General features: G+C 46.8%; 3 protein-coding genes across 3 annotated transcripts; all 3 read left to right on the top strand.

Moving 5' to 3' along the window:
* Positions 1 to 5,011: 5,011 nt before the first annotated feature.
* On the top strand, positions 5,012 to 11,215 carry DUSP2 (dual specificity phosphatase 2). Its single transcript, XM_083454554.1, has 4 exons — positions 5,012 to 5,618; positions 6,861 to 7,003; positions 8,087 to 8,306; positions 9,005 to 11,215. The coding sequence occupies exons 1-4, from the start codon at positions 5,027 to 5,029 to the stop codon at positions 9,217 to 9,219; spliced, it is 1,170 nt and encodes a 389-aa protein (XP_083310680.1). The 5' UTR covers positions 5,012 to 5,026; the 3' UTR covers positions 9,220 to 11,215.
* Positions 11,216 to 29,192: 17,977 nt separating this feature from the next.
* ASTL (astacin like metalloendopeptidase) lies at positions 29,193 to 39,982 on the top strand. The gene is made up of 7 exons (XM_083453321.1): positions 29,193 to 29,368; positions 29,771 to 29,852; positions 30,562 to 30,707; positions 31,917 to 35,549; positions 36,624 to 36,746; positions 38,369 to 38,496; positions 39,833 to 39,982. Exons 1-7 carry the CDS (start codon positions 29,218 to 29,220, stop codon positions 39,965 to 39,967), a joined length of 4,398 nt encoding a protein of 1,465 aa, XP_083309447.1. The 5' UTR covers positions 29,193 to 29,217; the 3' UTR covers positions 39,968 to 39,982.
* A 10,767-nt stretch (positions 39,983 to 50,749) lies between these two features.
* On the top strand, positions 50,750 to 58,270 carry ADRA2B (adrenoceptor alpha 2B). The gene has a single exon (XM_083454110.1). It carries the CDS (start codon positions 51,458 to 51,460, stop codon positions 52,790 to 52,792), a length of 1,335 nt encoding a protein of 444 aa, XP_083310236.1. The 5' UTR covers positions 50,750 to 51,457; the 3' UTR covers positions 52,793 to 58,270.
* The last annotated feature ends 12,303 nt before the right edge of the window (positions 58,271 to 70,573 follow it).

The following is a 70,573-nucleotide window of genomic DNA, read 5'->3' as shown; positions in this document are numbered from 1 at the left end:
CACTGTGAGAACAGGGTGCTGGACTAGAGGAGCCAGTGGCCTGATCCAGGAGGCTCTTCTTAGACTCTTAGCATAACTAAGCAGGTCTGGGCCTGGGAGCCACATGTACACTTTCGTGATGGAAGAAAGGCAGGATATAAATGTAAATGAATAATGAATAAATGAATCTAGTTGGCCATTGTTAAGAGAGTGGTGGCTGGACTGGATGGAATTTGCTGGGTCAGCTCCAGGGGGGGGGGGAATTATTAGTCCTTCCAAAGTTTCTGAGAGCATTGGCTTGTGCCATGTGGATCACATGCTTTCTCATTGGCACCCAGAAAAATATTGGTGCTCCAAGCAATGCCTTAGGTTGGCTTGTGCAACTGGAAAAGGCCCAGGTAGCAGGAATATAATAATAATAATAATAATAATAATAATAATAATAATAATAATAATAATAGTAATAGTAATAATAATAATATAATAATATAATAAATAATAATAATAATAATAATAATAATAATAATAATAATAATAATAATAATAATAATTCATTTATACCCCGCCCATCTGGCTGGGCTTCCCCAGCCACTCTGGGCGGCTTCCAACAAACAGTTAAAATACCGTAATGCATCAAACATTAAAAGCTTCCCTAAACAGGGCTGCTTTCAGATGTCTTCTAAAAGTCTGGTAGTTGTTGTTCTCTTTGACATCTGGTGGGAGGGTGTTCCACAGGATGGGCGCCACTACCGAGAAGGCCCTATGCCTGGTTCCCTGTAACTTGGCTTCTCGCAGTGAGGGAACCGCCAGAAGGCCCTCAGAGCTGGACCTCAGTGTCCAGGCAGAATGATGGGGGTGGAGACGCTCCTTCAGGTATACTGGAACAACTGGAGAAGGCCTGGTGCAGGGGGCGAGGAGAGAACGAAATTCCATTCATGTTTCATTTAAGCCAAATCAATCAAATGTGCAGCACAGGCCTGAGCAATTTTTCACTTGTTCCATGCTTTCTAGGCATGGGTCTGAGCCGTTTTGTATTTGCCCTGCAGCTTTCCCCTAGAAAACACACTCTTTACAGCTGAATTGGAACAAACAGCAATCCTCGGAAAACCCAAATGACCTTTGCTCCAATTCAGTGTAAAGACTGGGAAAGTGTGCATAAAAATGAATGTATTGGTGAAAATAGCACCCCAAAATGCATTAAGTTAGGGAAAGTTGCTTGCAAAAAATGTGTACCTAAGTTAAAATTGTACATAAAATGTGTTTATTAGAAGAATTTGGTATTAGAAGAATGCGCATGAGTTTTCATGATTATTTTTTTTTAATAACAAAATGTGGAGAATGAATTTAGGACTGGAGCAATTAAAAACTGAGAGGACCAAAATTGACAGATTCTTCCATCCCTTGCCTGGACTGAAATGACTCAGGGTCAGATTAGAAGTGGCATTTTGACACACCATTTCCCCTTTTATGGTAGGTTTTGTTTTCTGATTTTTAAGAAATAGGCACCAAGAGACCTTTTCTCCACATAGTGAATAGCTGGTGCTGAGCAGAGGGACTTTGGTAGAGACAAAGGTTTAAGCTTGCCCTCCCCAGGCCACGGTCCTTATCCCGCTCAATTTCCTAACTCCACCATGTGACAGCTTTTGTTTTTTTCAAGGGCAAACTATAAGACATTTCACCCCCTGAAGCAAAGGGCAAGATGACAACTTCCCATGTACAAAAGTCAAGTGAACTGGTAACTGCATCTTCCTTCCGTCTCTGATGGAATAGCACCTCCCACCCCATCTATAGCAGCCACTGACAGCTGGCTTAGGGTGGCCAGGACAGGGGACAGCAGAGGGGGCCAACCAGGGAAGAAAAGCCATGGGGCTCTTGCCCTGGATAACGGTCGGGACAGTCCTAACTATACGGCAAATGTAACATATTGTTTGACTCTGAATGGCCACTGGGAAACAGATACAGTCACAACTCAGGTTAAAGACGCTTCGGGTTAAATCTTTTCAGGTTGTGTCCCGAGGCGACCCAGAAGTAACGGAACGGGTTACTTCCAGGTTTTGCCGCTTGCGCATGCGCAGATGCTCAAAATAACGTCACACGCATGTGCAGAAGCGGTGAATTGTGACCCACAGGCGCAGGTTGCGTTCTGCTCAGGTTGCGAACTGGGCTCCGGAACGGATCCTGTTCACAACCAGAGGTACCACTGTATGGCTTTATATTTGGCTCCAGGGTGGTCTGTTGAAAAGTGATTTGAATTTAGCGTCACAGGCTTGTTTTGAGTTGTGTGCATTTGCCCTTCCCTAGGCACCAGGTTCATGCTCTTTCTCAAAGGCCACTGTGTAGGCCTGCCTGAGTGTTCATTCAGCGCATCACCAGCTTCTCATGGAAATCAGCTGAGCATACATTCACGTGACCGTGTGTGATTCCTCGAAATGCATTTTATTGTCCTTGCTTACTCCGTATTGCGCAGACCAGGCAGACGTTTAAGAAGCAATATAAAAAGCAGCATCAGCACCTGATCTAAAAACACGGATCTGAAAATATTCCAGTTCATGATCCAGTTTTGCTCTATATCCTAATTGATTAAGAAAAATGAACAAGGAGTCTCCATTCTGCAGTTTCAAGTTGTGTTTCCAATATCCTAAATGCTACTGTGGAATTCCCTATAAAAGTCAGAGGCTGCTTATTAAATGGTACTCAATACGTACAATATTTATAACCCTCATCAAAACCAATAAAGCATGTTGTTTATTGCCATCAGTTTCCGGTATACAGGAGTTAAGAACTCCACACTGTAGCTACCAGTTTCACCTCCTTCTCTTCTCTGGGATGATGGAATTCACATTTGTTCATTAAGTCTTTAGCTTAAGCTTTTAGTTCTTATTCTCAGCTGAAACTCACCCTCAGGACCTGAATCTGCTTCTATTCCGTCCCTTGTTGACTGAGCCCCACCTCCCAGCAGATTCGGAATATGCTTCAATACAGCAATTTACAGTGGAATCTTGCACTTGTCTACTCAGAGCACCTTTGAGTTAACTGGGACTTACACCCAAGTTAATTGTGCCCAGAGCTGCAGTCCTAGGCTGTGTACACATTACTGTTTACTCTGGCTCCAGAGTGCTCCCCCACTGGTGTTTGAAGCAGAGTACAGTGGTGCCTCACAAGACGAAATTAATTCGTTCTGCGAGTGTTTTCGTCTTGTGAATTTTTCGTCTTGCGAAGCACGGTTTCCCATAGGAAATGCATTGACGGTTTCCCATAGGAATGCATTGATGGTTTTAAGAAAAAGGCACAAGACGTTTTCGTCTTGCGAAGCAAGCCCATAGGGAAATTTGTCTTGCGAAGCAACTCAAAAAACAAAAAACTCTTTCCTATTGCGAGTTTTTCGTCTTGCGAGGCATTCGTCTTGCGAGATACCACTGTACACATAACATTTGCCACAATTTGTGTCTGTCCTGTAGTTTCTTATGGAATACTGCTGCTGGATGCATTTCACCTCAGACCAGCTTTTATCTGAAATAATAAAACATAAGAATCCACATTCCCTTTGCAGTTAAGCTGAGGTGTGTACATTTGGGACACAGCTGTTGTGTATGTTCAGGTGGCACAGCTTCATTGAACAGGAGTTCAGGAGGGCTGCCGGTCGGGGAACACAAATCAGGGAATGCAAATCAGGAGAGAACATCCTAGATGTTTGCGACTCTGCTGTGTCTTAATCTCTTGAGAAGCACATCCTTGGATGATTGAATCACTTAATGACTGCAGCACTACCTGCTGGCAGGAGGAGAGGGTGATCCTTTTTGCTGAATTCTTTCTTCCCATGGAGCCTGTACAGTGGTACCTCAGGTTAAGAACTTAATTCGTTCTGGAGGTCCATTCTTAACCTGAAACCATTCTTAACCTGAGGTAATACTTTAGCTAATGGGGCCTCCCACTGCTGCTGCGCCGCCACCGCACGATTTCTATTCTCATCCTGAAGCAAAGTTCTTAACCCAAGGTACTATTTCTGGATTAGTGGAGTCTGTAACCTGAAGCGTCTGTAACTTGAAGCGCCTGTAACCCAAGGTACCACTGTATGTGCTAATTTGTTATGACAAAGCAGACAACTGGCGTAGGTGAGGAAGGGGAAATAATCCCCAAGCATAATTTTTAGATGATTGTGGGGGCATCTCTCTCTCGCTCTCTCTCACACACACACACTCCTTTTGTGTGATCAACTAGGCCCAGCACACCAAAAGAAAAAAAGAGACAAGACTTTATCAGATTTCTTGACAACAGTTGAGAATCAGGTAAATAAATAAAAACACTTAACTATCCAAATATCTGAAGGGTTGTCCCATGGAAGACCGAGCAAATTTGCTTTCTGCTGCTCTGAAGGGTAGGACCCAAACCAATTGATTCAAATTGCAAAAAAGGAAATTCCAACTAAATATGAAGAATGTTCTGAAGCTAGGAGCTGTTTGGCAGTGGAAGGAACTGCCTTGGGAAGCTGTGGACTGCCCTTCATTGGAGGTTTTTAAACAGCGGTGGGGGTGGTCATCTGCCAGGGGGTTTCTTAGCTGTGATTCCTGCGTCGCAAGGGGTTGGAACAGAGGACGCTCGGGTCTCTTCCAAGTCCACAGACAGTTAATTGATTCCATGATTATTGGCTGCTAAATGCAGTTCCCCGAAAAGAACCCTTTGAGCTGAAGGAAGGAAATATGCAAAATGTTTCTGTAGTGTATTACGCCTATAGTGGCCCATTCACACATACGTATAGTCCTTTAGAGTTTTAAGGGAAATATTAGGCGCATATTCCCGTTCTCAGGGGCCAGGCTGATCCTCTTAGCAGGCGAGTCTCGAACTTCCATCTGCGGCTGCTTTGAGGTCTGGTGACGGAAGAGATTGGCACGAAAAGGAAGCAGTTCCTCCCCAATATGGGCCAAGGCGGATAATCTCATGCCGTCTGGCTGCCTCCGGATCCCGGCCGCCGACCGAGCGCGGCTCCTCACCCTCCACGTGAGGGGGAAGGGCCGGCCGGGGAGTTCCTCGGTGACGCACACTTCCATATATGGCGGCCCGGGGAGGAGCGCCACCCGCGAGCGGCGCGGTACTTAAGCTCCCGCGCGGAACTGGGCTGCAGACTGGGACCCAAGGAGCTCCTCCGCGGCTTTGCGAGAGAGGCATCGCCGGGACTGTTGCGCAAAAGCTCGCCCGCTTCCAGCCACCTTCATTACTACTCTTGTTTGCAAGGATTTCCTGGGCCGGCGCAGGGATGGTGATCGAGGAGGTGGTGCCCCTGGCGAGCTCGGGCCTGGCGGCGCTGCTGCGGGACCCCCGGGAGAGCGCGCGCACGCTGGCGCTGGACTGCCGGCCCTTCCTGGCCTTCTGCCAGGCGCACCTGCTGGACTCGCGGCCCGTGCACTGGAACGGGCTGCTGCGGCGCCGCTCCCGCGGCCGGAGCGCCGTCAGCCTGGACTGGCTGCTCCCCGACCGGGCGCTGCTGGGCCGCCTGCGCAAGGGCGAGCTCAGCCACCTGGTGGTGCTGGACGAGGCCAGCTGCTCGCCGGCCGCGCTGCGCCCCGACAGCCTGGCCCGCCTGCTGCTCAACGCGCTGTTGCGGGAGGAGCGGGCCGGCACCTCGCACATCTACCTGCTGCAAGGTGAGCCCCGCCGCCAGGGGGGCTTCCGGGGGGAGGGGGCGAGACACGAGGGGAGAGTCTTTGGGATGGGGCTTGAAGGAGGGAGGGGCCCGTGGATGGTGGCCCCCGGAGGGGTTCAGATCCCCACCCAGGAGATCTGAAGCTCGCTAGGTGACGGTGGGCCAGTCACAGCCTCTCTATTTGCCCACTCTACAGGGACATACATGATAGGTTACATCAAATGCTAGGCCTACTCGGAGTAGACCCATTGGAATTAATGGACATTACTACCTTAGGCCTATTAATTCCAGGAGGCCTGCTCTAAGTAGATCTTAGTCAAGAGGCAATCCATTTATATTTATTAAACTTTTATCCTGTGCTATTTTGGGATGGTGGGTGGGATAACATTAATAATTATAATTATTTTGTGGCGGAAAGGAGTTGCTTCAAGTTCAAACATTTGACTTGATAGGAAAAAATAAAAAGCCTTTATGTATTATGGCAATCTTTCTAGACACTTTAACTTTTATCCTGTGCTATTTTGGGATGGTGGGTGGGATAACATTCATAATTATAATTATTTTGGGGTGGAAAGGAGTTGCTTCAAGTTCAAACATTTGACTTGATAGGAAAAAATAAAAAGCCTTGATGTATTATGGCAATCTTTCTAGACGCTTTAACTTGCCAAGACAAGTTTACACTTAGCTGAGTTCCTCATCTTTCCCCCAAAACCTTTGAGTCCAACTGCATCTTTAATTGGGAGAACTGAAGAAAATTCAGTTTTAGGGGGGATTTTTTTTTATTAGTTTAATTAGGAGGCATTAACATAAAGCCAGGATAGCCCTGGAATAGAATTGCTGTATCCCAAGCAGACTCATCCCAGCTGTTCCCAAGGTTACTTGCAGCTAAGTCTGACTGCTATAGTGGTAACTAAATTGGAAAACACAACGCCAGATACCAAATAAATACATTTGTTACTGACAGCAGTAAATCTGGGCCCATCCATGCATAAAATAATCATACAAGATAGCACAAACACAAGTTAAAGTTTGTGGCCACAATAGTGGTGTCACTGCAGGTACTTTTTAATGAAAGTTTATTTTAAAGGCAAAGTAGATTAGTCACTATTATGAATAGATCTGAATGAAATGTGTGGTCACTATAAACTATTCCAATCCGATATGTCCTTAGTGGTTGCATATGTATAACATTCATCCCCAACTGAGATACACACTAAAAACTTTCCCTTCATCTGATGTTTAGGTGGCTTTGAGAATTTCCAAGCCAGTTTTCCAGAACTGTGCTTGATGTCGCCAACACCTGCTACATCGCCTCCGTCTCCATCTCCCGCTCTCCAAAGCCCTGAAGACAACAGCACAGAAGCAATTACTCCCTTGTATGACCAGGTAAGTTCATGTGAATCTGGAGACCAAAGCAGCAAGAAGTCAAAATACCAATCCCCCCTCCCCCATATATTACTCTAAGCAGATATTTTTTAAAATTAATATTCTGGGCCATTTAATTGCACTGTCTAGACTTTGCTATGTGAGTAATCTTAGTAAAATTACTGCTCACATGACAAAATACAGTTGAGACTGCATAAAGGTATATTTATTCAGGTGTTCTTGTCCATCCTCTCCCTGAGGCTTGGAGCTGGTAACCACCAAGCTGTCGCCTACTTTAAGGATTTCACCTGATGCACTGTCTGTCTCAAGCGCATTGCCTTGCCCCCGCAACTGAGGGGGCCGGTACCACATGACGTACGCAAGTAACACCAGCATTCCGTGTGATGTGCTGATGTCAGTCGTGCGACATGTTAATGTGTTGTGCACATGCTGCACAGGCTCCATGATTAAGGCAAGCATATCACACAGCATGCGCACACGGCAACTGCAGATTTTTTTTGAGGCACAGCTCTTGAGCATGTTGGGGGGCCCTCAGCCCCCCAGCCCCACTAGTTGGTGCCTATGGTCTGCCTAGTAACAGATGAATTTAAAAAACTTAAATCAGTTATTCTTTTTTACGATTGCATATTACCCAAACCTCAATATGGATGGTTGTGAAGATATCCAAGGAAGTCCAAGGGTTTATAGTTTAATCAGCAAAAGTTTTGTTAGAAGGAAGGGTTATCTGTAATGTTTTTTTCTTTCCTCCCCTTTGTAGTAACATACAAGACTCAAATAACCTTTTTTAAAAAAGCAAAATTGTCTTCAGCTCAAAGCTCTTGCCCATTAACCAACTAAATGATGGAATCATAGAAATGTGGGGTTGGAAGGGACCCTGAGGGTCATCTAGTCCACCCCCCTGCAGCTGTGCCTACAGGATTGAACCTGCAACCTTGGCATTATCAGCTTCGTTTATTAATCTACTAATAAACCTTGATAGCATAGTAGTAACACTGCTTGATTCATCCCTACAATATTCACCATCAATCCTATTTTGGCACAAAGGCTGATGGGCGCACTCTCCTTGTTCTTTCTCTTCTGCAGGGGGGCCCAGTGGAGATTCTGCCATTCCTCTACCTGGGCAGCTGCTACCACTCCTCCAACCGGGAGGTTCTGGAGTCCCTCGGAATCACTGCTGTGCTCAACGTCTCCTCCAGCTGCCCCAACTACTTTGAAGGCCAGTTCCTGTACAAGAGCATCCCAGTGGAAGACAACCACATGGCTGAGATCAGCGTGTGGTTCCAGGAAGCCATTGACTTCATTGGTAAGTGCAGGTGGCCAGTCAGGCAAATCTTTTCTGCGCAAAGAACCCTTGTTCCCTGATGGTGAGCTTGGTTGTCTGCACCATCTTGCCACTTGGTAGGGAGGATTTTGCCACAAATGGGGGCAGATGTATGGTAGAGAAACTGTCATCCATACCTGCCTCATATTCCAGAGGATTAAGTTATCCCTTGTGATAGTGGAAGAGATTTTGAGAGATTTGCTATTCCCATGGCACACTGATATGCTTTGAACCTCTATTTTGCTTAATGTTGTGAGTGGCAAGACGGTTTTGGGGGTTGACCTCCAAAGCTGTACCGTGCAGAATGCCAAGCAAACACACAGAGGCACACCCCCACCCTTCTTTTGAGAAGTATCTTGGCAGAAGATTCCCCTTCTTATGAATTAGGAAAACAGCAAGCTGCCTCATATTGGCCCATCTAGATCTATATTGTGTACACTGGCTGGCAGTGGCTGCAGCCCTACCTGGAGATGCCAGGGATTGAACTTGGGACCTTCTGCATGCAGAGCAGATGCTCTACCACTAAGCTACATCCTCCTCCTACCATGCAGGCAACAAAAATGGCCCCCTTGCCCCATAAATGCACCTTGCTCCTTGGATATGTCTGCTTCTGGCTCTAGGGCTGCACTGCTCTTGTGGGCTGTCTCTTATGTGGCTGTTCTTGCTTGCTCCTCCTGCAGATTCGGTGAAGAACAGCAGTGGGCGTGTGCTGGTGCACTGCCAAGCTGGCATCTCCCGTTCGGCCACCATTTGCCTTGCCTACTTGATCCAGAGCCGCCGGGTGCGGCTGGAAGAGGCCTTCGACTTTGTCAAGCAGCGCCGTGGGGTGATCTCTCCCAACTTTGGCTTCATGGGGCAGCTCCTGCAGTTCGAGACGGAGGTGCTGTGTCATTAGCCCAGCCGCCCCACAGACCCAGCTGGGAGGGTGGGGCAACCTTCCTCTCTGCAGACAAAAAGACTGATACTGTGTGTTTCTGTTTACATCTCCAAGCGGGTGCTGCAGCAAAGGACAATGTTGTGGTTTTTGTTCATTTGTTTTCTATTGCACTAAATCCTGACTTCAATCTCATGACTACAAAAGCAAAACAAGAGTGTATCAGGAGTGAAGAAAAGATGGTGGCTCCAACTGTGTGTTGGGAAGCTGTCCTGTCCCTTTGTTGGGGAAGAGCTTTAAGGCCAGATCTCTTCAGGTGATGCATTCTCACCTTCTCTGCTACAGTCCAAAGCCAGTGCTTATTGATCATTACTGTCTACACCGCAAATAATTGCAGCTTAACGCTGTGGCATCATATCCTAGCAATGGTAATGCAGCTGTGCTGCAGACTCCTGATAGGATTATCAGAAGGTTTTCTTTTTGTGAGGTTGAAGCTACTTGGGGGAGTGGGAACTGATTATCGTAATGCAATGATATTGTGCTAATCCAGCCTTCAGCAGCCTGGTGTTCTCTAGATGTTTCGGACACTTTGGGAGTTGTAGATCTGGAGGACACCAAGTTAGCAAAGGCTGGGTTAAGCCATTGTACCCTATATGGTATGCTGATGTCAAAGTGAAGTATAAAATGTGAACAAGCCAGCGAGAGGCTTATAGTTGGATAGCCGTTGCCGGTGTGTATCTCACCCTTCCTTCGTGGAGCTTAAGGTGGCATGAACAAGGCTCTTCTCATTTGATCCTCGCAACAGCTTTTGAGAGAAAGGTTAACCAGAGAGGGTGACTGGCATCTAGACACCCTCTAAGTTCCATAGGCTGAGTTGGCCTTTCGGAACCTGAGTCTGTCTTGCTTGTGTCCCAACAGTCTGTTCACCATTGTGCCATCCCTTCAGCTGGTGCACTGGGAATCACTGCTGGGTTGTGGCTTGGCCAAAAGGACAAAACAAGTATGTCCCTCAGTGCTTGTTTGGACTTAAGGTGAGTCCCAGGTTTGAAAAAGCTGAAGAAGACTTAACCGCAACTGGCCTAATTCTCCCTTCAGCCTGAGAATTCAGGTTGAATGGAGGTGACTTTATAGTCCTGTGGCTAAGGCACTCCAGAATCCCTCCTTTTCTACATCTTGATCAGCTGGCCCTGAATTGATAGCACACTTCCCCATTTAAAGGCTTCTCTCTGCCTTCTGTCAGAAAAAGTGAAGCTGTTTCACTGAAGCTTTAAAGACTGAGTAATATGTAAGTGAGAGGTCCTTTTAAAAAGAAGCTTGGTTGGCTATCTTCACCTGACTATCCTCAAAGCAACTGTAGACCAGATTTTATTTTAAGCATAGGAAGTAAGATTATACCCTTGAACTACTGCATCTCCATTGTCCAAGTGGTATGAGCTGCTTGCCTCTGGTCTCCAGCCTTATGCAGGTCAGCCATAGATAACCAAGCTCCATCCGTAACGGGTTGCTCGTTATTCATATATGCTGTGAAACTGGGAGTCGATAAGCTTTATTAGGGTGAGAGTTGGGTTCCGCATCCCCAGATCAAGAGGGGAGAATTCACTGCCAATTGTACAGCTGTCCCCCCACCCAGCCCTGGAGAAGAACAGGCAAATATCCCTGCCTTCTGGTATGGAGGCGGGGGGGGGTAGGGGAAGGGGCTCTCTTCTTCTGAATGCACTGAGAATGGACAACACCCACTGCAGCCAAATAAACCCCTCCTTCCCTTCCCCAGGGTGTTGTCGTAAACTCACTGGGCTGTCCTGTGTACCTCCCACTCATTTCAATGAGGCTTGCACAGGCAAACTTTCTGGGGGATTGTGCCCAGTGACCTCTTTCTGCCCCCTCCCCCGCAATATACAATTTGTACATTTGTGGAAGAAAGAGAAGCAGCTCTTTCTTGACTGACATTGATCGTAAATGTCTTTTGCACTTTATATTTATTATTACCTGTTGCAATAAACAACCAGTTTTTATATTGCTTCTTGAGTCTCTTTGAGACTGGCTCAGTCTTTTCCTTATTTATCATGGTATTGGTTTAATAGCACCTTGCATCCCAAGGATTGTTGATGTTGTTGTTGTTTAGTCGTGTCTGACTTTTCGTGACCCCATGGACCAGGGCACGCCAGGCACTCCTGTCTTCCACTGCCTCCCGCAGCCTCCCACAGTTTGGTCAAAGGAACAAAAGTCCTGGGTATCAGGAGATCATTTCAGCCCTCTGAGCCACAGCCAGGATGGAGAGGCTCATGCCCTTGGGACGTGGCTCGTTCCCAGCTTAGGTTCCTGGCTGCCTGCTGCTCCCCATCACCCTTCCCAGTCTGCTTCCAAGTATGCAGAGAGGTCACTCCCAGAGCAGACCAGCACTTGCTCTGTCCCCTCTGTGTGTTCCCTTGCTGCCAAGGATGACTGGCTTTAACAATTTCGATGTCTGCGCTGGAAAGTCAGTGAGCCAAGGCCAAGTCATCTGTATAGGTGTAGCCCACTTTTATCTTCTGGAACACAAGAAAAACCAACAGAGGAAGAAGGTAAAACAAATACAACAAGTTTTTAGACAAGTTGAACAAATATATAGCTTGATGTTGTACACACACAGACATTTTGCCCAGCTGACACAACTTCTTGAACCCTGGAAGGCAAGGTCAATCTAACAGTCTGAAAGCAAAAACAAACAAGATGAATTTTAACAGGGAGAAATGTAAAGTATTGCACTTGGGCAAAAAAAATGAGAGGCACAAATACAAGATGGGTGACACCTGGCTTGAGAGCAGTACATGTGAAAAGGATCTAGGAGTCTTGGTTGACCACAAACTTGACATGAGCCAACAGTGTTGGACTCGATGGCCCTTGTGGTCTCTTCCAACTCTATGATTCTATGATTCTAAGCACGTAAAAGTGCAAGTAGATAAATAGGTACAGCTCCAGCGGGAAGGTAAACAGCATTTCCATGTGCTGCTCTGGTTCGCCAGAAGCAGCTTAGTCATGCTGGCCACATGACCCGGAAGTTATCTGTGGACAAATGCTGGCTCCCTCGGCCAATAAAGCGAGATGAGCGCCGCAACCCCAGAGTCGGTCACTACTGGACCTAATGGTCAGAGCTCCCTTTACCTTTAAAGTAGGGTGCATCCACACTACAAGTGGTCTCTTTTTAAAAAATAGGTAAAGGTAAAGGTACCCCTGCCCATACAGGCCAGTCGTGACCGACTCTAGGGTTGTGCGCTCATCTCACTTAAGAGGCCGGGAGCCAGCGCCGTCCGAAGACACTTCCGGGTCACGTGGCCAGCGTGACGAAGCTGCACTGGTGAGCCAGCACCAGCGCAGCACACGGAAACGCCGTTTACCTTCCTGCTATAAAGCGGTACCTATTTATCTACTTGCACTTAAGGGTGCTTTTGAACTGCTAGGTGGGCAGGAGCTGGGACCAAACGAAGGGAGCTCACCCCGCTGCGGGGATTCGAACCGCCGACCATGCGATCAGCAAGTCCTAGGCACTGAGGTTTAACCCACAGCGCCACCCGCGTCCCTTTTTAAAAATAAAACCCTTCAATTTGTCAAAAGTTCTCATCAGTCATGTCACCAGTCCTAAAGAGTTTATGGCTGCAGTGATGTAAGCTTTGAACCCAGGAGTCTAGCTCAGATGCTTCATTGCTGTTCAGCGCTAGCTGCTTAAAATAATACTGGTGTTCCTTTGGTACAGAACTTTGATTTGATTACAGAATAAGCTCGTGGAAGCTTAGCTGTGGCCATGTGGCTTGACCTTACCTCTGATGTTTTTGTCAAGGCAGCTGGCGGAGAAAGATTGATGCCCCCTTCCTCGCAGAGGCCAAGAGCTTTAGCTGACCTCTGCTTGCCCTCAATCAGTCCATCTCTGGATCATGGCAAGTTGCCCTGTCTAGACCAGAGCCATCCCTCTGCGGGGGGGGGGGGGGGGATCCAGGCTGTGTGTCAGCAAGAGGAATTAGCTGTGAGTGGCAGGTGGGATATTGAGATGGAGGGGAGGGGGGGGGGAAGAGTACATTTTCTAATCCTTCCCTCTTCCAGGGGGAAAAAACCCTGATAGAGGACCATGGGCATATCACAGACACCTGCCACTAGCTGATCAGCTGAGTCCAGCATCTGAGGTCTGGTGCCTTGAAAACCCACTGACATCCTACCTTGCATCCTACCTTGCGTAGAGGCAAAGCTACACCTGCAACCTCTCAGACATGGTTTAAGATCTCCTTCCCAAATCTGGGAAAGCACTAACTATGCTTTGGGAAGGAGGTGGTGTTATAGATAAAATAGGGGGGTTGGCTTTTGCTGCCCAAGGGACTGAGTCCCCTAAGTCCGTGATCAGTTAGAGACGAATGGATGGAGGCAAGTTCCATAGAAAGCAAGGCAGAGCTTTATTTTTCTGTCACAACAGAGTTCCCTGCCCTCCTTACAAGGAGGTAGGAGAGACCCAGAACAATGGTGCACAAGCCCCTATAAAGACTTTTGAAATTGCCCACATCTCTAACCCAAGGCCACCCCCAAAAACATCATGGGAAGGAGGCTAGTTCACCAACACAGGAGCCCGATATGTGGAGAAACGTGACTCAAAGAAGTAGGAGGCCCAGGGTTCGCTCTGATTGTTTAGAAATACACAATCGCTTTCAGATCCTCTCCCCTAGCATGGAAGATGAAGAGCAGACTCCATTTGAGGATCTCTCCCTCATTACAGTCGATCAGGTACCTCTCTATATGTTCCCTTTCATCACTACCACCACTCAATTTGCGGGAGGGCTGGTTTCCTCACCAAGCGCTTTTAATGCTTCAAATTGAACGACACATTCTCAAGATGGAGGGGGAGGGAACAGCTGCAGTCGCCTGCGGTTCCTGCGCAATGTTTGCCATCTTGCCAAAGGTTGCAGGCAGCTTTACGTGCAGCAATTGCATGTTGATTGCCCTCCTAAAAGACAAAGTCCATCAACTGGAGGAACGTGTAGCTACGCTCCAAAGAATTAGAGAGCTGGAGCTCTTCTTGGAAGCAACAGAGCACACCGTCTCCACCAAGGAGGAGACAGGGGACTCCCCTGAGAAGGAGGCTAGTTCACCAACACAGGAGCCAGATATATGGAGAAACGTGACTCAAAGAAGTAGGAGGCCCAGGGTTCGCTCTGATTGTTTAGAAATACACAATCGTTTTGAGGTCCTCTCCCCTAGCATGGAAGACGAAGAGCAGACTCCATTTGAGGATCTCTCCCTCATTACAGTCGATCAGGTATATGAAGACGAGCAGCAAAGTCAGTCCTCAGGGAATGTGCAGGCGACCTTGGAACAGACAGCTCATGGAAGAACCCCGACCAAACCTAAGAGGAGGCGTGTAGTGGTGATAGGGGATTCCCTACTGAGGGGAACAGAAGCAGTGATCTGTGGGCCTGACAAGATGTCTCGGGAAGTGTGCTGTCTCCCCGGGGCTAAGATCCAAGATGTAACTGAACGAGTGCAAGGAATCATAAAACCCACTGACAAATACCCCTTCCTCTTGGTTCATGTGGGAACCAATGACACTGCTTGCAATAGCCTCCAGAAGATCAAAAGAGACTACGAGGCTCTGGGCAGGAAATTGAAGCAATTAAATGCACAAGAGGTCATCTCATCTGTCCTCCCAGTTGAACGACGTGGCCCAGGGAGAGAGGGAAAAATAGTGGAAGTGAACAGCTGGCTTCGCAAATGGTGTAAACAGGAACGGTTTGGATTCTTCGATCACGGACTGCAGTTTCTGGAAGATGGACTTCTGGCAAGCGATGGGCTGCACCTCACAACGGTTGGGAGGAATGTTTTTGCCAAAAATCTCAGAAACCTCATCAGGAGGGCTTTAAACTGACTAATGTGGGGGAGGGAGACAGTGCTCCTGAAGGTAGGAGTCTATCAACTGATGAAGATGATCATCCAAATGTCATAGACCAAATGGAGCAAACAGCACGCAGACCTGGTGGTGGGAGGAAAAAATCCTTAAATAAGAGACACGGGGGAATGATTAATGGACTTCAATGTCTCTACACTAATGCACAAAGCATGGGAAATAAACAAGATGAGCTTGAGCTCTTGGTACAGCAAACTAAATATGACATAATAGGCATCACTGAAACCTGGTGGGATAAGTCCCACGATTGGAATGTAAAAATGGAGGGATACAATCTATTTCAGAGAAACAGACCAGACAAGAAAGGAGGAGGAGTGGCATTATATGTCAGGGATGTGTATACCTGTGAAGAGATCCAAGATTTAGAACCTCAAAGCCAAAGTGAGAGCATTTGGGTCAAAATTAAGGGAGAGAAGAATAACAGAGACCTCATTGTGGGAGTTTACTATAGATCCCCAAGCCAAACGGAGGACATAGATGATTCCTTCCTGGAACAGATGGCCAAACATGCAAAAGGAAGGGAGATAGTAGTAATGGGGGACTTCAATTACCCGGATATTTGTTGGATGTCAAACTCAGCCAAGAGCATAAGGTCAAACAGATTCCTCACTGGCCTTGCAGACAACTTCATTGTCCAGAAAGTGGGAGAAGCAACAAGAGGAACAGCCATTTTAGATCTGGTACTAACCAATGCTGATGACCTGGTTAGTGGGGTAGAAGTGGAAGGATCATTAGGCGCGAGTGATCATGCTCTTCTGAAGTTTACTATACAGCGGAAAGGAGCAGCCAAGCATACTAGGACTCAATTTCTTGACTTTAAGAAAGCCGACTTCATAAAACTTAGGGAAGTGCTGGGTCTCAGGCTTGCTAGAGAGGTTAAAAGCAACAAAAAAGGCTTTTATGGGTATGTTCGTAGCAAAAGGAAGAACAAAGAAACAGTGGGGTCACTCAGAGGAGAAGATGGTGAAATGCAAACAGGGGACACAGAAAGGGCTGAACTCCTCAATGCCTTCTTTGCCTCAGTCTTCTCCGATAAAGAAAACAATGCCCGACCTGAAGAATTCAGAGCAAATGATTCAGTAGAGAAAACACAGCCCAGAATAACTAAGGAGATAGTACAAGAATACTTGGCTAGTTTAGATGTATTCAAGTCTCCAGGGCCAGATGAACTGCATCCAAGAGTATTAAAAGAACTGGCAGATGTGATCTCAGAACCACAGGCAATCATCTTTGAGAATTCCTGGAGAACAGGCGAAGTCCCAGCAGACTGGAGGAGGGCAAATGTTGTCCCTATTTTCAAAAAGGGGAAAAGAGAGGACCCAAATAATTACCGCCCAGTCAGTCTGACATCAATACCAGGGAAGATTCTGGAGCAGATCATTAAGCAAACAATCTGTGAGCACCTAGAAAGGAATGCTGTGATCACCAATAGTCAGCATGGATTTCTGAAAAATAAGTCATGTCAGACGAACCTGATCTCATTTTATGACAGAATTACAAGCCTGGTAGATGAAGGGAACGCAGTGGATGTAGCCTACCTTGATTTCAGCAAGGCATTTGACAAGGTGCCCCATGATATTCTTGTAAAGAAGCTGGTAAAATGTGGTCTTGACTATGCTACCACTCAGTGGATTTGTAACTGGCTGACTGACCGGACCCAAAGGGTGCTCATCAATGGTTCCTCTTCATCCTGGAGAAGAGTGACTAGTGGGGTGCCACAGGGTTCTGTCTTGGGCCCGGTCTTATTCAACATCTTTATCAACGACTTGGATGATGGACTCAAGGGCATCCTGATCAAATTTGCAGATGACACCAAACTGGGAGGGGTGGCTAACACCCCAGAGGACAGGATCACACTTCAAAATGACCTTGACAGATTAGAGAACTGGGCCAAAACAAACAAGGTGAATTTTAACAGGGAGAAATGTAAAGTATTGCACTTGGGCAAAAAAAATGAGAGGCACAAATACAAGATGGGTGACACCTGGCTTGAGAGCAGTACATGTGAAAAGGATCTAGGAGTCTTGGTTGACCACAAACTTGACATGAGCCAACAGTGTGACGCGGCAGCTAAAAAAGCCAATGCAATTCTGGGCTGCATCAATAGGAGTATAGCATCTAGATCAAGGGAAGTTATAGTGCCACTGTATTCTGCTCTGGTCAGACCTCACCTGGAGTACTGTGTCCAGTTCTGGGCACCACAGTTCAAGAAGGACACTGACAAACTGGAACGTGTCCAGAGGAGGGCAACCAAAATGGTCAAAGGCCTGGAAACGATGCCTTATGAGGAACGGCTAAGGGAGCTGGGCATGTTTAGCCTGGAGAAGAGGAGGTTAAGGGGTGATATGATAGCCATGTTCAAATATATAAAAGGATGTCACATAGAGGAGGGAGAAAGGTTGTTTTCTGCTGCTCCAGAGAAGCGGACACGGAGCAATGGATCCAAACTACAAGAAAGAAGATTCCACCTAAACATTAGGAAGAACTTCCTGACAGTAAGAGCTGTTCGACAGTGGAATTTGCTGCCAAGGAGTGTGGTGGAGTCTCCTTCTTTGGAGGTCTTTAAGCAGAGGCTTGACAACCATATGTCAGGAGTGCTCTGATGGTGTTTCCTGCTTGGCAGGGGGTTGGACTCGATGGCCCTTGTGGTCTCTTCCAACTCTATGATTCTATGATTCTATGATTCTATGCATACATCACTGAAGGAGGTGGTCTCCAGCAGAAATTTGAGAGTGTTGCTTCTCTCCTTTCTGCCAGGATACCTGATAATACCTTACTTGGTTGCATTTTCTGGGTAGCCTGGCCATTCCTTTGAGATGGTAAATACTTTAGTTCCTGAATCTCTTACCCATTTTGATAGTTTGCTCATCTTAACAGATACTTGCCAGACTGTATTTGCAGGGAGGTGTAAGCAGCCCCTTACAGTCCAAAGACAACCGGAAAGCTTTTCCCATTTCCTTCTTCTTTGCAGAGAAATATTTGAGGTCAATTTGGGAGAGTCAAAATGGCTTCAGGATTGCTCTCCTGTACTATTTTCAGATATGTGATTTATATACTTACATGCCTGTTTGCTTTGTACTGTACATTTATGAACATTTATTCTATATTTGAGAACTTAGAATTATTATATCAGCAGGATAACTCTAGGACCCTTGCGCATAAAATGTTACCAAAGGCCATTGAAAAAGGCACCAAGGGCCATGCCTTTGTCTATCCTGGGTTAGAGTGTCAAACTAAGCCTGAGAGACCAACAGGGGCAGCACGTCCTGTTTCATCATCTGAGGTGGAATGGGAAGCGCCACATCTGCCACGGGTGGAAGAGCAGCACTACCATTGGCACCAATTTTGGGCAAGATTGTGCCAATTTGGGGTTTCCATTTCCTCCCCTGTGCCTTTCTAACAGCAGCATAAGAGAGAGAGATTAAGATTAAGTACCTGTGTGTGGTCTTTCACATATCTTGCCAGGAAGAGATTCACCCATTTAACTTCTGTATGTCAGATTATAAAGGCACAGGGTCTGGGGCAGTAAAAGAAAAAAGCCAGCAACCCTTCTCAGATTTGGGAGATCAGAAGTTACAGTCAGGGTGAAGAAAAGGAAAAAGCACCCTAGAACCTTCTCAAGAACTTTCATTTTTTGCTATTTCACCTCCATCAGAAATACCAATGGACTCTGCCTCTGTGTCATAGGAGCCAACCGTAGGGGCCATGGGGGCTTCAGCCCCTGCAATAAAATATCTGAGGGGGCTGGGCCCCGACAAAGTTGATGGACATTCCCATTCAAATGGTGTGTGTACACCGTGTAATGTGATTGATTTTTGTGCAGGACTTACCTGGGCCCCCACAATATTTCATTCAAGTTGGCACCCCTGCTCTATGTGTCAGTTACTCCCCCCCCCCCACAGCCAGAAACATTCTGTTTGCACTAAATTTACCCAGCAGCATTACTTCATCTCAGCCCACTCACCCGAAACAGCCACGTTCAGCTAGAAAATCCCAGTCACAGATGTTCACTCACCTGTGGGCACCAACACAGGCCCTAAAGATAGCCATGGCACATTCAGATATTATTTCATGCTGGCCTGCTTATGCATGAATGCGTACACACAGCCCATTGCCCTCTTGTGTGCCCCTGGCCCCTGTTTCCCTTGAAGGCAGTAATAATATACAGTGGTACCTCAGGATGCGAACGGGATCCTTTGCACATCTCTTCGGTTTAGCTGAGTCTGACTGCCCCCTTGTGGCTAAATACTGCTCATAAGAGCAGGAAAACAGCAACACAGTGCCTCTTTCTTTGGGCTGTTCAAAACCTTTGCACTGAAGCAGATGGACCTATGGCAGTGTTAGCTTGGAAATGAAGAATGGGGGCTGGGGGCTGGCCTTGGGCAAAATGGCCATAGTGGACACTGAGTGGGCTCACTTTCTTGCCACTGTCGCCACTGGCCATCTGCATGCGTCTCCATCATGACCTAATCCCCATACTTCTCAGAAGGAGAGAGCAATGCCAGTGAAAACAGCTTCTCCTTCTCCCGGCTGTTGATGATGTGCTTGGATGAGGCTGGCAAGCAAGCGGCAAGGAGGAGAAATAAAGCAGACCCCCCCCAAGTGTCCCTATTTTCCAGGGACATCACTGATTTAGAGAATCTGTTTCTGATTTGATTCTAGATTTGATTCCGCGTTTCCTTAGGACATCCCTATTTTCACTGGAGAAATGTTGGAGGGTATGGAGTTATCAGACCCCGGAGCCATGTGAAGGCAATCCTGTGCATAGGGAAAGTTTTTTATGTTTAATATTTTTTATGTTTTTGTATCTGTTGGACACTGCCCAGAGTGGTTGGGGCAACCCAGTAAGATGTGTGGGGTATAAATAATAAAATTATCAATATGGAATGGGACGTCCCTATTTTCTTTGGAGAAATGTTGGAGGGTATGAGAAATGGGGGGGGGGGGTGTGAGCACCAGCAGGTCCCTGACAATGCCAGCCCCAGGCCCTGATCCCTGGCCTCAAGTTGCACCTGCTGAAACACTCCCTTTTACGCCCCCTAATATTTATTTCTATAAATAACTATTTGTTTGTTTATTACATTGCTGTGTCAGCAATCCAAGCACATAATCTGGGATGTTTACATGAACAGTGAAATATAAATGCAATTCACAATAAACACACTAAAACCAGAAGCGAAAAAGCTGGGCTAGGGGGCCTGATCCAGCAAGGCAATTGCTGAATGGGCAAAACGTTTGCTATCAGGACATCTCTGTAATGTTTCTGGGCACCAGGAATGAGAAGCAGTTTTATAAAAGAGGCCTTATTCAGAGGAGCCTCTAAGACCCTCTGCTAGAACTGAAACGGAAGGCAGTCAGCTCAGTTGGCTAAAGCACGGTGTGGATAACCAGGTTCGATCCCCATATTGGCCACCTGTATATTCCCGCATTGCAGGGGGATGAAGGGTCCCTTCCAACTTTACGACTCTAGGACTAAGAAACGCAGGACAAGTCCTCAAATTGCCAAGTCCTTAGCTTTAAGGGAGCATCACCAAATCACAAGCTCTGTCATTACAATCCCCATGACAGGAAAAGGCTTCACCTGCTAATCTTCCAAGTGCCCGGCTGCTCTTAAAGGCCCAGGAGCAGACCCTGACGGGAAAAGGTGGCAATCTGATCTGTATTGGTTGAGTGAGCTCTTCAAGCTGTAGACTGTAAGAGGAAGCTGCAGAAGGGCTTTGTCACACAAGGGGTTAAACTGACCTCCTAATGAAGAGGCTTTTGCCAGGTGTTGCCTTTTCACTGCTGCTCTATATAAAAGATCCAGGGGTCCCCTTTGTGGTTTAAGTATTGTTTGCAGTTTGTTTAGGGGAGATTTATCATACTTATAAAAATACACACAGTAACAGTGGGCTTTTTCTTTCGCTATGGCTGTGTTCCTTCATGTTTGGACTGTGGTTATAAGTGTTTTTTTGCTGCTTTCAGGTAAGGGCTAATTCTTTTAACAACGAGGCATTAGTGCGTCTGCTTGTAGACCTTGTGGAAGAGGAAGGGCCTTAGCTCAGAGCTAGCTAGCTGCATGCAGAAGCTCCTAAGTTCAGTCCCTGGTATCACCAGGAAGCGCTGGGAAAGAACCCCCACCGCCCCTTGCTTGAAACCCAGGAGAGCTGCTGCCAGCCAGACCAATGCTCTGACTCAACAAAACACGGATGCCTTTGTTCCTAACAGTTTGCAACGCCCCACCACTTGGCAGATACTGGGACCCACGCTGCTCCTCCTCCTCGGTTGAACCACTTACTCACTGGGTGGGTGGGGTCTGCTGCTCTGGAAAATAGCGTGCTTTGGCCTCACTGGCCAGGGGCTCTCTCTCTGGTATCGCTCTTAAACCTTTTGGTGGCCATATGTTTTAAGCAAGCTGCTATTAAGGGGGGGGGGGGGTATCCTGGGGTCTGTCTCGGTTAGGTAGCATGTTCAGCTAGGCTGCTTTCACACTCCCTGCCTTCTATCTGCACAATGCTCTGCTTAAGGATGACTGCTGCAAAAATAGAGTAATGTAGGTACTTGAAGCAGCAAAAAGTATGATATAAAATGCTCAATTATCTGTGTCTTATTCAACCAGTGTGTTATTTGCAAGTTTGCCATCCTGTGGTGAAGCCTAGTATTTATCTTCTTGACAAATCAAACTGAACAGCAAAGGTTCTTTTTTGGTCACTGGTGGCCGAAGAGTGATTAGTAGGGATACTGAATTAAATTTACATTATGTTTATTGTGCTATTCAGCGCTGGCTGTGGTGCAGATCTAAAACTGGTTTTAAAATGGTCACAGCTTCCCCTTAAGAACTGACTCCCATTAGCCCACCATCCTCAGGACTTGTTAGAAGCCCTGCCTGTCTTCAGAAGCCCTGAGAGTAGCCATAAATCTGTAATGCCTTGGTCACTTTCACACTATATGCTTAGAGCACATTTATACCACTTCAAAAAGTAATGGTTTCCACATCCCACAGCCCCAAAGAATCCTGGGAACTGTAGTTTGCCAAGAGTGCTGAGAGCTATTAGAGCCCAGTTCCCAGCACACATAGCAAACTATAGTTCCCAGGATTCTTTGAGGTAGGAATCTATGTACTTTAAATGAATGGGGATGTGAGTAAAGCATCAACCTAGGCTGTTCTGCATCCTGAAACAGCAGTAGGAGGCATAGCTCAGTGGCAGAGCACCTGATTTGTATTCAGAACGCCCCAGGTTCAATTGAATGGTTCAGGTAACAGGTGATGGGTGAGACTCTGGAAAGTCAGTGTGTAGAAGTTGGTAAACTAAATGAATAAGAAGCCTGGCCTAGTGTAAAGCAATTTCCAATATTTCTTGAATTTATATCTCACTTTTTACTTCAAAGAGACCGTGGTTCTCCCTCTCAGTTAATCCTCACTACAACCCTGTGAGGTATGTTGAGCTGAGAGGCAGTGACCGGCCCAGGCTCATCTAGTGAGTTTCATGGCTGAGTGGGGATTTGAATCCAGGCCTTCCAGGTCCTGGCCTGGGTCCCTTCTGGCTTCCTATGTGGCTAGCCTCCTCTTGGGTCCTTCCAACAAGGTGTGGATGTTGATGCAATGGGTGTGCCTCTCTCTAGCGCTGCCCGTACATGGCCGGGGAGACACCTTCTACATTGAGCATGCCCAGGGGAGTGACTGGGATGAGGCCAGGGATCCCCCTGATGACATTCTTGACATTAACCAAGGTAAGTACTTCTGCTGACTCTGAAGAGCACGTGCCCCCACCCCCTGCCTATAACTGATGAAACGCTTTACTTACATGCACTTTAATATGCTGATTTATACATTTTTGCCCCCATTGCCCCAGTTCAGTCTGCTGTTTTTGTAAGTTGGTTTGGCTCACTTTCATTAGTAAATTGACCAAAAGATAATAATCGCTATCATGCTCCCCACTTTTCCGCCTTGTGTTTCTTTATTTTGCCTTGTGTTTCTTTTAATGAACTGCCCCTTAAGCAGAGGCTGCCTTCCCAAAGGGGGGGCGGGTTCATGGCCATGCTATATGCAGGGGTGTACTGAAACCACTCACTCTACCCTGGTCACTGGGAACCTTATTTGGCCACGCTTTGGGCTTGATACTGCCAGGCATGTATTCAAGGATAGCTGCCAGTCCTAAGGGCTGGCACAGCTGGTGACTGGGCAGAACTGCAGCACTAGGGTGTGCTGGATTTTTCAGCTTTCAAATTCCAAAAATTCTACTCGAGTGCAGATCCCTGCTGCATCCAGCACAGATGGTTATTGGGACACTGTGTGCAACTTTTGTTCTCTTGCAGTGGATCCCATTGCATAGCTGTGGTTACACCCACACCACACATTTGAAGCCCGTGCCCCCCCCCCCCCAAATCTGGGAACTGTAGTTTGTTAGTTCTGTGAGAAGCAAACTTTAGTTCCTGGGGTGCTTTTTGGGAAAGCCATGCTCTTCAAACATATGGTGTGGGTGTGATCTATCAAATTCAGTGTTCACCATCTAAGACCTCTGATGCTGCCAAAATCAACCCAGAGATGGAAAAATGTGTATGAGAAACCTGAATTTTGTTAGAAAACGTTGCATCCAAAATGTGAGTGACCAGAGTGGCCGGTCTGAAGTTAAAAACTGCAGCAATTTTCTTTCAGCTCTAGTCTGTCGTATTAGGCTACTTGATCAGGTAAAGGCTTCCGCCAGGTACTGAGCCCATTTCTCTCTTCCCAGAGCTGATTTTTCCAGGGGCGCCAGAAAGCAGTTTTCTGATCGAGGGGGATATCGTCAAAGCGGTAGGTAATGATGGCAGAACTGGTGCAAGAGACAGACTCTTTCCTAAGATGACTTAGTGGAAGATCTGAGTGTGGGCAGGCATAGCCAGGATTTATTTTAGGGGGCAGGCTTTATGTTGGGGGGTTCAGAACCGAGCTATCTGCAACACAGTTGGGCAGTTAAGTATTTTTATATATTTACTTGATTTACCCATGGGCCTCTACATCAGGAGTGGCCCTTCAGATTACAGTTCACATCAGTGCCAGCCAGCAATTGCAGTGATCAGGGGATGATAAGAGCTGCAGCTCATAAACATCTGAAGAACACTGCTCTTGCTATCCTTGCTCTCTACATCCTGTTGCATCCTGTTGAATCCAGGTAACACGAGCAGCTTGCTTGCTTACCAAACTACCCATATGGTATGATTGCCATATGTCCAGAATTTCCCAGACATAGCTGGGATTCGGTTGTCAGAAAATGTGTCCTGGCGGAAAAGGCTGAAATCTGTATGTAAGTGTAGATTTTGGCGAATTTCCTTAAAATTATATTCCTCGTGTCTGGATTTTCACCTATTGAAATATGGCAACCCTACCGTGTGGAAGAGGAGGATGACTGATAATTTGCATGAATTCATCCGCTGCAGTCCTGAGAAAAACTCTGAAGCTGCTGCTTATTTGCACTGCGGGGAAGCTCATTCTCACCAGCCCAGGGGATTCTGTTAGCTTTGTGCCCCTAGAAGACTGGTGCCTAAAGCAACCCTTTTGCATTTCTATCCTGCCTGTTTTCTGTGCAGCTCAGAGAGCCACAAGTGAGGCTTCCAGGTGCTCTGCCCAGCCTGCTTTGCTTCAGCAACTTGGCACTGTGTTGGCAGCCTTTGGCCCACAATTTGGTATTGCCTGCTGGGTTGCTTCTATAAACTAAAAGAGTAAAAGAACAAGCAGGGCATAAAAACTGCTGTCCAGAGACCGATGAGGTCACTGCAATCCTTGGTGTGACCTCAGGAGTGTCCCGAACAGGAGAACTTGGCATTCTGTTCATAGCAGAGCCAGTGTGTTGTAGTGGTTAAGAGCGGTAGTCTCGTAATCTGGTGGACCGGGTTCGCATCTCCGCTCCTCCACATGCAGCTGCTGGGTGACCTTGGGCCAGTCACACTTCTCTGAAGTCTCTCAGCCCCACTCACCTCACAGAGTGTTTGTTGTGGGGGAGGAAGGGAAAGGAGAATGTTAGCCGCTTTGAGACTCCTGAAGAGGAGTGAAAGGCGGGATATCAAATCCAAACTCTTCTTCTTCTTCTTCTTCTTTGTGGAGGGGCTCCTGCAGCTCAGTGGGCAGACAATCTGAAGGTCCCTGTTCAGTCCCTGGAAAAGCTCTTCCTTGGAACCCTGGAGAGCTGCTGCCAGCCAGTGCTGGCAATGGCCTGGCACATTACAATGCAGCTTCTGATGTGAAAGTGGTGCTGATTCTCTCCCATATAGAGTCCTTTCAGGCTGTTCCCATCTGCCAACCCAAGATGGCCAAAGAAGAGAGGGATTGTCCAAATTCCCTATGTAATCTCCTACAAATATGGTAAGTGACAAACTTTGGAACCTCTTCTAGTAGGAACAGGGCATAGATGTTATGAATAACTTAGGTTCGTTTATCTGTTTAGGTGTTTAGCATAAATGAGATTCAGTGCACTCCGGGAAGTAAGCAGTCAGACAACCAATATATTGGAATTTCTACATAACATTTCTTTATTGATTAACAAACATAACACATAACAAGACAAGGGAACATGCACTCAGTCACTCATGCAAACACACACGCAAACATACTCACCGTCTCTTCCCTGGAAGTGATCAAGTCCTGGGTGATCAGACAGCAAGGCCCCAGCTGCGTCTGACACACAGACTGAAAAGTCTGTCTTACGTAGGTTTTTTGATGTTCATCTGAATCTTAGCATTTCTCACTGCCTTTGGCATGTTCTAGGCAGTCCTTCGTCCTTAGCATGTTCTTGGCAGTCCTTTGTCTTTAGCATGTTCTTGGCATATCACAACTCTCATTGTTTGTACCTGGTCTTCTGTAACTTTTGGCACATTACGATACTCATTGTTTGTAACTAGCATTGCCTTGCAGGTACAGTACTTTAGCCAGAACATGAACAGTCCATTAGCTCTTTGATCAACATAGTTCATCAATTGTTCATTAACAGCATCCATTTTGTGTGGCGTTCTTCAGCCATCTTGAGGCCCATTCAAACATGGCATTCATTACATAGAGATAGGGGAGAAACCTGATTCAGGGCTTGCCCACACTTTACCTTTTGCCCTGCTCTTTCCAGGCACAGTTCCACACTTTAAAGCTCTCTGTTTGAGAACCCCCCCCCCCTTTTTTTTTTTTGCCCCAGAGCTTTCCCTGTGAAAACCTCTTTAAAGCTGAATTGGAGCAAACAGCAGTTGGGTTTTCTGCAGATCACCATTTGCTCCGAATGAGTGCTAAAGAGTGGGGGTTTTCATGGGGAAAGCTCCAGAGCAAAGGGGGGTGGGGGATTTGGACATGGAGCTATAAAGCATGGAGCAGGGAAAGGTAAGTGTGGATAAGCCCACAGTTTGCATTTATAGGCAAATTTTGCTCATTAGCACTTTCCAAAATACACAAGCGGGCCATCCTTCAAAATTGGCACTTCTCTGACTGTTCAGTGCAGTTTTGTAGGCTGGTAATACCTGCAAAAATGTGTACACAAGGTGGGTGTGCATAAAAACTTACGTGCTTGTGAAACTAACATATAGAAAGACATTAAGTTGGGCAAAAGTGCATACAAAGATGTGCCTTTTGGGAGAAATTAGCAGTGAAATGCTGATGAATTTTCATGAGCAGTTTTTAAGTCATAAACTGATGTGGAGAATTGAACTTGGGATTGGGACAGTGAGAGAATAAAGATAAATGGATGGATTCGCCCAGCCTTGCTGCTGAGGGAGAGGTGATGGAGGCTGGATGGAGTCCAGTTAAGGAGCAAGTGGATCCAACTTCCACCTTTCTGGCAAAACAGCCTTCTCTCCCCAAGCAAGTGCTCTCCAGATGTTTTGTACTACAGTTCTCACCAGCCTCAACCAGACATAGCCCACAACATCTGGAGAGCGCTGGGCATGGGCAATTCCAGGAGGACAGAGGGGCAACCACTCCTCCCTAATTGCTGGACTCCTGTCATTAAGATTTTACTGTTATTTTTATTTCAGCGCTCTTAACATTTTGTCCATCTGGAAATATACTTTGCCCCTTTTGTGCCCCCCCCCTCCATTTTTTTCCTGGGGCTGCTACTGGTGTTGGGTTGGGAGGGCTGTGGTAGACCAAGTTTTGAATGACCAAGGTGCTGAATAACTTAGCCCCTCCCCGATCTGCGCTCTGCATCCAAAGCCCTAGGAACTGTGGTATTTTAAGGGTGATGAGAGGTGTCAGGAGACCCCTATTTCCTTCACAGAGCTGCAGTTCCCAGAGTTCCCTGGGAAAAAGAGAATGATTGCTAGAACTATAGTTCTCATAGTAGATCATGATGGGGATTCTGCTTCCAACACAGCCATCGTGGCTACTAGCCATCGTTAGCCTTATACTCCATGAACTTGTCAAATTATCTTTTAAAATTACCTAAGTTGGTGGCCATCATGACATCCTGCGGGAACAGATTTCACAGCTTAACTCTGGCCCCAGGAAATCCTCGTTGGTTCTCATTGGAATGAAAGCAAGCTAGCAGGATAGTGTTGACTCCCCTGGAAGACTATGACTGGGGGGCAGGGACAAGGGAAAGAGCTGGGGGTGTGTTAATGTGTGCAACAGGAGGGGACAGGCCTACTTAAATGTCTTGCATTTGATTAATGGTGTAGAAAATAAGCTGAACTTGCTAAGTGCTCTTATTCTGAGTAAAAGGATTCTGCTCTGAGCATTCTGACACTCCTCTTGCCTGTATTCTTATTGTTCCTGCCAGACGAATCCAGCGTGAAGATACTCAAGGGAGCATTTGAAGACTTTTCAAAGTTCACGTGCATCAAGTTTGTCCCTTACTCCAACCAGAGAGATTTCATTGCCATTGCCCCGCTCTCTGGGTTAGTAGTGACTTACAAGATGTATCTTACTGGGGAGTAATGGGGTGGTCTCCTAGTGGATGACCCACCTCCTGCAAAAGCTAGATTCTCTTCCTTCCAGTGCCTCTGCTTCCTCCAGTTTTGTTCTGCAGCTCAACTTCCTGGCCTGATATGCAGATAACCATGCCGGCTGTGGACGATGGAAGCTGTAGCCCCAGATCATTTAGAGAGCACCAGATTGGGCAAGCCTGTGCTAGAAAGGCAAAATCAAAATTTTGGGATGGGCCATGTGCTGAAAAGGATCTTGGAAATGTTAACTTTTGAATATTTGAAGTTATGCTGGACACGCAATGACATTCTTCAATAATAGCCAACTCTGGGTAGTATATGGGAGCTGCTTTTAACAACATGTAATACACTTCTGTAGAAAGATTTTAACCAGTTGGTAGAATTTCCCCTTGAACAGATGAGGAACAATCAAATTTTGAAGTCCTGGTTTCAAATTCAAAACTTCATTTGGGGGTGCAAGTCGAAAGTTAGCAAATTTGAGTGTTGGCTTATAAAGTTTTCTGTACTTCATATGTTCAATTCAAAATCCTTTATTAGGCGTAGCACACTGCACATTAACATACAAACATCATATATAGACTGTATAAAATACGGGCTCAGTGAACACAATTTATCCCAGTCCTAATCTTAACTCCAAAAAATAAATCAATGTACATTGATAGTATAATACAACACAGCAACAACACCTACCATTAAAAACCACTAAGTCTCTTTATCATGGGATACCATGGGGTACTTCATATGTATGGACCTAATTTGTGGATCAGAAGTTGGTTATTTGCTGGAAGTTGTATTTATAAAATATTCTGATTCAGTTCATGGAATATTTTTTCAGTGGTGGCACCATGGTTGTAGAATTTCCTCTCCAGCGACATCCAAAAGGCCTACCGCACTGATGGGTTTGAAGATTACTTCTCAATGTTACTAGAACGTTGTGCTTTTTTTGGCTCTTGGAGTTTACTGGAGGGTTGTTATCATTTTAGTATATTGCTTTTGCTTTTTATTGCTAGACCTTCCTGTAGATTTCCAATGAGATTTTATGTACTGTTGTGTTCCCTTGCTTTTTCTACCACAAAACGGCTATCTATATTTAAATAGGCAGGCTGGTACCCTATGAGCATTGGCTCCTTAGGCATGGGATAGGTTGTTTGGTTGCAATACAACTTCTTAACGCGTCTCTTTCACTCTCCAGCTGCTTCTCCAGTGTTGGACGCATTGGTGGGATGCAGGTGGTTTCCTTAGTGCCCGCTTGCCTCCGCAAGGGGAAGGGGGTGGCGCTGCATGAGCTCATGCATGTCGTGGGCTTCTGGCATGAGCACTCCAGAGCAGACCGGGACAAGTACATCAGCATCTCCTGGGACGAAATCTTGACTGGTAATGGCTGCTTCGGCTTTTCTAGCTGGCTCTGTGTGGCCCCAGGTGTATTTTTTTGAGGGGGCACGACCGAGCACCCCCACAACAGGCTGCCCCATTGGACCCTGGCTCCAGCGCATGAGGGAGGGAATACCCCCTGCCTGAAACCTGGAGAGCTGCTGCCGAGCTGTGTCAATCCAGGGTGTGCTCAGTGACCAAATGCAACTCTCTAGTCTCTCTGCTGAGCTGCTGGGACTAGGGATGGGGGTGGGGAATTAAACCCAATTCGCTTTTAACGTCAAATCTATCAAATTCACTTGGGACTTCCCCCCTTGTAGTGGGACCAGGGATTCTGAATGCTTGTTATGCACTGCTGCTGAGACCCTCCTGCTTGTAGACCTAATCCCCTTCTTGGATTCACAGGCTTTGAAATAAACTTCATGAAGTCTTGGAATACCAACATGCTGGTGGATTATGACTACTCCTCTGTAATGCACTATGGCAGGTAAGCAAACCTACAAGAAGGCTCCTAGCTATTATAAAGAAAATGTTGGGGACATGTGAAGCACCCTGTGCTGCCTCTCGTTGGCAGTGGAGTGGGGCCAGGGCAGGTATGTCCACATTGCCAAAGGGGTGTTGCATGTTCTGGGTGACTGTCTGCAAAAGCAGGTGCATTTCTAGTAAGGGCAGAATTTTCCAACCTGTTTGGAGCCTGCCATTCGTGCTCCTTGTTCTTACATGCATATTCTTTGGTAAGCCATGGGACATGTCTGAGTCACTGTGTCTGAAGAACGTGACCTACACTGGCTATCTGATGGGATGGCTGGTGATAGGGACCCTTGTGGTGGGACCATGACTTGGGAGCAAGAGTGCATTGTTTGCATGAAGAATCCTGGCTATGGGCGATTTCCAGTTTGGAGGCAGTAATGCTTCTGAATGCCAGTCACTGGCTGCCACTCACGGGATGTGCTCTTGGACGCCAGCAGGCTCTTCTTAGGTTCTTACATTCCAGTTCAAAGGGTTGAGTAGCAGGTAAGACCCTTCTGTACCTGAGACTCTGGGCTGCTGCTGCTGCTGCCGTCAGAGTGGGTGGTACTAAGCTTGATGGAGCTAGATATAAAGCACCTTCCTATGTTAAGCAGAACCAGGATAGTCCACCTGTGTATGTACAAGAGTGGCTCACACTGCTTTATCTTGTCCTTTGCCTCCACTAGGAATGCCTTTAGCATGTCTGGCTCACCCACCATAACACCACTCTCCAGTTCCCTGACCTTTCTTGGACAAAGGTGGAACCTGAGCAATTCAGATGTTGCCAGAGTCAACAAGCTTTATAAATGTTCTCAGGTTGCAGCACAGCCAGGTAAGAAAATGAAGACTCAACAAAGCTTAGTTTCCCAAATCCTATATTTTGAAAGCATATGCATGCATGCAGTTGAGTTTTCCATGTCTTGGCCATTTACTTTGATTTAGTAGTAAAATGTGGGTTTTCCCAGGGAAGGCACTGGGACAAAAATAACAAAAAACCCCAGACACAGAGCTTTAAAAGAAGTCTGAATGAACCCTCAGTTTCTTGATTTCTCTACCCCACATCTAAGGTTTTTCCTCACCTTAAATATCAAGGGAGTCGCAGGTTGGCTCTTGAGTGTCCCCAGCTGAAGCCAGCTATGATGCTCCAAATATGTCTGGCATGATAAACATAATTGTGTTCATGTACACATCTCTTTTGATGCACACAACTTAACAATGGGTGAAGCAGTGCTGTGCTAAATTTCTTATGCCTTTTAAAAAGCCATTCTCCCTCAGTAAATGAGAGAAGGAACTGCATTTGCAGGTTATTAAAAGGGAGAATAGTTTGGTGAAATTCTCATGGGCGGGGTGCAGGGGTTGTGTTGCACTTGCCTGCCTTCTGAGTTTAGCCAAAGGGTATTGTGGGAGTGTCCTTTCTTTCATTCTACATATCTGCTCACCAGAGATCTGTACTCTGCAGCCTTCCTGGGTGCCTGTGAGATAATGCCTCCCATGCTTTTCCAGATCAGGAGGTTTGAGCAGCCAGGAAGACTGCAGAGTACTGAAGAAAGGTTTATGGGAAGAAAAACATTATCCAGGACAAAAGTTAAGCTCAAAAACCCCATTCCTGCCAAAATTCTATAGTGGCCTGAGAATGAGGGAGAATAATTGAGGGTTGTATCCAACTAAGTTTCACTGAAATTAATAGAACTGAGTTAGTCATGTCTATGCTGTGTACATGCTATACCTTGAAAGCATTTTCTTTCCCTCAAATTATTCTGGGCACTGTAGTTTAAGGGTTTCTGGGAATTGTAAACTCTACTGTGCCCAGAATTCTTTGAGGGAAAGAATGTGCTTTGAGTATAAGTTGCGTACACAACCAATGACTTCAGTGGGTCTGTTTTGACTAATGTTGGCTACAACACAGAAGCATCTTTCAAAGGGGAAGAAAACTTTCAAGAAATTGGGAAGATTTTGACACAGGACATGTGACATGACACAGGAACATGGGGCTGGGAACATGTATGATAAATGACAGAAGTTCTAATTGCTTTGTTTTCAGAGGCATCTACCAAGGGAGTCATCAAAGAGAATGTAATGGACTTCATGCCAAGTGAGCCAAAGCCCCATACAACACAAAACAAACCCAAATTATCTACTGCCTGGAATCTCAGTTCTATAGCGTCTTCCAAGGAAATGCCACATCCTGCCAGAGAGCCTCTGGGGACCACCACACCATCAAGCAAGGTTGCTGGTGAAAACATGAGTACCACGGAAGCCCAGACAAGGGAGCTTTGGTCACCTGGGCCAACGATGCAAATGCAAAGGACAATGTCTCAACATACCCCTGGTAAAGCAGAAGGGAGTAAAAAATCTCTAGTGGTTACAGAAGAGATGCTGCATCAAACCGTATCTGGAGAAATGGCAGTGAGTGGTGTTGCCCAGAAGACTTCTGAACCGCAAACTCTGCAGAATCCCACCAGTAGTGCAAGGGAGTTGAGAAGCCAGCCTCCAAGCTATGAGGAGGTCTACATACCAAGTGACCAAAGCCCCGTAGAAGTAACGACAAGCAGTGCTCCGGAGGTGGAGCTTTCGCTTTCCTTTCTGACCAAAAGTCCAGACGCCTTTCCAATGAAAACGGTCCAGGGATCTGCCACAAGACTTGGTAAGAAAGCTCTGGACCGGACACCTTTTGGAACAAGAGCTATGCACATAGAGCATAGAACAGAACTGCCTACTACTATGGTGAGAGGAGAACTGTCTACTGCTATCGAGATTGGAAGCTCCCCATTAATGAGAAGCAGTGAGGCCGGGGATAGACATGGTTCCCCAAGCCCAGCTGAGGACCGCCCTTTCTCTGCGATGGAAAACCAAACTGGGAAACAGCTGGCTCAGCTATTTCTTCAGACCATAAGCATCTTTAGAAATGAAACAGGTAGCACTGCTTCTACAACCCCCGTAGTCCAGGCTGAAGCAGGGTCTTCATACACAACAGCCTCTCCAAGAGCCTCTAGGAACTTGATCACAGCCTCCGGTGTGGTGGGACTGGAAGAAACCAAACACAGTGAAGTGGAAAGCCTGGGAAGCTTTGGCACAATTGAGAGCCAGAGTGAGATTATGAAAAAGGAAACGGAAAGCTTCCACACCAAGGAAGGGAGCAGGCCAACCGACGTGCTATCTTCTAGCGGCAAAGAACAGTATACAAGACATAGATTGGAACCTGGCATGTTTGCTACCCAGGGGCTTCCCTCTCTTGGAAGTTCAGAGGCTCAGGAAAGCCACCTTAGTCAGGCAACTGCTGGAGCCCCATCCCCTTGGGCTTCTGTCATAGGCCCTCTTGCCGTTTCCAAGCTAAATGTAGCAACTTACTCAAAGAGCAACCAGACCCAAGTGGAACAGTTTGATCGGTCAGCTGCTCAGCTGGCCAGGAAGGGCTACAGAAAAGAGGCACTTACAACACACATACCACCAGGGCCTCTCTTAGTGCAAGTTACTGAACCTGAGCTGGAGGCTGAGGAGCAGACCCTTGTCCATGCAGAACTGCCAAGCCAAACTCCCACTTTACAGGACTGGGCTTCACTGGCAATGGAAACCAACCAGGCTATACATCCTACAGAGGGAACATTTCCTCTTCCTCTGTCCCACACCCCTAGACCCGCTGAAACAAGACACAAAACTTCATGGTTGCAACAACCAAGCAACACCAAAGTCTATGGCCCTAGTGCCCACGTTCCAGGATGGGGCCCCTTTGCAGATCTACACGGGGAAGAATTTGAACACACTTTAGAAACAGCGTCCATTACAACAATGTGGCCATCTACAGCGCAAGAATTCAGGGTGAGCCATGAAAAAGAAGTTAGAACTGGACACTCAGAAGAAGCCAAGACTCATTGGAAAGCATCTTTGCTTTCCCCTGAGCTGTTTGAGGACCAGATGCCCACCCAACCTAAATACCGGGTGGCAGGTACTCCATGGCAGCGTTCTTCTACCCCCTCAGTAACAACTGGCCTCCCTGGTGTGGTGCAGATCAGGAATCCTACTGGACCAGGAGCAGCAGCACCCCAAAGACCATGCAATGGGGAATTGGCAGGCTCTTCACCTGGGACGGAATATGGACTAACATCCACACGCGTGTTGCCCAAATTGGAAACTACAAGCCAAGAACATTCAGGATCAGAAAAGAGAGATCATAGCCCTACCTCCAAAGGGGACTCTCTGCCAGTGAGAAGAACAAGTCCTCCTCTTAAAGACCACACTTCATCAGCAATGGTGAGTCAACTGATGCAGACGAGGACCCCAGAGAGGACTGTGGCAAGTGATGAAGGATCTGTTACTGCTGGCTCTTTCAATTTATCCACCATTTTGCTTTCTAGCAAACCAGCTTTAAAGGGACCCCAAAGCTCTTCTCCTTTGAGGAGAACAGAACCTGTGATGAAGACTGAGAGCCCACCTACACAATTCTTGGAAACAGCCGTGGAAACAAAACCTTCCTCTAAGCTTAAAGAAACCCTTTCAGAAGGTGAAATGACTGAACCAGCAAATGCCACAGAAGACATGTCCCTCCATGTGATGAACTTGGCAACAACTCCTACTTGGAAAGCCACAGCTGGCAGAAATGGGACACAATCTTCCTCATTAGATATGGAACCAACAGGATTGCCCCAAGTTGCTGCTGAAGGGACGGCTCTGCTCCTGACTATTGGCTCGCCAAAGTCTCCCAAACACATAAACTTAAGAGGACAGCCTACCAGTAGCCAGCCCAGGAAAGAAACCATGACATCTATGGCACAGATTCTTGCAGTGGACATGGTGTCAGCATCATCAGCATCCAGTACCAGTCCTCTAGACACATGGGGAAACCAGGCGACTTTATTGACAGGTGCAAAAGAGGCTACAAGGAGATCTTCCAAGAAAAGTGGAGAAACTGCTCCAGAGATCTATGCCAGCACACCAGCTCCTGAATCGCACAAGACAGCTACAATTGGAGTTTCCACCCTGGGATCCCGTGAGGAGCATGCTGTAGCAACTAAAGCCACACAATTCCAGCCTGAACATGGAACCCAAAGACCAGAGGTGGGGTATGAACACAGTAGGTTTCCTTTAAGCAACGGGACTCTTGTAGGAATGGGAAATGGAGAGCTACAGGCTCCCTCTACAAAATTTCCCAGGCACTCCTCCAAGACCCAAATTGTAGTGAATCTGGAGGAAATGTCTGGAAACCATACAGAGAAAATGAAGTCCAAGGAAAATGGGGTGCCCCCTATAGGCAACCCTAACGTCTCCCACCGTGTTGGCAAGAGGTCTTTAGCAAAGATAATGGCAACTCCAGCATCTCTGAGTGTTGCTCTACCAGAGGAAATTGATCATGAATTTATAGACCACATGGATGAGGCTTCCCCAGTTGAAAATGTGGAGGCAGGAGAACCATTGCCATTTGGAATGTCCAGGTTGTCCACTCTTCTCCAAGGGCTGCCTTCTGCTCTGAAAAAGGCAGGAAATAACCAAGTGGCCCCCCCAGGAACTGTGAAAGCTCCACACCCTCTGACCACTTTTTGTCCCTTTGAGAAGAACTTGTGTGGCTGGGAGCAAAGCAAGGAGGATGACCTGGACTGGGTGCTTGAAGAGGGGCAGCAGCAGCTCGTTAGGACTGGGGGAGGTGGAAGCCCCCCTGGAATGTCTTGCACAACCTCAGGTGGTAAGTGACTCCTGCGCTCTCATGCAGCGCCTGCTCCACTTTGGGGTGTGCTGCAGGGTCTTCTGAGTGGTGGGAGTTCAGGACAGACAAAAAGAAATGCTTAAGGGATTCACTGTAGCGAGATTGTGGTAGTGACCACCAATTTGGGCAGCTTTAAAAAAGGATTGGACAAATCCACGGAGGATAAGACCATTGCTGACTACCAGTCACAGAAGGGCTATACATTACCTGTGCTCTCAGGAAGTCTCTGGGTCCCAATTTCTAGGAGAACTCAAGTGGGAGAGTGCTTTTCACACAAGTGGGACTGAGTGCTGGACTATATGCACCTTTTGGTCAGATCCAGCAGGACTCTTGCATCAGGAGAACTGGCTGGTGGAGTTTCCATATCTTTCACTTGAGCTCTCTTGGTGATGGCCAAACTCTGGCCCTCTGCAAGGGCTATGACAAACACAGTGGGGGTTCCTCCCTGTGCCTGCCTCTGCTATCCTCTCTGGAGGGTCAGGAGAGCCCCAGAACAGCATGTGGAGGGAGGATAGGAGAGGTTAATAATAATAATAATTGTTGTTGTTGTTGTTTATACCCCGCCTTCCCTGGCCAAAACTGGGCTCAGAGCGGCTAACATCAAATATATAACACATTCACATAAAACCAGGCAATCAATTAAAATACATCCTAAAATCAGATCAGGATCAGAATAAAATCCAATCAGATGGCAACCCGCAGATTAGGGTTGGGGACCTTAAATGCTCACCAGGCCCAACTGTTTGTGCTGAACTTACATGGGCCTGTGAGAAAAATTCTATATGGCAAGTGGAAATCTGCTGATGAAGCAACTGGAAGTGTGTGGTGTTGAGTTTCTCCCTCTGCTGTGAGAAGCAGTTACTTCATTTTGCTTCGTGGCAGTGACCTCTGCTTTTGGGAACATTTGAATGATTGATGTCTCATTCTTCCTCCCATCCCATTTACAGGTTGTCTTGGGTGGGGGGTGGGGCTTCCCAACATCAGCTCCAGATTGTTAGTCTTATGTGAAGGGTCATGATGGTCCAAATTATACCTGTGTCATCTCTTCACCAGGTGGCTACCTTTCCCTGATGCCTTTGGCCCACAATTCTAGTCAAAAGGCTGTTCTGGTCAGCCCAGTTGTGCAGGGCATCAGGTGCCTCAAATTCTGGTACAGCCCAGGGGACCTTCTCATGAGTAAGTGATTTCTGTATAAAAGGGAGTGTGTGTGGATGAGACTGGCAGTAGGCGTCTGGCTTGTCTGTGTGCAACAGTTCTGGACTGCCAGCTGAGACCCTAATTCCCAATTTCCCAAAACTGGGTGACCCAAAGTTCTCTAAGGCCCTAGTGCTGATGAGGGATTTTATGTTTGGAATAAATGAAGCAGAAGCACCTTAGTCTGTAGGTAACCTGTTGTTGGCATCTATCTGTCTCAACAAACAACGGAGTGTGCCTCAGGGATAAAGTAAATCTGCTGCGTTATCAGCACCAAAGTGACCTCCCTGGGGCACAATCCTAGGCGGTGTGTATGGAGGTCCTGGGCTGGCCAGACAACAAGGCCGCCATCTCAGCCTCACTGATGTGGTCCAAAGGAAAGCAGAGAAGTAGATTTGGCACCAGCTTGGCTGCAGGAGGTGCCGGAAGGAAGCATACAGCCATTCAACCATCTTAGGGACTGCATTCTGGATTGGTGTCAGGTTTGCTCCTGAGCCTTTGCTTCTTCCAAAGATGTCCCACAAGGCAGCAGAAGTTTAGGATCAGAGTTGTCCTTCTCTTAGATGGGCTGCAGGTAGGCCACCTACAACAAAAGAAAAAGGTATATTTTGCATATTTGCCTTCAACCTCACCTTAGTTCCTGTGGTTGAGGGGATCCTTTCTGGAAGCCTGTTAGAGCCATAACACAATGGGTTGTTTCCTTCATAACAACCATCTTTTTAGAAAACAACATTGCTCCCTGTATCTTTAAGTGAGGTGCCTACATAGGAAGCTGCCTTACAGGCAGTGAGATCATTGGTTGCTCTTTCTTAGAACGGTATACAGTGGTACCTTGGTTCCCAAACGGCTTGGCTCCCAAACAAATCGGCTCCTGAACGCTGCAAACCGGAAGTGTTTAAGTTTGTGAATGTTTTTCAGAAGCCAAACGTCTGACGCAGCTTCCGCGGCTTCTGATTGAGTGTAGGAAGCTACTGCAGCCAATCGGAAGCTGCACCTTGTTTTTCAAACGGTTTCGGGAGTCAAAAGGACTCCCAGAATGGATTAAGTTCGAGAACTAAGGTACCTCTGTATAAAGACTGGCAGTGACTCTCCAGGGTTTCTGAAGGGGAACATTCCCAGACCTATCTGGAGGTGCCATCGGGGGCAAACCTGGGGTCTTTTACAGTGGTACCTCAGGTTACAGATGCTTCAGGTTAGACTCCGCTAACCCAGAAATAGTATCTCGGGTTAAGAACTTTGCTTCAGGATGAGAACAGAAATCGCACAGCAGCGGCATGGAGGCAGCGGCAGGCCCCATTACCTAGAGTGGTGCTTCAGGTTAAGAACAGTTTCAAGTTAAGTATGAACCTCCAGAACCAATTAAGTTCTTAACCCGAGGTACCACTGTACTCTCCTACCTTCCCCGCCCCCCGTGAGTGCAGTTTCCCATTTGACAATCCTGTTAGATTCCCCACTCCTAGCATGCATTTGATCCAAAACTGGAAAAGACATTTATAGCTTAGTGTTGAACATTTGTGCCAAATCTGTGTGTGTTGAACTTTTAAAAATACTATTTGGTGGCGGTTTATCATTCAGCCTGTTTCTGAGTGGCCTTCTCTTTGCAGGTGAAATCAACGTCTACATCATGCTCCGGAATTCCTCTGAATGGCACAAAATGTGGTCTGTGAGGGGGAATCAAGGCACTGGCTGGCATCTGGTGGCTGTAGCCATTTCCAAGACTTGTGAGCTACAGGTAAGCATTTATGGTCTGCCTTGAAGACACAACTGGTTGGAATAGACCCTTTATGGAAAGTGCATCTCTGGTAATGGCAGAGTGGATGTGAGCCGACAGGATGGTGGACGCTAAGAAGACAAAGAGGTCCCAGAGTCCATAAATTCTAGGCTTCAGCTGGTTAACAAAAGTGGTAAACATGTACTGGGATACAAACTAACTCTGAAAATGATCTGGCGGGACAGCCAGCTCTGTCCAGCTGTCCAGCTCTAAGGAAATCAGAGACTTAGTACTGTGCTAAATTGGTGAAAACTGGTGTGCCCCACAGTAACAATACTGATTTGGGTACAACTTGTGGAAAGTTAAAGGTAAAAGTAAAGAATGCTTTAGCTGAGATTCTCGCTTTGCAGGGGGTTGGACTAGATGACACTTGGGTCCCTTCCAACGCTAAGATTCTATCATTCTATGACCCCTGGACAGTTAAGTCCAGTCAAACCTTGACCATGGAGTGTAGTGCTCAACTCTACTTTCAGGCCGGTGTTTGTCTGCAGACAGCTTTCTGGGTCATGTGGCCAGCATGACTAAACTGCTTCTGGTGCAACAGGACACCGTGGCGAGTGCCAGAGCACATGGAAACACCGCTTACCTTCCCGCCACAGCAGTTCCTATTTACTTGCTCTGGTATGCTTTTGAACTACTAGGTTGGCAGGAGTTGGGACAGAGCAATGGGAGCTCACTCCACCGTGTGGACTCAAACTGCCAACCTTCTGATTGGCAAGCCCAAGAGGTTTTGTGGTTTAGACCACAGCGCCCTTGTGGAAAGTACTACAGAGTGTTTACACTCACCATCATTGACCCAGGTGATTCTGACATCATTAGAAGCATGCCAGCTAGAGCAAACCAGTGAGAAGTAGACATTGCTGAACTTTAAATTTTGTGTAATAATACAGGCTACAAATAAAAATAAATAAAACAAACAAAAAACCAATAGGTACCCCCCCGGCAGGAAGGTAAACGGTGTTTCCGTGGGCTGCTCTGGTTCGCCAGAAGCGGCTTAGTCCTGCTGGCCACATGACCTGGAAGCTGTACGCCGGCTCCCTCGGCCAATAAAGCGAGATGAGCACCGCAACCCCAGAGTCTGTACCAGAGGGTAATTTTCTGCTGTTGTGTCAGGACTGTAGTCAGGGCAGGGGTCTCAAAGCCTGGGGAGTGAGAGATGCTGCTGCAGAACTTTACGCTTAAGACGCACATGTTGCTGCATGCTGTTTGGCTCTTAATTCTAGGACTTTGAAAAGGTGCAAGCAGTTGAGCTTCTTCAGGCGGCTGAATGAAACTACAGACTCTGCTCTCTCCGCAGGTGGTGCTGGAAGGTGTCACCGGCCCCAAAGGAAGGCATAGTGCTGGGATTGATGATCTGCTTCTCTGCAGGAAGCCGTGTGGCCAATGTTACAGCAATATGACACGTTCCTTGTGCAACAAGAGAACAAAATAAACCTAAGTATTCTCCAATGTTGTGTTGAACACCGTTTATTAAAATCAATTCAAGATCAAGATACAATGAAAAAAAATACAGAGCACATAATAAAAACAAGTGAAATCTGACAATCATGCCATATTGCATCACAGCACCATGGGAGTGACAAAGCATTTACAGGCAACTTAATCAAATCTCTAAGAAATAAATATGCCTGTACCAGAGGCCTAAAACCCATAAGGGTTGGCATCAATCAAATCTGTGTATTCCACAGTCAGAGTGCCACTGTAGAGAGTGCCTCTTGCTGCATATCGCACCATCGGCCACTGTGGGCCTCTCCACTTGGTTGCAAATATGGGGTGCTGTATAGGAGAGGAGACAATCTAGAAAATACCTAGGTGCTACATATAGGACATCTCCACATTGGCAGAACACTGATACAAAGTGAATATGGGGTGGAGGAAAGAAATTTGATTCAGTTGGCATTTCAAGGCAACTCTATTGAATGAACATTTTTGAAGCAATATGCAAACCAAAACACAGCTGTCCTTCAAAATTCACACTTTTGGAGTCTGCTGGGGAGAATTCTCTGTTACCACCTGTAGCTCTTTACAGAGGTCCTCCAGGTAGTGCCTGGGTGGAGGTGTTGTGAGTCTGGCTCTTAGCCTGTGACATGAAGCCTGTGGCATCAATCCATGATCTGCAGAGAAAGGAGCAAGTTACTCCTGGTGATTATTTGCTGCTGCTGCCACTACATCCCCTTCCCACTTTACCAGAAACATTAGACTTGCTGTGTGTGCAGTTTGGGGCTCTCAGAGGAGTGCACTGGAGCTGTGTCAGAAGTGATGCTTTTATTGGGAGCTGGATGGACTTACTGGTCTGTTTGTTTGCCCTGGTTTTGCTGCCTTGCCCCTTCTTGGCAGCCATTCTCCTCAGCGTAGCAAAGCCTGGAGGAGCATGGAGGTTGGAACAGCACAGGGTGAGGTCCATGTGTCACAGAGGCCATTCTCTTGAGATCAACATTTCTGTGTAGCCTCAGCAAATGTGTGTGCAGCACCTTCCAAGCAGAGTTAGAGGGAGCTTTGTAAGGCAATAGAAGCTGGTCCATGTGGGTAGATAGCCCCCCTGTCTGCCCTCAGCCAGACCTGACCTGCTTGCCTTTTCACCTACAACTAGGCCAGGGGGCAGCACCAGTTGTGAGCTTCCTCCTCTTCCTCTGTCTCAGTGTAGCACCTTGTGGAACTCGGCAGGAAGGAAAGGGGTGGGTGACAAAAGTAGGAGGAGTTGGCTCTGGCGTCACCTGCTGCTGGGCTCCCTGCCTTCTGCCCTAACAGTCCCAATAGGCACCAGCCACCACTGCTTGCTGGCCATGTAGTATTAGTAAAGTTATCACTTGCCCTTTGCCAGCAGGTCCCAGGATGGGTTACAATTTAAAATTAAAAACCGCCCCACTCCCTAAACAGTGCAAGAGATCCAGAGCAGCTCCAACAGATGGCTGTCCAGTGTGAGTCCAGCTGAAGCCTGGGACTGTTCCTGCAGTTTGCTGAGGAGCCGCTCATGAACAGTGTTCTTTGAGTACAGTTTTGCAAACAACTGCGAGTCTGCCGAGCAGTATTGCTCCTCTGCCAAAGTGTGTGGGCCCACTCACGCATCCATTTGTCCTGTGGTTTCTAGTCAGGGGTCCAAGAGGCTGGGTTTTTTGTCCCACTGCTTTCCTCAGGAAAACCAGCAGTTTACTGCTGAATCAGAAGAAATGTCAAATGGCAGTGTGGCTGGGGAGAGGGTGTCTGTGAAGGATGATAACTAGCCATGAGCCTGGAGAGAGAGCTTTGGAGGAGGGGCCCAACGATAGTTAGCATGTAACAGCAGATAAGTTCACTGAGTCACTGTTCCCCACTGATGAGATTTAAATTATAGTAATTATTTCTAAATTTGCATCTAAGCATAGCAAATGCAACTTCTATGCAAATCTGTCCTTGTTCATCCTCTCTTTAGGTGATGCGTAAGTGGACACTCCAATGATGGCGGGCATATATGGATATTATTTTAATGTTTGCCACACTTAGCCACCTGAGGCAAAGGACGAGATGGTGCCAACCCCCCAGTTCTATGTGAAGGATCCAGTTGGACCAGCAGCTGAATTCCGCTACCAACACTGGTATCGGGATAACATCTTCCATCATACCTGAGAGCAAACAGGTTTAGGGGGCCCTGGGGAAATGATTGGGAGGCTTCTGGTGCTGCTCTTGCATTTGCTGCCTGAGGCAGCTGACTCCCTCTGCCTAATGGTAGGACCACATCTGGGTGTTATCCTTACAATAATGTTTGGATGTGAGAGAGTGATTGGCTCCAAAAGTTGTTCATTGATCATCGTAGCGGAATGGAGATTTGAACACCTGGGTCTTCTCCATTCAAGTCAAACGCTCTTTTTTGACTGGTTCACAGGGCAAGGACAGAAGAGGGTGGATTTAGTGGACAGAGGAACTGAATCTCTTTTCAATGAGGCTCACACAGGACAATCCATCTCCCTGGGGAGTCAGGACCATTGTCAGCATCCTTGCTGGGTGCTAGTGCTTGGGATCTGGGAGGCGTCCGCCATTTTAATTGCCCACAATGCCCTGGACATCAGGGACATATAGGGTAATTAAAATGGCTGGCAGCTGTCACCAACCTCCAACGCGGCTGCTGCCAGTACTTAAGTCCCTTAAGGGGATTGCCAATGTAGAAGGAGACACCCCTGAGGACACTTGCTGAGGGTTCCCTCAAACCTAGAGCCAGCTCTGTGTGGCATGAATTCAGGGTGGGCTCCATCATTAGGCAGAGTGAAGCAGTCACTTCAGGCAGCAGATGGGGGGGGGGAGAGAGAGAGAGAGATGGTGGAGAACAGCTGTGTGCGCCATGAAGCCTGTCTGGCACATCCGAGAGTCTCCTGCCCAGAGTTTCAGTGGAAGACATTCAGCTGCCAACTTATGTGGAGCAGGAGGGAGATGCCATCTTGTCATACACCTCAGGCACGAAAACAGTCGTTGGGAAGGGAGCCATTTTGAGTTCCCCCCTCATGCTCAAAACACACTTGACATGTTGGAATTTCTTCTTATTTTCAATTAATGTCTCCCCCCTCCCCCAAAGTTGGACTCTAGAGTGGAGGGAGGGGCAGGGGAACAGGAAGGGTTGCATATCCCCCCCCCCTTCGCTGCTACTGATATATCTGCCCCTGGGTAGGGTGGGAAAGAGGGGAATAGGTAAGTCCCATATTCCTCCCTATCAAAGACAGAAAAAGAGCCAAGAGGGGTAATTTGAAGCATTAAAAGCACTTGGTGAGGAAACCAGCCCTCCCGCAAATTGAGTGGTGGTAGTGATGAAAGGGAACATATGGAGAGGTACCGGCACATGCATGATGTACTTTGGCACTCATTTTGGCTAGTGAACTCCTCAGCCAGCAGAGGGCGCTCCTGGGCCATTCTTCCCAGCCCATCTCCACATAAACTTTTCTTTTAAAAACAAGTTATATCTGATCTTTTACCACAGTCATAGGCCACATAGATTTGTGATGAGGAATTCCTGGGTTGCTTTTTTCCTTTTTAAATATGTTGGGATCCAGACGGGAGGGGTGGAGGCATTGCCAGGGTTGGCTCACTGTCTTCTCCATCATTTCTTTTGAAGCTGCTCATTGAGGGCGAAATATAAACCTGAAAAACGCACACCAAAGAACAAGGGATTCCTATTACGCTACAGGGCAGGGCCCAATACAGTTCTAGTTTTTAACCTGACCTGAGAGCAAGTCCCATTGAACTCGGGGGGGGGGCTGGGGGCTGGCTTACCTCTGAGTAGACATGGCTAGGATTTCAGTGTTAGCTCCACGGGGCAAAGGAGAGGCTTACCTCTCCCTGTTCCATGAATAGAAACCAACTGGCCTGGCAGTGGCAGTGCCCCCACTACCCCCCCCCCCCCGCCCCGCTGTAGATTGCCCACAACAGAGCTCACTGCAGGGGCTGGACTCCTGTCTAGAGTATGGCATTGCCATTTTGTGTACTGGGAGAGTAGTGTTTTCGTCTCTCGCTGAATAGATTGGATAGGCCAGCCTTCCCCAACCTGATGCCCTGGACTACAGTTCCCATCATCTCCAGTTAGCATGGCCAATAGCCAAAGGTATTGGCAGCCGTAGGCCAAAGCACCTGGACAAATTAGGAATTGCTCTTCTCATCTGCTTCTCTCCATGTTACTTCCTCAGGATTGTGGGAGGTAGCAGTCAAACACAGGGGCGTCTTACCCATAGAGGCCAGTGGCGCGGGGCGCCAGGGTGCCAAGTTCTGGAGGGCGCCAGGGAAGAGGTGGAGGTGGACGCGGCACCTCCCGGCATCAGCTCTCGGCCCTCTCTCGCCTCCTCTAGCCCCGCTGGCAGCGCCGTCCTCCCTAAAAAACTCTGGGAAGTGGGGTGGAGGAAGCTTTGCACCAGGGCGCCAGGTATGCTTAAGACGGCCCTGGTCAAACATAGCTATGCTTGAGTGCTTGTTAGTGCATGAAGGGGGGGAAATCTAGACTCAACTAGGTCTCCCCTTGTCTTCTCTGTGAGGAAGTGAAGCTGCCACGTAACTGACCAAGGAAGACGTGTCTAAGCAAGCAGCAAGCTTAGAGCAAGTTGCTTGAAGCTATCTTTCTACCAATTAGTATTCTGCCTGTGTTCTCCTTGCTGCTGCTTGGATAAATGCATGAATCTGCCCTTTGGAATGTTTTGTAATTAATTCATTTTAAACTTACTTAACCGTGTGTAGTCTGTTCATTGCAAGAGGGGTAGATGAAGGGAGGCATAGAACTTTAATAAATAATCTGGAGCACTTTAGAGCTTGGAATTAATAGCTGCAAATTTCTTCCTGTGAATTTGTACCTTGGTGCTTTTAAATTGTGCTTCAATCCCTTTTGGGGCATTTGGGATTAGTCAGTAATATTAAGGACCTGAAAAGGACCATAGACTTGTTTGGCATCTTTTGTTTATTTTCTGATGCATCAAACTTGAAGCAGCACAACCTGTCAAATACTGAATGTCGTCGTATGTTATTTGTCAAGTGGAATCAAATCTTTTTTTGAATAAATTTTATTAGAGTTTATAAAGAGAACTACAAAACAATACCAAATATCTTTTTTATCCAAGATTAATCTGAATAAAATAAAAACGTAGAGGAAAAGAGGAAAAGGAGAGAAAAGAAAAGAGATAAAACAATGAGATAGAAAAGGACTTTAAAGAAGTTCCAGTTCTTCGCTACATATAAACAAAAGTCCATTCATCGCAAGGTAATACCCAACAAAACTACTTTCTATGAACCAATATCAATCCCAAAATCCATATGTCATTGTTTCATTTTCTTTTTCACACAAACAGTCTATTAGAGGTTTCCAGTCTTTAGTAAATGTTTAATCAGAGAAAGGTCATTGTTAGCATGTCAATTTTGTCATCTCAGCTAAGTCCGTTAATTTTAACAACAAATCTTCCATTGCTGGTAATAATGAGTCTTTCCATCTGTGTGTATACAACAGTCTCGCCACTGTAATCATATACAGTGGTACCTCAGGTTAAGAACTTAATTTGTTCTGGAGGTCTCTTCTTAACCTGAAACTGTTCTTAACCTGAGCTAACACTTTAGCTAATGGGGCCTCCTGCTGCCGCCATGCGATTTCTGTTCTCATCCTGAAGCAAAGTTCTTAGCCCGAGGTACTATTTCTGGGTTAGCGGAGTCTGTAACCTGAAGCGTATGTAACCTGAAGCGTATGTAACCCGAGGTACCACTGTATTGAAACAAAGTTTCATAGTCTTTTTCTAATTGTATATCCATGGTTGGATAGTGTCTTCGAAGCTACAAACATGAGTTTGACCAAACTGCGGGTGGCAGTGGAAGACAGGCGTGCCTGGCGTGCTCTGGTCCAGGGGGTCACGAAGAGGCGGACACGACTAAACGACTAAACAACAACAACAAAGTCCAAGCAGGAAGAATTCTGGTTTCAGTTGGAAGTTAATCTTCATAATTTTCTGCATCAATCTACTACACTTGATAGTAGCCAAAAGGCTGAGAAGCGATAATTCTCTACATCAATCTATGTATTTGTAGCCATTTTTTTTTTTTTACATGTCCACCAAGCATGAGGAAATGTACCTTCTTGTTCTTTACATTTCCAACATGTATTTGGAATATTTTTATACATTCTGAATAATTTATTAGGAGTTAAAATATTTTTAAAATAAAATGATATACCATTGGTATTTAAGTCATAACACAATGTATATTTTAACTCCTTTGTCCACATATGTTCCCATTGTTTCATTTGTATGTTAAATCCAACATTTCTTGCCCACTTTAAAATTATTAAATGTCACTACATGTTGGTAGTGCCCTTGCTGGGGCTAATCCATAACAGGGCCTTTTGGGTGGTGGCTCCCCATTTGTGGAGTTCTCTCCCTGTCAAGGTGTGCCTGTCTCCCTCACTATTAAAGTTCAGGAAGAATTTTAAAACATGCCTGTTCACCTAGGCATTGGGTGGCTGAAAAATGATGTTCCCTGCCACCTTGGTGAGGCTATGTGAGGGTTTAAAAATGCTTTTAGATGTTCCTAATGCTTTAAATGTCTTTACTTGTTTATTTGTAATTGTGTTGCAATCAAATATCCAGAGAATAATGGGAATAATATTTCACATTTCACATTTTACATTTGTGGAAGAGAATTATGAGAATTTTGGGGAGCAAAATTCCTTTAACTCTAAGCGAGCCCTTTTAGCTGTGAGGCAAACTGTGTGTTCCTGATGAGGAAGGCGGAGGCATAAGAGTTGGCAGGCAAGCATCCTAACAGCTTCTTAATGGAAGTATTTAAACCTTGTTGTTTCTGCAAAAGACAGGCACTGCGCTCCAATCTGTTTGAAAGCCAATAATGGATGGGAATTTACCTCTTCGAATTCTCTGTCTCCAAAATATGAGGCAATGTGGTGAGATGAAGAGGATTTGGGTCTGGGAGACGAGTGGTTACTTTATCAATGTTGCGACCGCCAGCCTCCCAGCCCCCCATTTCCCTTTCTTCGGCCTTCCCTGTCTTCTTGGCTCCATTTATAATTGTAAGCTGTCTGGGGCAGAGACTGTCTGCCTTTCAGCGTCTGCACTTTACAGCACTTAGCACAAACAGGCTTCAGTATCCCTGGGGACCTTTAATGATTATTATTACCATATTTCTGCTGTTCCCCAAACACTTCCTTTCTGCTTGATGGGGGAGAAAGTGGCTCTGACGAAAAGGTTGAGCCTGGCAGAATATTGCTGAGCTGTATCTGGAGGTTGTGGGCTCAGGTGATTTCCAATTCTCTTTATAATTCACTGTGAAGTAGGAAGAGGAGTCGCTTGCTTCTTCCCTGCTGCTGAAAAACTGTGATATCTGCTATGTAAATAAACATCCCCCTCTATTGTGCGTTTGATATGCACCAACTCAGAGAGAGTGCACAGGAATCTATTTGCCTTGTATATTTTCAACAGTTTAATTGCCCTTATCAGTCCAGCCTCCTCCTCACATGCAGAAATGTGCAGTGGAGAAGCAAACATGGAAAATTCAACATCCCCCCCCAATGGTTACATTTCACAGGATTTGTATGCTTGTAGGGGCACATTTGTAACTAGAGTAAGCAATTAAAGGGAACACGAAAACAAAATGTGAGGCCTCCTGCAGTGTCCATCAAGTTAGTTTGTGGTTTTCAGACTTCCTTGTTCCACAGGTTCTGGAGATCTACTCTCACTCTTTGCCTCAGACCCTTTTAGGCTGGCCAGGTGTCCTACATCATAGAGGACAGCCCTCTGTTTGAAGGAGTAGGTAGATTGGCATCTAGAGGCAGTGTGGGGTAGTGATTAGAGAGTTTGACAAGGACCTGGGAGAGGAGGGTTCAAATCGCCACTCAGCCGTGAAGCTCGCTAGACAACCTTGGGCCAGTCACTGCCTCTCAGCCTAACCTAATTCACAGGGACTGAGGCCTCATCCATACTTCTGCTTGTCCTGTGCCTACAAAGAGCAAGTGTGAGAGGTTTCCCCTTTCTCCACTCATTTCCCAGGGAAACTTTACCTCTAAATTGGAGCAAACATCAATCCATGGAAAACTTGAATTGCTGTTCGCTCCAATTGAGCGCTAAAGAGCTGTTTTCCTCAGGGGAAAGCAGCAAGACAAGAGGAAGTGTGGATAGGCCCTAAATGACGATGGGGAGAGCCATGTATGTTTACTTGGAGGATATAAATGCAATAAAATAAATAAATTATTATTAGTTCTCTAGCTGATTTCCAGTATTTGGGCAAAGCTTTATGTCTGCCAACAGTTTAACAATGGCAAGGGAAATTGCAAAGAAAGCCAACATCATGTGCCTTGAACCCACTAGGTCTCTGTCATCCTTGGTGTTCCCTCACCTGTAAAATACGAGTATTATTGGCTGCCTGTGACCAGGCATTGGCCAGTATTCCTGCAGCTTTGCAAGCTGGTCTTAGAGTTATCAGAGAAGTAAGTGAGTTACTGGTTTGCTCTTCTATATTCAGGTTTATATTCACTTTGCATTTGGCTCTAGCTGGTCCTATGCGTTCTAGCAAAAAGGCAAAATCAGGGTTCAAAAAGCAAAAAAACCAGTCACATTTGTAGGTGGGAGTGGGGAGGAAGAAAAATAGTAGTAATAGTAGGCACTGCCATTTTTGGTCTCCACGGCACTCTGCCGCCAGCCTGCCGCAAGTGTCACCACCAGGCCCACACGCCTCTTTGCTGGCTCGGGCTGGCAGCGGCCGTGGAGTGCAAAGTGGCGGGAAACATGGACCGCTCGACCCCCCTGATCGTGGGTAAGTCGCTGGATGACCAGCCCATGCCTTGTCTGGCCACTGTCCCCCTGCGGGCCTCCGGAGTTTTCCTCCGTTTAGCCGGTGCGCCCAAGGGAGCTTGGGTGGTGGATGGGGCCGTGCCCAGCAGCAAGGGGCCCGGCATGCCTTTCCCGGCAGAGAGAGAGACCCCACATGTTGACTGGAGCTTGCACCCACCCAGGAACAGGACGCAAGAGACCCGGCAACGGTGTGGCACTCCCACCTGCTGAGTCGATACTGGGTGGCTTTCGCCACCCACGCAAGCCTGGGAGCTTCCTGCGCGTCAATGGGCAGATGCTGTCGGAGGAGCCACTGGCACCCCAAGAGATGCGAGGCAGGCACCAGTGACAGGTCACACCGCTTGGAGGCAGTGGATGGCAGCACTCGCCCACCCTCTGCCTGCCCTGCCACTCTGGGCTCTGGCGCTTGCCTGCCCGACATCCTGCATTGGCGGCATGGGCTGGGAGCAGCTCTGCATGGCATAGCCGCCGACCCCCCCCCCCCGACCCTACCGTACCTGATTTTCCAATGGCTCTCCCCCTTCCGATGGATGCCATGGGCTCCGCATGCTCTCCTGTGGCCAAAGCGACTGCTCCACACGGCACATCCATTTCCAGGGCACAGGAAATGCCACTCCCCCCCCCAAAAAAACCCCAACTCCCCCCCCCCAAATATTTCCTTTAAAATGCAAAAATCTGCCCGGTTGGCCATGTTGGCCCCCCAAAAGAGGGCATGTCCAGGAAAACCTGGATGTATGGCAACCCTACAGCAAAATAGATCACACAAGTCTGGAGTTTGCTGCTCTGTGTTTTATGTGAATATCTGTCTGTTATCATGTCAACAATTCATAAGAAGGGAGACTTTGAAATTGCTCAGCAGCAGAAGCTGAGCAGGTGCACAGGTCAGCCAGTCACTGGTAACATTAATTTCTATTATTATTTCTAAATTAGCCTCTATACATATAAATTAGCATATGTAACTTTTATTGAAATCCATATCCCCACTTCCCCCAGTTTTTGTGGTGATGTGTACATTGTTACCCTAGACCCTTCTCTCTGGACTTTCTTCCTTCTTCTTCTCTTCTTTTCACGGGGCTATTGCCTGTTCTCGCCAGGGGGGGCAGCTTGAACAAAATGGGGGGGGGGCAGATAAGCCCTGCCCCACATAATCACATGACATGGCACACACACACCATGTGAATGACAATGCCCATCAACTTTGGGGGGAGCATCAAATATTTGGGGGGGGGCAAGACCCCATGGCCCCTTGTCGTTGGCTCCTATGTTTCCCACTCTCCTGCTCCCCTTGGCCCCCCCTCCCTCCCCCTCGCCGTCCCCGATGCCTCCATTCCTAGGGACCTCTTCTTCTCCAAGATCAGAGCAGGAACAGAGAATGTGCAGAGAGGAGGCGTGAGGTAAGCCAGCAGCTGGGGGTCTGAAGAGCTTGAAATTCCCCCCATTAATCTTAGAAGTCCTTATCATTGGCCGGACTGAGCTCTGTGGTGGTCCACAGGTCACAAGTTCCATTGAAATCTGTATTATAATTGCAAAAGTAGATGATCATTTACTTGAGAAGCATTGTACTAAATTCTCGCCCCGTTTTGTAAGGAGCATCCTTCCTGCTCTCTCTGTTTTTGTTTCTTTAAATAATAATAATTATTAAGCAACCCAGTGCTGCAGTTCCTCAAAGTCTGACCAGATCTCCCCATATCAAAGTTTCCAGAAGGGTAGATGAAACGCAGCAGGGCTCAGATGGAAAGCTGGCTGGTCTGAGTCATCATATACACAGCAGCTATCAGAGTAATTTAGTTACAGAGCAACCTGCATTGTAAAAAACACACTCGCAGGCCATGGTGGGCTCTCCTGGCAGGAGGCTGGACAAAGACAGAAGAGTCAGCTGAGTCGCTGGAGGGACTCAGTTGAAAGGAGGTGAGTGGCTCCTGGAGAACCCAGGACAGTCCTGGCGGCTGCTAGATTGTGATTGTATGTGTGTATGTTTGCATGTTCTGCACACCCCTCTCTTGATTCCTTTCTCTCCCCTCCTGGAGCCTGATAAAAAGCTGAAAGACTGCATGACATCACATGTCAGAGATTCCTCGTGGAGAGAAAAACCCAACTCCTCCTGCAGCTCGTTTCAAAAGGCACTGGGAGGCTTGGTCTGTCCACGTCAAGCAAAGAGAGAGCGAGAGAGAGAGGCAGAGCGCAGTTCAGTCGCCAGGCTGCACAGATCTCTCAACTTTTCCAGCAGCGAAGAGGAAGAGAAGGAATAAAACTTCTTGGGTTATTCCGAGCCGACAGTGCTACAGTGATCAGAAGTGCCTGGGCATTGGAGGAAAGAAGCAAATGACCCGGAGAGGGAGAGAAGGAGAGAGAGATCGCTATTGTGGACTGGAGGGAGTGGTGCTGTGAATTAGCAAAGAATTAGCATCCCGAGCAGTTCAGCATTACAGCAAGAGAAGCCGATGCTCCGGCTGGAAGAATCCCAGTATGGAAGAAGTACCGGCAACTCTGCCCTGGCAACTCTCTCCCTGAACTGCTGCTTCTCCTCTGACTCAGGTAACAATGGGGGGCTTCTGATCTGTAGACCCTCGGGCACATGTGAAACTGAGAAGGTGGGCCCCACACCCCACCTGGACCTGTAGGGCCACTCCTTCTAAATGATCATGGCTACCATGGGCGGTCATGACGGCTACAATATCCAAGCCACCGCCGCCATTGCAGCTGTCACCACCTTCCTCATCATCTTCACCATCTTTGGCAACATTCTGGTGATCATTGCTGTGCTGACCAGCAGGTCTCTGAAAGCCCCACAGAACCTTTTCCTGGTGTCCCTTGCGGCCGCAGACATCCTAGTGGCCACCCTCATCATCCCCTTCTCTCTTGCCAATGAGTTGATGGGCTACTGGTATTTCAGCAGGACATGGTGTAAAGCCTACCTGGCCTTGGATGTTCTCTTCTGCACAGCCTCCATCGTGCATCTCTGTGCCATCAGTCTGGACCGGTACTGGTCGGTGAGCAGAGCCATTGAGTACAACTCCAAGAGGACGCCTCGGAGAATCAAGTGCACCATCCTTGTGGTGTGGCTGATTGCGGCCGTCATCTCCTTGCCTCCGCTGGTCCTCAATGAAAACCCAAACAATGCCAAAGAGGATGCAAGGAGGTGTGAGCTGAATGAGGAGCCCTGGTACATCCTCTCCTCCAGCACCTGCTCTTTCTTTGCCCCCTGCGTCATTATGATCTTGGTGTATATTAGGATCTATTTCATAGCCAAGCGTCGAAACAAGCAGAGGACTCAGGCTAAGAAGCCCAAGACAAAGGCGGAAGAAGGGGTGCCCCAAATCATCGCCGTTCCATCTGTCGAAACCTCTCCCAAGCAGGACCAATCCAAGCCTCAGGGAGAAGGGGAGCCAAATGGACATCAGGTACCCACTCAGGAAAGTGACCAACCAGAGACCCATTGCCTCTCTACTGAGAAGTTTTCTCTTGTAAGCCAAGAGGAGAAAGACCCAGAGCCAGCAACTGCCACCAGCCCTTCTCAGTCCCTGCCTGAGAAGAAGCAATCATCTTCAGAGTGCTTTGTCCCTAGCAGCATCAAGCAGGGCAATGGACCCCCCCAGAGCTCCCCTCAGGGAATGGACACCTTGGCCACTGCGAGAGGGGAGGTCCTGCTGGTGAGGAGGGTGAAGACCCTCAGTGCCAACCCCTGGAAGAGGAAGACACACCTCAACCGGGAGAAGAGGTTCACCTTTGTCCTGGCTGTGGTGATCGGGGTCTTTGTCATCTGTTGGTTCCCTTTCTTCTTCCTCTACAGCCTCCGGGCCATCTGTCCCCCAGAGCACTGTCCAATCCCAGATAGCACCTTTAAGTTTTTCTTCTGGATTGGCTACTGCAACAGCTCCTTGAACCCTGTCATATATACCATCTTCAATCAGGACTTCCGTAAGGCTTTTAGGAAGATTCTCTGCAGGCAGTGGACTCAGACTGCCTGGTAAGACAGGCTGGGTGAGGGCAAGCAAGCAAGCAATTCAGAGCGCATGGGGACCCTTGTGGAAACGGAACTCATCATGCTATTTAAACTAAACAAAGAAAAATATATTTATTTGTTGGCTTTTGTGTTTGTAGAAAGGGGAGTGAGGTGAGTGCTGGATAGAAACTGGCTTTTCAGGCAGTCGATTTTAGTTCAGCTATCTCTGTCTGTGTGTGTATAATGCAGACCCACACCCATATGTTCCGCCAACATATTTTTTTTCACCAAAAGATTATGTGCCAATGCCAAATATCTTCTGATTAGTTGGGTCAAAGGAACCTTTTTTCCTAAATCCTGTGGCTGAATGAGAGTGTGCTCAAGGGTTGCCAGCTTTGCAAACGATCCCTGTTGCTGTGCCTTTAACAGCAGCTTGATCTGCAGGGATTAGCAGGTGATAATGTTTTTCTCTTCATGCTGCAAAAAGCTTCCTGTGCGATTCCTGCAGACTAAGATGCTGTCAAGGCAAAGGAGCAACCCTGGCAAATTTCCTCGCCTCCTGACCACTTGGCAGCCTCCTGTGCCATCCAGGTAAGCCACAAGAAAGTAATCAGTTAAACAGCCTAAAACTAATCCATTTAATATGTAAATGATGAACATGCTTCAGAAGAAATCTGCAAAGTGTCTATTTCTCTGCTCAGGAATCTAGGACTGAAAATTCTCTTTCAGGGGCATGTTGGCAGCTATGAAGGCATGATAGTCAGGTTGCCAACTGGCCAAAATAAAATGGATGGGACTGCTCCTGTGCCTTTGACAGAAAATTTGTATACAGGTGTCCGCATGGAAATAGTATTACTTGCTAACGCCTGCACATTGAAATGCTGTTCTTAAAGGCACAGCGCAGGCAGGGCTGGAAGCAAAAGTTGGTGGTTGAAATGGTCTGATTTATTTTTTTTAAGGGTGATTTGAGCCAAATGTTGATGTTTATTGTTTTTGATTGCAGCCAGCTATTGGGAAATTCCCTGGACGGTGCTTTTTGACATGGTAGGCTTGTTAGCTTTTAAAAATCAGCTCTGCTCCTGTATCTTTAAAGGCAGAACGATTTGGGGAAATTTAGAAAGGCAAGCTTTTGCAGCTCTTTAAGCTGCTGTTAAAAGCACAAAAGCAGCCCTGTTTAAAAATAGCAGCAGCAAAGTAGCAACCTGGGTTGTTTTTATTGTGTTTCCTTTTCCTTTGCTTCTGGAGTCCTCGCAGATAACATCAAATATTTCTGCATTGGAAGTGGTTGGACTAGATGATCCTTGGGGTCTCTTCCAACTCTGATTCCAAATTCTTCCCATGGAACATGTGCATGGAAGGGTAGGCACTGACTTCTAAATCAGGAAAGCAAAGTCCTCTAAGACACCAGATGCTTTTTGCTACTATTTAGGGTTGGCAACTGACTAAGAAGAAAACTCCAGTCTGGTCTGTGTTTTGACCTTCAAGAGCAGCTTGATCTGTAGAAATCAACAAAGTCCCCTTGAGCTATAGGCTGCCTATTGCACACAGTTTAAAGGGCTATTGAAGGCACAGCTGAAGTGGCCCTTTGAAAATTTGGCAGCTAGGTTACTATGTTCGGAGGAAGGGTTCAGGTGTGCAAAATTGGCCTGAGCTGTGTTAATGTGGAAGGAGGAAACACATTCACACGTGGAGGTGGGCAGAAGAGGAGGGTTCCTACTCCAGCACAAAGTCCAGTTTTGTTGGTATGGGTTTGTAGTAGTCCTATTGAAATTAATTGACATGTCTAACTTAGGTCCATTAATTTCAATGGGTCTACACTGAGTAGAAGTTAGTTGGATGCAGACCTACATCCCCAAGGACTGCAGCATTGAATGGAAGCCTTTGACGGACTACTGCCCCCCAGTTAAAGAAACCATAGTTGATTAACTTATGAGTTTTAGTTGATCGCTTAATGAAAGCTGCTATATGTATGAGAAAAGAACAAAGTGCTTTTTTTTTAATATTGTCTTTGAGTTTGGAGCAGGTTTTTGGAAAACTTGTGGTCTTTCAGAGTTTGTTGGCTCTCCATTATCCAGGCTCCTGGGAACTGGAGGCCAACAAACTCAGGATGGCCACAGGTTCATCAACTTTGGTTAGTGGATGCATGTGTGGATCACAGCAGACTCCATCATAAAGAAGGCCTTCTCCCTCTTCTCCCACACAGCCAAGAGCCTATCTAGTCCAGGATTCCATTTTCACAGTAGCTGGCCAGATGCCTATGGGAAGCCTGCAAGCAGAACAAGAGTGTGAGAGCCCTCTCCACACTTGTGAGCCTCAGCTTTAAGTTTTATTCAGAAGCATCTTACCTCTGATAATGGAGGCAGAATATAGCCTTACTCTCCATGAATTTATCTAATCCTCTTTTAAAGTTGCCCACTATGCCCTGGGTCTAGTCCTGGGTAGTTGATACCAGTTAAAGAGCATATATGTGAAACAATGTTTTTTTGTCCTACCAAGCATCACTTCGCGCTGGCCTGCTTTGAAGTGCATTTGCCATTTTGCTTTTTATGTTTTACCTGTGCTGAGCAATTAGTTATCAGCAAACTTTTCTACCTCACTGATCACCCTTAATTCTTGATGGTTTATGAACAACTTAAGAAGCACAAGTCCCGGTTCCAGCCCTTGGGGTCTCCTTTCTATATCACTCCATGGGGAGAACTCTCCCTTTATTCCTGCTCGGCTTCCTGTTTTGTTCTAATCCGGAAGAGGTCCTCTCCTCCTTTTCTGCTATTGCTAAGCTTGCTAAGGAATCTGTGGTGACAGACTTCACAAAAATCCTTGGCAAAACTACACAGTGTTGATGGCTCAAGCACCTCACCCTCTAAGCGTACTGATACTCTCAAAGAACTCTGAAAGGTTAGTGAGACTATTGCAGAAATCGTGCTGGTTTTGCTTCAGCAAGACTTAACTCTTCTATATGCTTGCCAATTCTGTCTCTAGTAATGCTCTCCACCAGTTTTCCTGAAACAGATGTTAATTACCCAGATTCCCCCTGGATCCCTTTTGGAAAATTAGTGTTACATTCTGAAATGGTGCTTGACACCTGCAGTATTTTTAAGTACTTACATTTAAATAATGTTTAAAATGTTAAATCTGCTGATCAGTTACATGGGGGACCCTTTTTAATCAATCAAAATGTTGTAATTAATCAGTCTGATTAATTTATCTGTCTTTAAAAAGTGCCGAGATCACTTGGGGAACAAAATGATGATTGCAGCGAGATGTGTGTGTCTGTGTATAATACACACATTTGAAAAAATGAGGATGAAATTTCATTCTCTTTCCCCTCTTCTACTCTGGAGGACAGAATGCCTCTCCTCAGGGTTGACCCAAGACATTTGCTGCCTGAGACAAAGGAGAAGATGGGGTCCCCCCCACACTTCCACATGCAGAAGCCAAACAGGACTGGTAGCTGAATCTTACTTGAATATTGGCAAGACTATAGCCGGTTGTGTGGCTCACACAGCTCTTGTCTCGAAAGGGGGCTCAGGAGGAACAGCCATGAGGCTGCCCCACTGCCCCCCAGTATCTGCCACCTGGGACAGTTTCCTAACTCTGCCTAATGGTCAGTCTCAATCTTGCCTGTACTCAAGTGCTTTTAGTTGATTAATCAAGGTCGTAGTCCTGTGCTTCCAGCCACGGCAGAGCTCAGTGGAGGAAGAGTCCTGGCTGGAGGCAGAGTCCATATGCAAGGTCCGGTCCAGTCCAAAGGTCTGGACTATCTCAGTTCACGCAGTTCCAGGGGTCAAGAAAGCTGAGGTTCTGAAGTCACGAGAAGCAAGAAGCAGCCCAGTCTGGCCAAGAACAACAAATGTTGTTTCCAGCAACTGGCCGAGGCTGGAAGTCCTGCTTAAGAAAGCTGGAGCCTGCTGGTTCTCATCAGGAGCAAGAAGGCTGATCAGCAGTAGGTGGAGTCACTTCACCTTCTGCTCCTTCAGGCTGCTGCTCAGCAGGTGAAGCCATTTCCTGGCCCAGGACAATCAAGCATGGTTGAAAGCATAAGCACACTTTCCAGGGAATATATTCCACTCCAGGCTGGCCCTACCATTAGGCGGAGTGAAGCAGCCACTTGAGGCAGCAGGATTTGGGGTGTCACGAAAAGGCAGCAAATTGTTAGCTAATTAATTTATTTATTATAATTGTAACTATATTTCAGGGAGAGGAAGAGGGCTTGTAGCATTTTCTACCTCATGCGCCAACATTCCAGTGGGGTGGGGTAAATTTTCTGCTGTTCCTCAGGCAGCAAAGTGCCTGAGCCCATTGAAACCAATGAAATTTACTTCTGAGTAATACTTGCAATTGTACTGGAATATTTATTTCATCAGCTGATAGCCCTAATTTCTAGTTTTCAGTTAACCCTGAACAGGTTGCTGCTGCTGTTTTTTCAAAATCAGTGTCCTATCTCATTCCTACTAGCTATCAACCATTTTGAATTAAAACTCTTTTCCCCTGGAGATTTTCCTCTTTCGCCAGCCAGTTCCATGAGGGGAAGAAGTTCCACAGGTGCCCCTTTCCCAAACTGTACTGACACAGAATAGCCCTGCAGAGTAGGGGGGGAAGCCCTCTTTCCCCTTAACAGCGCTGTCAACTTTCTAATGGTTTTGCTCCTGTGCCTCTAAGGGCAACTTGATGTGGAAAAGTGAAGCAGACAAAAGCTTTTCCTCAGCTGGAGAGAGTGGAGGAGAAAGCTTTGCCTGAGGTACAGGACAAAAGGTCAGTAAAAACATAAAAGGGTGGAGGTCCGGCCCTCCTGATGCAAATGTAGGTTTGCCAACCTTTTTGACAAGGTTCCTTTGTCTTTAACAGATATCTTACATCCTTCAGAGTTTGGGGGTGGTGGTGACTGAAGGAAGTCTCAATGCCAATATTTTGCAGTCTGAATTCTAGAGATTTGTACTTTTGACCATTTTCATTAGTCTAAACTAGCCTTCCGCAACCTAGTGCATTTCTAGGTGTGTTTTTTTGGACAGCACAGCTGATGGCAGTTGTAGTTCAAGACTTCTGGGGTGGGGCAGGGGGCACCAGGTTGGGGAAGACTGAGCATAAGAAAACTGGAAAGCTCTGCTGATGTAGCCTAGCTTCTCTCTCATAGTTTTGTTCTTTCTATGGGTCATTAAAGAAAAAATTGAGGAAACCAATTTCCTGAAATACTTCTCTCACATCTGAATATATAAATTTGCTAACCGTTTCTTTCCAAAATATGTGCCTCATTTGTATTTGCATGGTTATGTTCCACATGGGTCCTATTGATCTTTTTTCTGAGTCCTAAAAGCAAGATTTGTACTATGGATCTGTCCCAAATCTCCTCTCCTTCCACCCCCAAAATAAATGCAACATTATTAATTTTTTTCAAAATGCATTTTACATCTCTGATATACATCTCAGAATAATTCTCTGAATTCTGTGTGGGAGGCAAATATGAAACGGATAAAGTGATTTCTATATTCTAAATTGGGACTTTTGAGATTCTGCCCCATATGATAAACTGGCTTAATGAGGCTTCCTCAGTCAGAAGGTGGACAGCTAGTGATAAAAAAAATAGCTAGCAGCAATTTTTTTACAATCAAGGCCCAGCAGAGTTGGCTACTGTTATAAGCGGGTCCTGAGACCCACAAAATAAATTCTGAATGAAGTTGGTGAAGCAGCAAAAAGTTTATTGATTATGAAATGTTCTTGCAGGAGCAGGTGTCCAGTAGGCACACTCTAAAATTGGCAAAACACAAGCTTATATCCGGAAGCACAGGCTCCTCCCTTGTTCCCCCATTGGCTGGGTATGTGCAAGGTTTACACAACCTGCTAATTCAGGGGTCAGCAAACTTTTTCAGCAGGGGGCCAGTCCACTGTCCCTCAGACCTTGTGGGGGCCGAACTATATTTTGAAAAAATAATGAACGAATTCCTATGCCTCACAAATAACCCAGAGATGCATTTTAAATAAAAGCACACAATCTACTCATGTAAAAACATGCTGATTCCTGGACCACCTGTGGGCCAGATTTAGAAGGCGATTGGGCTGGATCCGGCCCCCGGGCCTTAGTTTGCCTACCCATGGCCTAATTAGACTACTAAAATCCCCACCCTTGTTGATATCTCCCATTAGTCTGAATTCGATAGTCATCACCCGTTTATCTTTCTCCTTATTTGGTCCATGTCTCTATGTTTTTACACATTGACTCAAACGATAAAGCCACTAACGGACCACTAACGAGCTCTATATCTGCCAAAGCATACAAATAAACCGTAATCCAGCTGCAAGCTGTCCTATCTATGAGCACACTAACCACAAACCGTTATAAAGATATAAAGATACAGTGGTACCTCGGTTTTCGAATGTAATCCATTCTGGAAGACGGTTTAAGTTCGAAAACCAAAAACTGAAAGCGGAAGCCTCAAAATGAAAAATTCAAAGCGGAAAATTCAAAACGGAAGCTGTGTTTCATGTTTGGCTTCCGAGGCGCGATCGAAAACAGAGGTACCACTGTATAAGCAGGTCTGTGCTATCTTTAGTCATCTAGCAGTTGCAACATCTGTGAAAAAGCAACATTATTATTCCTCAAAGCTACACACACCTCCACTGTTGGAGGCAGTACAGTAGGCTTCTCTGAATTTCAGTTGATGGGAATCACAAGTGAAGGGAGGGCTGTTATTGTGCCTGGCTTGCAGGCTTCTCACAGGCCTCTGGTTAGGGTTGGGTTGCCACCTTTGTTCTGGCAAAATATAGGGTGGGGCAGGGCAGTTGGTGGACAATCCCCCCCCCCCCAATCTGGCGCTGAAGTGACTTCTGGCAATCCATTACAATCTATTGCAGCCTAACCGGACGGCCTCTCTGGAATTTGTCACACACGCACACATATACATGAATGTGTGAATCTGTCTGTGCTTTGGCTACCCAGAGCTTAACTAGATGACCTTTCACACACCCTTTCAAAACACAGGCATTTGGAGAGGATTCCTAACTTGGAAGTCCTGAAATACAAGACAAAACTGTTTCAATACAGTTTAAAATCCAGAACTGGACACAATTGTGGTCTGACCAAGGCAGAATAGAGTGGTACTATCAGAAGGGCAGCAGTTCAAATCCGTGAAATGGAGTGAGCTCCCATTGCTCTGTCCCAGCTCCTGCCAACCTAGCAGTTCAACAGCATACCAGTGCAAGTAGATAAATAGGCACTGCTGTAAATGGTGTTTCCATGCGTTCTGGCACACACCACAGTGTCCCATCGCAGCAGAAGGAGTTTAGTCATGCTGGACACATGACCTGAAAAGCTGTCTGCAGGCAAATGCCAGCTCCCTCGGCCTGAAATCGGAGATGAGCGCCACACCTCATAGTCAATTTCAACTGGACTTAACTGTCCAGGGTCCTTTATCTTTTGTTGTTGTTGTTTAGTCATTTAGTGGTGTCCGACTCTTCGTGACCCCATGGACCAGAGCATGCCAGGCACTCCTGTCTTCCACTGCCTCCCGCAGTTTGGTTAAACTCATGCTGGTAGCTTCGAGAATACTGCCCAACCATCTTGTCCTCTGTCGTCCCCTTCTCCTTGTGCCTTCCATCTTTCCCAACATCAGGGTCTTTTCCAGGGAGTCTTCTCTTCTCATGAGGTGGCCAAAGTATTGGAGCCTCAGCTTCAGGATCTGTCCTTCCAGTGAGCACTCAGGGCTGATTTCCTTCAGAATGGATAGGTTTGATCTTCTTGCAGTCCATGGAACTCTCCAGAGTCTCCTCCAGCACCAGAATTCAAAAGCATCCATTCTTTGGCGATCAGCCTTCTTTATGGTCCAGCTCTAACTTCCATATATCACTACTGGGAAAACCATGGCTTTAACTATACGGACCTTTGTTGGCAAGGTGATGTCTCTGCTTTATCTTTACCTACCACTTTAAACAGTCATGACTCCTTCCAAGCAATTCTGAGACCTGTAGTTTGTTAAGGATGCAGAAAGTCATAAGGTAACTCCTATTCCTCTCCCAGAGCTATAGTTCCCTGAGTGCCTTAGCAACCAATTCTTCTTCTGGCCCAACAGCACCAGAGAGCCAAGTGGCTGTTTTGGGAGACAGCATTTTGGGCAAGACCAGTGAAAGAGAGGAAGCAAGAGACTTGAGTAGCTTATCCCTTGCAGAGGATTGGTGCTGCTCAGGATGAGTGTGCTTCACCAGTATCCATCTAGGCTGGCAACTTGTGAGCCAGCAAGCTGCATTTTGGCACAGGGGTTGGAGAACCTGCAGCTCTCCAACTGTCATGGGACTATTGTTCACATCGTCCCTGGCCATTGATTGTGCCGGCTGGGGTTGATGTGAGATGGAGTCCTACAGTGCTCCATCCTTGCCTTAGTAGGTCCAGTTTGGCCCAGTGGACAACAGTTGCCAAACTCTAACAAAGGAGGCTGTTTGAGCTTGCTCTTAAAGTGTGACACAGCCAGTTAATTGTGCTGAGGACGAGATCTGCTGTTAGGAGAGAGCACATTCATTGGGCTTACAGAGTAGCTTGGCATATCTGTTTATTTCTCGTTTCCTGCCCTCATCTACTAAGCAAGATGGTGATATAAGATTGTATTGCTATAAACAGCAGGGAATTCATTTCCGTTCTGCGTCCTCCATCATACTTGTAGCAAAATCAGAAGTGTTCCGTACAAATAATGGCTTTCAGAGCAGACTATAGTGACTGCAGTGCTGTCCCTTTCCAAATCTGTAGAGTTCAATGCACTTTACAGAGCAACATTCCTTGTATAATAATGAGTGATTGTGGCAGAAGTGTTTTTCCCCATGTCAAGTGTCAAGCTGTATAATCATGGCAGTTTATGCTATGTGCCAAGACATATTCCAAACCGAAGAAGCCTCAAAATTCTCTGCTCAGAGTAAACAAGGCAGGTTTGCTTATTTTCTGCAAACTTTGCTTGGAATTAAGTGGAAAGATTTGCTCTGGAAGTGCCTCGCTCTTGCTCCTTGCTAATGGGATGAGGTTGCCAACTTCTCAAGTGACATCTGTAGCTGTGCCATAAACAGTGGCTTGAGATGCAAGAATTGGCAGGTGTTGTTTTTTAGGGCCTAGAGCCTGCTAATTTCTGCCTTTCAAGCAGTTGTAGGTGGCAGTCAGGGGAGAGGGGTCCCTTAGGGCAAGTGGGGTACTGCTGCCCCACGAAACACTGTCTGCCCTCAGTCACCACCTGCCTGCCTTCTTACTTGCACCCATTCCAAAGGAATGGCACTGCTTGTCAGCTCTGTCCTCCTTAGTCTATGAGTCGGCTCTGTCTATCGTTGGCTCTGGCTCCTCCTACTGTTGGTTCCCCTGTCTTCCGCCCTACAAGCCCAAATGGGCAGCACCCAGTTGAGCAAATCTCTTTATGTTGAAGACTTTGGACATAGAAGAGTGAGAGGAAATGAGAGAGGAAAGAGGGAATGTCATCTCTGGCAACAGGACTTCAGCAGCCAGCATCCTTTAGGAAAACGATTTACTAATGAGCGGCCAAGGCTGATTTTTAGGGGATTTGTGGGTATTTGCCTTGATTCTATTAATTTTGCATGCTTTATACATAGAATTCAAGAGGTTTTAGCATTTATTTTTTAATGGCCAGTGTTGTGCGGGTCATGTGACACCTGCAATGGAAATGGAGGTTGCCTGGAGATTGCATCTACCTTTTAACAAGGTGTATGCAGGTGGGGCTGAGAGACAGAAAAAGATAGTGAGTGTAATGAGCTACTCTGCCTCCTGCTTTATTTGTGCATTAAAAAGTAAATGCACACTGTGTAGGTTGTCACTAGGTTGCTAACCTTACCTACTATGGTAGCAGGGGCAAAAAAGCCTTCTCTCTTGCTTTAGCAGACATGGGAAGCTGTCTTTCTGTGGAGGCAGCCCGTGGGTCCATCTGGCTTACTACTGTCCATATCAGCCTTTGCCAACCTGGTGCCCTGCAGGTGTAGCTGGACTGCAACTGCCATTGGGGGGCCATGGGACTGGCAAAGGCTGACCTGTGTTGAGTGGCAGTAGATCCCAAGGAGTTTCAGAAAGGAGGGGGAGTGATGGGACTTTGGTGAGAATGAGGAAGCAGTGAAGTGGCAGCCATCTCTCTGCTGGATATACTTGGTTAAAGATCACAGTGTAATCCTTTGGTTATCGCCTGGCCAACCCCCAATCCTTTTGCAATCTGGTACCTTTTCAGAGGTTAAGGACTACAACTCCCTTCAGGCCCAGCCAGTGAAGCTGCATGATGCTGGAGTTGATGGGAGCATAGCCATGCTGGCTGGGGATTATGGGAGTTGTGGTCCAAAACACCTGGATGGCGCCAGGTTGGCAAGGGCTGTTCTCATGGCTAATGGCCAGCCTGTACTTAGTGTATCTGCACCACAAGCTTAAAATGCAGCGACTTCGTTCCTCTGCCACTGCATTCAAGGCTGCATTTGCAGAGTGTGGCTCACATCGGAGAGGGGGCGGGGTGTCTTCCCCTGATGTGCGTGACCTCTCTGGTACCCTCCAGGCCCTCAGAAAATCCTAACCATGAAGCTGTTGTCTGCACACATGCACTCATCTGAGCATGCACAACGGCTGTCTCAAATGTACACACCATCCTTAAGGAGGAAGTGAAGGGGGCTTAATTTTTCTAGTTGGATTGAAGCTGGTTTGAGGGGGGGACGCATCAAGCAGCGTTACTTGTTGAGAAACTATGGGATTGATATAGATTGTGGCTGATATTGCAACATGTGGCTTCAAAAAGTGGGAGGGCACAGGATGCAGAGTAAGCTGCGGTGTGAACATACCCACAGTCATACCCCTTTGTTGATCAGAGGGGGCATTTGGTCTCTGAACTAAACACACCTGGACAAATTATGCTGCCATTCAGATCATCCAGCCAGATCACCAACGAAAAGTCAGATCACTGAAAATAAGAGGAGACTCAAATCGCTGCACCAGCTTTTGCCTCCGTCTTCACCTGTGTGCTGGAGAATGCGTAATGGTGGGGTTCTCTTAGCCCTCGTATGTACTCCGTGAATGTGATTTTTCTCCCACCCCCTTGTATGTACAAAAAGAAAACGGGGAGGGGGGAGTCCTACAAGCTATTTTAACAATAAAAGATATTTTGTAATAAGTAAGTGTTGAGTCTCATTATGGGAAGGTGATGATATTTGTCTCTGTGTGGCTGTGAGTGGCTCAGCTGTTTGGTTTAATATGCGGTATAATGCTTTGTGCCCTCTAAAGAGGCGTTAATATGAAGGAAATATTTTTTAAAGTTATCTTTCAAATTTTCTTTCACAAATTAGAGTTTATTTTCTCTGAATGGGAATTGCAGTTGACAACAAGGATGGACAGTGCAGGATTTAAGGATTCTGGGGAGCAAGTCTGAGAAGGGAGGTACAGAATTTGCTAGGCTACTTCTAAATAATAATACTTTGCATTTACGCACCACAATTTTTGCCAACCTCATGTTCTCCAGGTGGTTTGGACCACAACTCCTGCCAGCCCCAGGCAGCCTGGCTGTATGTTTCTGAGTGTCTGAAGCGGGTCAGGTTGTGGGTGGCTGCCGTTCTGACTAAGCAGGGCTATGAAGAAAGTGGGAACTAGAACTCCATGAGTGTTCTTAGAAAATGGTTCAAAGGGGCAGAGAGAGGACAAAGCTGCAGGCACCTGAGGGTGCAAATTCAGGTTGCGCAAGTATAGGTGATTGGGAGTTCTTGCACAACAAACCTGCTTCCCCCCAAAAAATCAAATTTTTTGCAAGGCAGAAAATGATGGGGAAATGCACTGGAAAGTGTGGGATAATATTCCTTGCTTTGACACCACTCTCTGTAAGCAAACTGGAATGAATGCTCAATAAACAGGTCACCAGGGAGCACCCTCGGTCTCTGGGTTGGGTTGGGTTTGTTAAGAGGTTGCAAAGGATTGCTAACTGGAGTTTCTGAATCCACACCAAATTATAACCCCCAGTTCCTTGGGGGGAATCATGACAGCTAGTGGATTGAAAACCAAGATACGGTGGTAGAACAGCTATGCCTGTTAAATGGGATTGCACCATCATTATTTGTTTTGCTGTCTCTCCTGGGGAGACATCTGTCCCTTTAGGACAGGCCAACAGAACTTGTGGCTGCTGGCCCGTTGCTGATTTCAGTCTGGTGACTGGCAGAAATCCAACAGATGCAACTCTCCCTAACAGTGATGGGGAAAGTGTCATTTCTTTTATTTCTGCCTGTCATTAAGCTGCTGAAAGAGCTCCTGTGGATGATGTTGACCACAGTGTGATGTGTGATGACCGGTACATGACCTTGCTTGAAGTCAGCAATTGGCCATAACCTGATTCCTTCATTGACACCCCTCAGATACTTTCTGGAGACCTTTCTGTTTATTTAAAGATAAGCACACACATTTCAGTTTGCTGATAACACAGCTCTGCAATGTAACATGGGAAGAGAGCCGAGAAGAATGCTTGCAAAAATAATAATAATTGTATATACACATTTTTTTAAAGAACAGAATGTTTCCATGGTCAAGATGAGTTATTTATAGAATTAACTACGAGCATCACATTCAAGGAGCCTCCAAGCCTTGGACAATCTCAGAATCCAAATTGTTCTCAAGGAGCCTTGCATGTCAGCAGCTTGAGACCCAAGTGCTAATTATCTCTATAATCAGCGCTGCTCATTATCAGGGGTGGAGAAGCTTGTGTGGAGTGTCTGATACAGCTTTTCAGCACTTGCCTTCCTTCCTTTCCTTTTAACAGGCAGTGCACCAAGTTTCTAGACCTCAGGATTCCCTTATCTATTTGGGCTGCATTCCTACTGATAAATAAGGGGGTTGACTTTTGCTGCCAAACTCCCCAAGTGACTGAGTCCCCTGAGTCCATGATCAGTCAGAGATGGATGGAGTCAAGGATCCAGAGAAAGCAAGGCAGATCTTTATTTTCTGTTGCAACAGAGTTCCCTCCCCTCCTTGCAAGGGGCCATGAGAGACCAAGAGCAAAGTATGCAGGAACCTTTAAAGACTTTTGAAATTGCCCACCCTTTAGCCCAAGACCACCCAAAAAGCATACATACATCACAGAAGGAGGTGGTCTCCTACAAAAATTTGAGAGTGTTGCTTCTCTCCTGTCTGCCAGGATACCTGATAATGGTATCTGAATGCATATCCTGGGTAGCTGGGCCATTCTTTTGAGATGGTAAATACTTCAGTTCCTGAATCTCTTATTTACAAATTCATACCTATTGATAGTCTGCTCAGCTTAACAGAAATTTGCCATGCTGGATTTGCAGGTAAGCCCCCTAGATTCCAGGCAGTATTGTTAATGGGATTTGCAAGTGAAAAGACAATTGGAAAGCTTTCCCCGTTTACTCCTACTGCAGAGGAACATTTTAGGTCACTTTGGGAGAGTCAAAATGGCTTCAGGATTGCTCTCCTGTAATATTTCAGACGTGTGGTTTATATACTTACGTATGAGTGTTTACCTTGTGCATTTATGAACATTTATTTTATATTTGATACCTTAGAATGCTTGTAACACTATATTATCACGGAGCTGCAGGGTGGAAAACAAAATGGTCAGCAGAAATAGCAACACATAGTTCAGGAAAACACGGTCACTTTAAATAGCTTCCAATCGGAGCCATTCAATGCCTGTCCCAGATAGAAGCGTATCTGGTGAACAGCCAGGGGAAGCAACTTCCCTAAACACGAAGCAGCAACAGGAAATGCCCGGGGTGGGGGGAGAGGGGGGGCTCATGCAGCTTGAAGTGTTAATAAAAAATATTTCTTTTCCTTTCAATCTGAAAGATCCTAGTGCGAGGGAGAAGAAGCCATGTAGTGGTTTAAGGCTGTCTTCGGCAACCTGGTGCTCTCCAGATGTTTCTGGACTCCTCCTCCCGTCAGCCCCATCCAGGAAACCTGTTTAACTGTGACTACTGCCGAACTGAAGAACTCTGGGATTCGTAGTCCTGTCCTGTGAAAGGGCCTACCAAAAATCCCTGCACTACAATTCCCAGGATTCTCTGGAGAGCATTGTGATCATTAAACTGGTTTGAAACCGTTTTAGATTTGCAGTGCAGTTTTTCCCATGCATTCTCCCTCCATGCAGAAAGCTGTGGGGTGAGATTGAAGGACCCGCTGCAACTGTTATTTTCAAGTTCTCATAGCAGAGCATGCATCCCTCTCAGGGGTTAAATCCTGAAGCTTGGGGGCTGGTGCTTTCCAGCATGCAACAACAGGCGCTATGGGAATATCTGCTCTGAGCAAGCAACCACTTCCCACACAGCTTCCCCGTTTTGCACCTCTGAGGGTTCCCACAGATCCTGGAGGAATCCCTTCCCCACCCCAGAGCGAAAGAGCAGCTGGCAACACCCACCAGCTCCTCCAAGCCACCTCCCTGCCCCAAAGGTGGGTGCCACCACTTGGAACAGGCTAGGGGCTGTTTTCTTGGAAAGACCTGAAAACCTTGACTGTTGCCACTGGCTTTTCCTTGAAATTGGGTGACCTTGTATATATTACAGGGTGGGGGGAGGACAGAATAAGATACAGATTAGCATTTGCAGATTTATATGTAAATATGCAAATTTAGAAATAATTACTATACCTCTTCATTCTTATGTCTGTTAATTGTGGGTGGACAAATTCAAGGCCCAGTCCTCTGAACATCTCCCTTCTTAGGGTTATCTTCCTATAAAGGTAAAGGGACCCCTGACCGTTAGGTCCAGTTGTGGCCGACTCTGGGGTTGCGACGCTCATCTCACTTTACTGGCCGAGGGAGCCAGCATACAGCTTCCGGGTCATGTGGCCAGCATGACTAAGCCGCTTCTGGCGAACCAGAGCAGCGCACGGAAACGCCGTTTACCTTCCCGCCGGAGCGGTACCTATTTATCTACTTGCACTTTGATGTGCTTTCGAACTGCTAGGTGGGCAGGAGCAGGGACCGAGCAACAGGAGCTCACCCTGTCACGGGGATTCAAACCCCCGACCTTCTGATCAGCAAGTCCTAGGCTCTGTGGTTTAACCTACAGCGCCACCCGCGTCCCTTTATCTTCCCACAGAGGACTATTATCTGGTAGCCCCTCTAACAGTGTCCTTTTAAAAGAAGGATCTATAGCCACCCCTACATTGAAGGGTTTTAAAATATATATTCCCAGTGCTCTTTGCTGCTTTGTTTGTTTGTTTGTTTGTTTGTTACATTTATACCTCAAGTTTTCCCTGAGGAGCACAGGGTAGAGTACATATCCCACTCCCCTTTTGTCTTCACAACAACCCTGTGAGTTAGGTCACCCAGTGAGCTTCATGGCTGAGTGGGTGCATTTGAACCTTGGTCTCTCAGGTCCTAGTCCAACACTCTAACCACTACACCACACTGCATCTCTTTATGGTTTTTTTGTTCTGGGCTGGATAAGATCTGTTTGTTTTATCATTGTTGATTTATTAATTTTTGACCTGTGGTTGTATGGAACCCACTTGCAAGAGCTTTGAAATATTGCAAAGCTTATAAATATTTTGAATGAATGAGTGAATGAATGATGCTGTCCCTGGAGTTCAAAATCAGGGTTTCCTGCTGTCAAAAGGCAAAGGGTTCTCTTAAGTCGAGGACTATTGTCACCAGTGCATCCACAGATGATGATGATTGATTAAATTTATATACCACCCTTTGCCTCCGACCACAAGGCAGTTTGCAACATGCAGCACAAATGTCAGTACATAATAATATAATATCTATACAACACTAACATCAAAACAATTATATAAATACAATCATACAGCTCAGAATTATGAAATAAAATACAGATTGTCATAAGAGCAACAGCATTAAAAATAAGGGAAGAGAAAGTCAGCAGCAAAATACAAAAAAACAGTTCATGAATACAGAATATTCTCTCAAAGCTGGCTTTGAATCCTGGCTCCTCACAGAAAAGGACAGACCCTCCAGCTGGCTTTCTTTGCCCACCTCCTCACCCTGGGAGTTCTTCACTTCCCTCTTACTCAGGGTCCTTCCACCTGCCACTTTCATGCGAGTGCAGCCTTTGGCCCTCAATGGTGTCCCAGAAGGGCCAACAAGAGAGGGGTCATTCTCTAGCGTGTCTTCTCCTAGATTTGACTTCCACAAGCATTGGCCCATCAATCGGCAGGTCGCCACCGGCTGCAGCATGACCAGCCTTTCTCTCCTCATCCTAAAACACACCCTCAGGGTGGGTTGAGTCCAGTTTGCCCCTTTCTGTGCAGGGTGCAGAATACTCTGGTGCCCTCCAAGCTCTTGAAACACCTCCAGGCCAGAATGTACACGTGGTTCCAGCGTCTCTGCACTCTGCCCCTGAGGACCTTCCCCTGGATCTGGGCAGCCCTGCCGGTGCGGAGGTAATGTACCCAGTTTCCTTTTAATACTCCAGAGTTGGCATTCCCTTCACACCCCTCCAAAGGACAATACCACAACATCCTGAGGAACTCCTGACATCCTCTGCCTCCCTGTGTTTTTCCAGCCCCTATAAATAGATGGGTGTGTCTGTAATAATGGCACTTCTGAGTCTTCACTTCATCAACTTCAGGAAACAAAAATGATCAAGGGACACGAAAGGACTACAATGCACTGGGCAGCAGAACAAACACGATATGTGTTTTTGTGCGTCTTAACTCATTTTAGCCTCCTGGATTTTGCTTGCTGTTGTTTTCATCTTGGCGATTGAGGAAGCAAAGTCCCCAGCACAGATGGGCCTTTGTGTTAGATCCTGGAGGGCATTCAATTTCACCAGCATGTAGTAGCTGGGTCAATCACGCCATCTTAGGTACCCAAGTCATTTACCATGGACAGTCCCTGGTGTATCAGCACCGCACCCCTATTTGCCTTGGAGGGTTGATGGCTTCTACAGCAGCCTTCTCCATGTGAATGCCCTCCAGCTATCTAGGACTACCAGTAGGCTGGAGGGCACCAGATTGGCAAAGAGAAGTTGGCTCTCAGAGTCCAGAGAGGTTGCCATTGTCTCTAGGGGACAACGCATGAGAACTAAGATACCTCCAGTGCGCAGCCATTTTGCACACTGCAGTTGCTGCCAAGATAGATTGTCAGTTTTTCAATTTAAGAAGAGGAAGAAGAGTTTGGATTTGATATCCCTCTTTCTCACTACCCGAAGGAGTCTCAAAGCGGCTAACATTCTCCTTTCCCTTCCTCACAGCAAACACTCTGTGAGGTGAGTGGAGCTGAGAGACTTCAGAGAAGTGTGACTGGCCCAAGGTCACCCAGCAGCTGCATGTGGAGGAGCGGAGACGCGAACCCGGTTCCCCAGATTACGAGTCTATCGCTCTTAACCACTACACCACACTGGCTCACCTATTTAACCTGCTGTAGGCCAGTTAACAGAGCAAACTGTCCTTGGTGCCATAACGTTTAAATCTGTGAGAAACAGGCAACCGCACAGAACAAACGCAGCTCATTGAAAATGGGAGAACATCCTTCTGCGATTTGCAGCAAGGAAAGGCCTCAGGGCAGTGACTAAGAATTGGCATGCAAAAGTGTCCCCACGTGCTTCTTTGGAAAGTTGGAGGGCAGGTCAACTTTTCATGAGCAGATGGAAGCGGGAGGGGTGAGTGGATCAGAGCACAGGCCTTAGCAGAAGCCTTTTGCTATCCTCTTTCTAGCTCAGGTTTGCATGGGAGGAAGGGCTCCATCTGACCTCCCCCCGTTTTCTGCATGGCACAGTTAGAATCATAGAATCATAGAGTTGGAAGAGACCACAAGGGCCATCGAGTCCAACCCCCTGCCAAGCAGGAACCCCTGCCAAGCAGGAACCCCCTGCCAAGCAGTTTGTAAGGAGGGTCACCATCGCT

This window comes from Podarcis tiliguerta (assembly GCF_965153285.1).
Source record: "Podarcis tiliguerta genome assembly, chromosome: 8".
In the NCBI taxonomy this organism is placed as follows: Eukaryota; Metazoa; Chordata; class Lepidosauria; order Squamata; family Lacertidae; genus Podarcis; species Podarcis tiliguerta.
The sequence above is the reverse complement of the archived record's forward strand: the minus strand, read 5'-3'. Positions and strand labels throughout refer to the sequence as shown.

What these genes read in the sequence shown, in the direction of transcription:
- DUSP2 (XM_083454554.1), top strand. Translation starts at nt 5,027, where the DNA reads ATGGCGGCCCGGGGAGGAGCGCCACCCGCGAGCGGCGCGGTACTTAAG. An exon ending in GCACATCTACCTGCTGCAAG is followed by an intron (nt 5,619 to 6,860) that starts GTGAGCCCCGCC and finishes TCTGATGTTTAG; the next exon opens with GTGGCTTTGAGAATTTCCAA. An exon ending in GGAAGCCATTGACTTCATTG is followed by an intron (nt 8,307 to 9,004) that starts GTAAGTGCAGGT and finishes CTCCTCCTGCAG; the next exon opens with ATTCGGTGAAGAACAGCAGT.
- ASTL (XM_083453321.1), top strand. Translation starts at nt 29,218, where the DNA reads ATGCAGGTGGTTTCCTTAGTGCCCGCTTGCCTCCGCAAGGGGAAGGGG. An exon ending in TCAGGTTGCAGCACAGCCAG is followed by an intron (nt 30,708 to 31,916) that starts GTAAGAAAATGA and finishes CTTTGTTTTCAG; the next exon opens with AGGCATCTACCAAGGGAGTC. An exon ending in CCAAGACTTGTGAGCTACAG is followed by an intron (nt 38,497 to 39,832) that starts GTAAGCATTTAT and finishes CTCTCTCCGCAG; the next exon opens with GTGGTGCTGGAAGGTGTCAC.
- ADRA2B (XM_083454110.1), top strand. Translation starts at nt 51,458, where the DNA reads ATGATCATGGCTACCATGGGCGGTCATGACGGCTACAATATCCAAGCC.